The following is a 61216-nucleotide window of genomic DNA, read 5'->3' as shown; positions in this document are numbered from 1 at the left end:
AGGGAAAGCACAGAGCCATTTGGTGCTTCTTCAGGGCAAAAGCTTCCCTTTTCCACCCTGGCCCAGAATTTCTGGGGCTCTGGCTGGCATGGAGGTTTCCTGGAAATCAAAGTGCCATGCACACTGCGACCCCCAGCCAGCACAATGGTGAAGAGACCCATGTGTGGAAAACATCCGTTTGTATCGCCTAACTTTTGCATGAGGGCCTTAGCCTTGAAAAGTCTGTTGTTTTTTAACAAGGCTGGAGGTTGCATCACTCTCTGCAGCACTTCTGTTAGTAATGTTAGATGGGTGAAATACAGACACTTAACACCATCTAATTTCTTCTGCTCCACTTCTCTCTCATGTGCTAGATTTTGTAGTTTAATCCTCTCAAAATGCTTATCTTCTCTGATCTGAGTAATCTGAGTATCATCTTTAGAACTGGCCATGGAAACAAGACAATTTAAACTCTTTGGTTCCCCTAGCAATTGCTCTTGTTTGCTGTGGAGGAATTTGATACTAAGGGGTTGGAAACAAAAAACAAGTTCCCATCTAAGGTTTTTTTCCAGGCAAGTGGTCACAGCACCAAGCCTGAGGGAGTTCAAGAAGCATTTGGACAATGCTCTCAGGCATGGTGTGATTCTTGGGGCTGTCCTCTGCTGGGGCAGGAGTTGGACTTCAATGATCCTTGTGAGTCCCTTCCAGCTCAGGATGGATTCTATGGCTCTATGATCTGCTCTAGCCCATATGAACATGGCCTTTCAGTAGTTGCTGGGAAAATTAGAAGTTTCTTATAGGACTTCATATAATAAGCTATATTAGCCTGAAAAAAATCTTACTCTGGATACACAGGTCTGCGGAGAGACTGTAGTGAAATTCCTGGCTGTAAGGCCAAATTATGGTTGAAACATGCTGGCATAATAGTCCTGGATTCTGAGGGTAACAAACAATTTTGTTTGTTACATAGTAACAAACCTGGGACCATAAAGGGAGTAAAAAAGTATTTTTAGCAGTCAGACACCATATTTCTTATCTCTTGCATACAAAATCTTCCCAGGAACTTGGCTCTGTAACAACATTATAGTATATCCTGGCAAGGGAAATACCATTTCAACCATTAAATTCCCAGGGCATAACAAAGCAATGAACAAGTACAGAATCCATGCCTTGTTGCCATCATCCCGTATTTTATTACTTCCTCCTTTTGAAAAGTCCAGTTCAGAGGGTAATTTACTTAAGCTCCTTCTGCCGGATAACCAATCCTGCTGAAGCAGCCCAGGCACAGAGGAGGAGAGCAGCAAGGAAAAGCAGCAAACAGGTGTAGCATATTGCACCTTGCAACTCAGAGCACAATGCTTATGTACCTTGGAAGATTCTGCTAGGTAAGAGTTTTTTGCTGCATGGCATTTGTTCCCCAAATTGTGTTGATCGAGTGTGTCATTGTATGTGTGGGTTTTAGTTGCCATTTTGGCTCCAGGTGGTTAAAGAACTGCTTCCAGGCATGGTGTTTATATTCAAGGGACAACTTTCCAAGTGAGAGCCATCCCAGATGATGTAGGTTTTGCTCTTTAGCACCTTTAGGGCCCAGAAGAGGCCCAGACCCATGTTTAGATACCTGAACTGAGCCCACAACATGACCAGGTTGGTGGTGATGTGTCAGAGACAGTAGCAATGGACTCACTGTCCATTGTTATCTGGGAGCAGTTGGAAGCTACCAGTAACCTATTAGAACAAATTGTCTTGTTGTTATTTGCATTATCATCAACCAAAGGAAGGATTTGTTGACTTCTCCCAGCATAAGAAATATCAGCACTTTTATGCAGAAATATCAGCATCTCGCTGTGAAAAAGGATGACACATCCAGATCAGCCCTGTGGCCTCTTATTCCTTGGCCTGCCTCTGGCATTGCTAGTTCATGGAAAAAATGCAAGGGATTTGTTTGAGTCTCAGGGCTGGCATCCAGGGGACTGGCTCCTTTGACAGCAGGGAGGATTGCTGTCATCCTCCTAACAGGAGAATAGAACTCCCTTTAGTGGGAAGCTAACAGGGTAGAAGGCAGAAAAGGAAAAATGAATCACCAAACTTTTTTTTTTTTTTTCAGAGCTCAAACAAAACACAGGTTATAAAGGCACTACCTGTGCAACAGCAAAGTCTCTCTTCTGCTAAGAGTGCTACTAAGGAGCCATCAGACACAACTTAGAGGCGCAGAATTCCCAACTGGAAGGGAAAATTCCCGGACTATCTAGCCCCTGACTCTGCCATGGCCATGAAAACAACTGGCTCAAAGAAATACCTCCAGCTGCTCCTTTTTCAGGTTGCTCTTCTAGGGCCTGTCTTCTGTGGGAAGGTACTGGTTTGGCCAACAGAAGGCAGCCACTGGCTGAACATGAATGTAATGGTACAGGAGCTCATCCGCCGTGGGCACAGCTTTACCATCCTGGTAGCCAACGCTAGCCTCTTCATTGAACCCAGGCCTAAGACCACGGAGAAGTTTGAGATCTATAATGTGCCCTATGGGAAAGATTTACCTGAGACCCTGCTTAATGATATAGTGGACCTATGGCTCAACCACAGGCCAACCATCTTGACCTTCTGGCGGTTTTACAAGGAGCTGGGAAGACTGTCCATAGACTGGCAGGAGATGAACAAGATGATGTGCGACGCAGTGCTGAACAACCAAGAGCTGATGGATCGTCTGCAGGGCTCTGGCTTTGACCTGCTGCTGTCAGATGCCGTGACTCCCTGTGGGGAGCTCCTGGCTCTCAAGCTGGGCATTCCCTTTGTCTACTCGCTACGTTTCTCCCCAGCCTTCACTCTGGAAAGGCACTGTGGCAAGATCCCAGCCCCACCATCCTACACACCTGCAGCCCTCTCTGAGCTCACTGACCGCATGTCTTTTGGGGAGAGAGTAAAAAACTTTGTTTCTTACCACCTGCAAGACTATGTTTTCCGGAGCTACTGGGGACATTGGGATACCTACTACAGCAAGGTCTTAGGTAAGCCTTCTGATGCTTCACTTCTTGTTATACAGTCTGTCCTTATGATCTGCAGAGCTAGGAACCCACCAGGGTCACAAAGTCAAGAGAAAGATCAGCAAGAGTTTGTCTATTGTCTCTAAAAAGGAGCTGAGCCACAAGCAGTCAGGGTGCTGTGCTGCTATGCCATTGCATAGAGAGAGGATCAGGGTCATTCCAATTGATGGATTTGACTTTTGTCATAATTGTAGCATGGAGTTTGATATGACTTCCACACCATACAGGGCTCTCAGCAAGGGTGACTGCTTGCACAGAAAGCAGCCAAGAACAGAGCCCTTTTCCTCATCCAGAGGACCATAACAAGGAGGGGAGAGCTGGTGAATTACAAGCCGGCCTTGTCAGCCTCAGTAGCAATATTTAAGTGCATTGTGGCTTTGTAATAGAGACCTCACTTATGTCACTGGTCATATAAAACCAATTCTCTCTGCACAAAACAAGTTTTGTTTAGCACATACCCTCCTACCCACAAAGCAAACTGAAAACAACAAACCTTTCTCTGCAGGCTTTTCTTCTGGACTGTATTGAGTGATCAGGTAGAAAAACATGTTTATTATTAATCACATGTCATTTCTATTACCTTCCCATTGAGCTCTTTAAAAAGACTCCTTGCAAATCTCTCAGTGTTCAATTGCCTGCAAATACCTGCATGATGCAAGACTCCACAAGTACACCAAGCTGGTGTCATGGATACAGTACATGGGGTATCTCAGTCTGGCTCTTCACAGTCCAGCTGTGACCTTCCATGACCCACATTTTTGTCCCAGAAAGGGTGTCTAGGCAGCATGGAAACCATACCAAAAGCCTTGGACGACAACACTAGGAAACCATTGTGTAACAGCACTGGGCAGAAACCCTGTAATAATGATTCTTTTGCACACAAAAGAGAACTTACAGTATTTCTTAACTGCACATCAGGAGGGACCACATAAATTAAACTGATGGATTTTCTGGTTCAATTTATAGTGCATAATTGGCTCTTAGTAGCAGGCAGGAAGCCTGTACTATCCCCTCCTGGTCTCCCACAGTGCTCTGTAGGAGGCAAGTTCACACGAGGACAGTCTTACTCTGATATTGGAGTAATTTGCTGTGTTGTTTCATGCATTTGAGATGCAACTCTTGGGCTGCAGCCCTGGATCAACAACTTAAGTGTGTTCTAAAGGAATGCTTAGTGGCTTTATAAAAGCAAAAAGTTGCCCATACAGTCAGTGAACATCTTTGCTACCTACCCAGCTGTGTTTCAAAGAGCCAAAAGAATGAAAAAGTTACCTCTTCTACCAAACAAGTAACACAGAACCTGTAGTTAGATGGGCAGGAGGGACAGAATTACCAACAGGATACAATCCTTGCTGGACTGAGCCCCCCAGGGCTGACGGCTCTCTCTGCTGCTCCAGAGGAATCACATCTTCCAGCTTCAGCGAGCTGCTTACCACCAGAGGGTGTCAGCTGGTGCCAGTCACCTTTTTTGTGCCCTAGGTAAACGTGATATTAAGCATGCCATTTTCCAGTACAGGATTTCACACCACCTACCTTTGGCTCCCTGCCCTCGGGATCAAGGCAGCGTCACCTCCCAGCCCAGTTCAGGAGTGCCACTGCTCCCGGTGAAGGAAGGCCACAGGGGCATTGCCACACAGGGCAGGCTATGGCAGGGAAGGAGGTGGCTGTGCTGGTGCTGCTGGCCGTGCTGGGCTGGGGGTCCGGGGGGAAGGTGTTGGTCTGGCCTGCTGACAACAGCCACTGGCTGAACATGGAGCACATACTACAGGAGCTCGTGGCCCGGGGCCACAAGGTGACCGTGCTGCTGCCTTCGTGCTTCCTCATCGTCAATCCCACCAAGCCCTCGCCCTTCCAGTTTGAGGTGATTGAGGTGCCAATCACCAAAAAGGAGATGACTGACTTAATGGATAAAATGTTTTATTTTTTTTTTAATGAGGAGAAAGGGCTACCTATCTGGAAAAGTACTTACAAGATAGTTCAAATGATATTGCAGATGAAGAACATAACCAAAATAATTTGTGATGGAGTTGTGAAGAATGAGGCCCTGATGGAAAGACTGAGGGCATCTGCCTTCGACCTCCTTTTGGCAGACCCACTGTTTCCCAGTGGGGAGCTGGTTGCTGAGAAGCTGGGTATCCCCTTTGTGTATACGTTCCGATTCTCCATGGGCAACACGGTGGAGCGGCTCTGTGGAACACTCCCATCACCGCCTTCCTACGTACCAACCACCCTAACCAGTCTAACGGATAGGATGACCTTCTGGGAAAGGCTAAAAAACATCCTCGGCTATGCTCTGCATGATTTCATGTTTCATTACGTTCTCTGGGCAAACTGGGATCAATACTACAGTGAAGTTTTAGGTAAGGCTGCTCTCTTTCCAGAAATTACATCTGCTGTGCACACAAGAGTAAATTCCCAGAGATGAGAGGTTAAGGCACAAATCAGGAGCAAGACAGCCCCAAATTCACTCTCCTTCCTTCAAAATTCCTGCATCAAGTCAAGCAATCCAGGCAAGTACAAACATTGCCTGTTAATCCTGACATGTTACAGTGGTAGAGCTAAGTCTGTACAGGTACTTCCAGGATATGTAAAACAGTGCTAAAGCACTTGAAACAGGGCTCATTAGTCATATTCATAGATGAATCATGACATAAACTAAAACAGTAAAATACTATATACCCAACAAACACTAGTACTTTTTCTCCCATAGCACACTTCTTACTTGCTACCTTGTCTCAAAATTAGAGGCAATATCCTCCTCTGGACCTTTAAAAATATGGGAGATTAGATGAGCCCCAATTCACAGTGATAAAAGGCCATCTGCAGAGACATGGTTCTTTGCTCTTCTGAAAGTGTCTGAAAAACTATTATAGTTATATTTATTTGTAAGTGGTTTTTAATTTTTAAAAAAAATAATAGTTGTGTAATTGTTTTTCCATTTTTGCTCTAGGTGATGCTTAAAAGGAAACAGGCAAACATTTGCATTGCTAGTGGGGAGATAAAATGGGTATTTCAATATGAGACTTTAAAGTGTTTTTATTTATATTTCACTAGTAAGGTGTAATTCTGAGTTACAACTTAGCTGAGAGAGCTAAGTTGTTAAGGTATCCTACTCTTAAGAGTATCTAGCGGTGCCTTCGTGTTGCTTATCATATTATGATGACAGAGACTAGAAAATCTTGTGCTGGCTGAAGCACAGTTTGGTGTCTGTTGTGTAAGCCTCAGAGCTGTCTGGATCTTGTGGTGTCTTTTTTTATTGTGAACTGCAGGATTTAGCATTTAAGGCTCTATGTGCAATACCTGTTTGGTTAGCTTGCATGGGCTGCATGATGGACTTGTGCTGAAGAGTTTTGATAACATAGGGATGTTTTAATTACAGCTGAGCAGTGCTTACAGAGTGTCAAGGCTTTTTCTGCCTCTCAGCCCACCCCACCAGAGAGGGGGCTGGAGATACACAAGAAGTTGGGAGGGGACACAGCTGGGACAGCTGACCCCAACTCACCCAACGGATACCCCAGCCCATAATGCTTTTGTGCTCAGCAAAATAAAAGATATGGGGGAGAAATTTGTCAGGGCTGATGTTTCTCAGGGACTCACTGGGCATTGGCTGGTAGTGAGCAACTCTTCTTTTTGCTCTTTTTCCTTTTTCTTTTTTTTTTTAAGTTGTCTCATTCTCAATCCATGAGTTTTCTAACTTTTGCCCTTCCTTTTCTCCTCCTACTGTGGGAGATTCAGAGGCTCTGTGGTGCCTATCTGCCTATCAAGATTAAACCACAACACAGGGAAAAGGCTTCTAGTCTTCACATGCTGCAAAATGCACTTTGTGGTGAGCAGATAGGAGCTGCTGTTATTTTGAGATCAGCTGTGGCTCTGCAGAACACTCCAGAATGAGATTTACCGCTTGCCCAGCCCTCCCATGAATGTTGTTTTGTGTTATGACGTTTGCCAATCTTGTAACGTTTGCCAGTCTAGTCACCAAACAAATGCCACTTGTAATTGGTTGGCTCTAAAATATTTGCACAGTGAAGCCCTGAACTCTTTCCAGTTCAGTCAGACCAGAGTTGTACGTGGAATGCTGAAATGTTGGGGCCAAAGTTCCCCTGGCTGCTCTGGGCCTACACATGCTGCTGCAGCACTGTTTTTTGTGGGAGGGTGGTGGTCTGGCCCACCGATGCCAGCCACTGGATCAATGTGAAAGTGCTTCTGCAAGAGCTCGTTCTCCGGGGTCATGAAGTGACTGTGCTGGTGCCCTCAAGCAATCTGCTCATCAACTACCAGGACACCTCCTCCCCTTTCACTTTTGAGGTCCTGCAAGTCCCCTTTAGCCAGGAGACCCTGGATGCCTTAATGGAAGACTTTCTCAATTTCTGGATGAATGAAGCCTTTAATCTCTTCCCCTGGGAGATCATGTGGATGATGAAAGAGCAATTGGAGGCCTTTACCAATATGTCAAAGCAGACCTGTGACACCTTGGTGATGAACTCTCACCTGTTGGCAAAGCTGCAGCAGGCCAAGTTTGATGTTCTGATCGCTGACCCCCTGTCTGTAGGTGGGGAGCTTGTAGCAGAAATGCTAGAGATCCCTTTTGTCTACAGCTTCCGCTTCTCAGAGGGGAATGTGATAGAGCGGCTGTGCGGTGGGCTCCCATCCCCACCTTCCTATGTGCCTGCCAGCACAATGGGGCTGACACACCACATGTCCTTTGTGGAAAGACTACAGAACTTCCTCTTTTACATTTTCACGGATTTATTTTTCATTAAGTTTTGGAGAGATGAATGGGATGGGTACTACAGTAATGTCTTAGGTAAGGCAGCTGTTGAGCGGTTTCTTTTCTTGCATAGGTTGTGCCTTTTGAATGTTTTGGGACCGTCATGCTGTTGTCTCAAAATACTCTTTCTCAAAGGCCAGCAGAGGTGGCAATCCTGAAGTATCTTGCAATTCTGCATAGTGCAGGATGCTGAGTGTGAGCTCAGATTCTCAACAATAAATGCTGTCACCTTTCCCTTTAATCCACCATTCAGAGTTTGAAACAGTCTCCTTAAACTACATACATACCTGAAAATTTTACTCCAACATAGTACAACTCAGGCATGATTCAACATTTAACAAAGAGTTCATTTTAGTTCAATGGACTTTGAATCTTTTCCAGGGTATCTAAGTTTAGGTTGATAACGAGTGAACAGCAAACACAAGGGCATTTCTTCTGTTTCTGTCCAATCTTTTCCTGCATTTGCAAAGAACGCCTTTGTGCTCTGAAATCTAGTCCCTCTTCACCAGATTTAATTTTTTAATCCAACATAAAGATTTAATTACACCTTTATATCACTCTACTTGTAATGCAAACTTAATTTTCACTTCAGCAACTTCATAACTGACTCATTGCTCTCTAATTTAAATATAAATAAAAAATTACTGGTGTAGATTATTATACTGATCAATTAGTGTAAGAAGATGCCCTATGGGATAATTTTTATCTTGTTGCTTATTTAGGTTGATTCCTGCTTGCATTAGGCTGGCTTTGGGAAACTATTAATCAATACTTCTAACACTTTTACGCCCCAGTTTCACATTGTGGAGAAAATACTGCAAAGAAAACTTGCAACATCTATCTAAGAATATATATTTTTCCAAATGGTAAACTATTAAACATCAGATTACCAGTAGATTTTTTTTTTCAGATGGATTTCTAGAAATATTGGATATTGCATAAAATGACATTAAAAGTATCTATGAAGTTGGCCAATTTTTCCCAACATGTGTCAGAAGCAGCTGATCCAATCCTCAAGAATACTAGAGATGTCTGTACCCGTGTTTTATTTGTTATCTGAGCAGCCGCTAAATGACTCACCATTTGAAAAATGCTACAGAACTTTGTTTAAAAACTTTCCTCCTCCCTGACAGGTGATCATCACTCTGTGATTCATTCATTTTTTATTTGGAACTAAATTTTCTGTGATTGTTCTCTTTCCCGAGTGTGTTCTGTTTTTACTACAAGCACTTCAAGAATTGCACTTCTATATCAGATACTAAAAGCTTCTTGCTAGTATTTCTCTGAAATAATCATGAAGGTTCAAAATCCTTTTAAGGATTGTACCTTGTGGCCACCTGCTGAGCACAGGACAGGGCAAGGAATAGATCCAGATTTGTTGATGTTTTCATTTTATGCATGGTTTGATAAACTATGCTGATTGGGAGTGCCAAAAGACAAAGGTAAGGCTCCTGTTTCACAATCCAGAGCAAACAAGGTCACTCCCGTGCATGTTGTAAACCTCTTGTACCTTGTCCACAGGAAGGCCCACAACCCTGTGTGAGACGATGGGGAAAGCAGAGATTTGGTTAATCAGAACATACTGGGATTTTGAATTTCCACGTCCTTTCCTGCCAAACTTTGAGTTTGTTGGAGGACTTCATTGCCAGCCTGCAAAACCATTACCAAAGGTATCCCAACTTCGTTTTTCTGTTAGCTGGTTTGTTACAATGACTGTTTCTCTCCCTGACAACCACACAAGCCCTGTCCTGGAAAAGCTCATTGTTATTTAGCATCTGTCCATCCTTGTCCAAACTGAGGGCTGGTTTACAGCCTGCTGTCTTAAAAGAGGATAGCTGATGTCAGGACGGGGTAATAGAGTGTCTGTTTTAGGAGAAAATAGGTGCTACTTCAGGGTACTTAAATGTAATATTTAATTCTAAGACACAGACTTGCAGCCCATGATAACATTGAAATACCTGATGCCAGAAGGCACTGTGACAAGACAAATTCTTTAGGTAAAACGGGATCAAAACCTGCAGAAATAGATGAGTGATAAACACTTTTTCTTTTTGTACCTTAGTTTAAGACAGCTTAAGGGAGTAATGCACTGAGTATCTCCAGCTTATGCTCTCTGTGAATTGAAGTATTCAGGTGGAATTTGAAACTCCCAAATACTGAAGATGACAACATGACAAGCTCTGGTGTAGATTATCTTTTCTGTAGGAGCCTTGGAAGATAAAGGCCAACTTCAGGGCAAGTTTTCTACTAAAAGAAACCTTCTAACTCTCTTCCCACTCCCCTGCAGCCTGGGTTGAGCTTGAGGAAAATGGATAACCATTCTCTTTTGCATGTTACTGCTCCAGTTCACATGATACTAACTAATAAAAGGAACAGGAAAATCTATTGGTCTGATTTGTAGATGATGTTTTGAGCAATGTGGTACATTGTAAGAAATGAGAACTGTCTGACTAGCAAAGTGACAGCACCAACTTGGTGTATCTGTGATCAGGATGCTGAAACACCCTCTCAGGTTTCAGCAGAGTTATGTAATACAAAGTACTTGTTCCAGTAAAATCCAGAACCATGATCGTGCTAAGGAGAGTGTCACAGAGTATGTATGGCCTGCTCATGATAATGCCAGGATTCATTCCTGCTGCTTGAAATGAACCCCAAAACTTGCTTTCAAAAAGACAAAGCATCTGTCACCTGTCTCAACTTGTCCTGCTCCTCGTTTGGGAGAAACTGACTGTTTTCCACAGGGCCAGGTCTGTCTTTGTCAAGCCCTTCTGTCAGGAGGTGTTCGCACCACCATCATTTCCTTAATAAGCTGAAAAGGTTATGCTCTCTATTCACAGAAATCTGTGAAATCTGCATTGTGTAATTACCCCCAGTATGTTTTCTGCCTCTCCTAGGAAATGGAAGAATTTGTTCAGAGCTCAGGGGAACATGGCGTCATCGTATTCACTCTTGGGTCAATGGTCCACAGCCTAAGTGATGAAAAAAGTAATGTGATTGCCAAAGCCCTCAGCCAGCTTCCACAGAAGGTGAATTTCTTTTCAAGCCTCAAACAAGCTGCCTTGTTTTTTTCACTCCCTTTTATGTTTGGAGTGACCTGTTCTTTACCTGGAATCCCTGCTGGATGTGATACAGCCAGGAAGCTGGGTTCTCTCAGAGAGACACACAGCTGAGTTATTTCATGGGGAGTCCTGCTGTTTCACCTCCTCTGACCCAAATGACATGGAGGTGCATCTACAGGCCAAAATACAAAAATCACTCCATGCATTTTTTATAATTAGCACATAATAACCAGTCAAAGAGTTCAACTGCAGCCAAAGCTATCTAAATTATTGGAAAAGGTATATGGGTTTGAGATAAAGCTCTAAATTACATGTGATAATACAGAAAGGCACATCACATGCACTGTGTTTATCTTATTCTTCCATTGTTCAAGGTCCTCTGGAGGTACAAAGGGAAAAAACCAGAAACTCTGGGCTCCAACACCAGGATTTTTGACTGGATACCACAAAATGACCTGCTTGGTAAGACTGTTTCTATGTGGGATGGATTGCACACTTGGAAAAACTGTTTACTTTTTTTCTTTCCACTAGAATGGTTAAATCTAGCCAGAACCATGTAATGCTTGTGGATATACTTAGTTTCACAGCTTAAGCTGCAGAGCTTTGCTCTTGGGAGCCTTTGTTTCCTAAAAGGCTCTGACTTAGAGAGCTTGGTGGCAGTTGTCTGAAGGGCTCTTAAGCACCTGTAGGCAGGAGTAAAGACCAAAGTAGAGATGTACTCTGGAGTTGGATTTGGCCTCTGCAGTTCATCTCCAGGACTCATTCTTCAAAATGCTTGACCTAAGCAAGGCTGAAGCACGGGTCTGTTCTCACTCTGATACCGTGTGAAAACTACAACTGCACAATAGCTAAGGGCTGAAGTAACTGTGGGGTAGTCTGGAGGGACGTGCTGATTCACATGTTGTGTTAAAATAATTATGACTGTGTGAAAGCTAAGAATGCAAGCTCTGCTGCTGATCCAGAGGTCAGGGCTGTTCCCTTCTCTAGCAGTGCATTGTCCCCTCTATGCTGTGTTCACCTCCCAGTGAATGCAGCCTGCCACAGCTGCTGTAACACACCCCTCTCCTTCTTTGTTCCAGGCCATCCTTTGACAAAGGCCTTTATTACACATGGTGGGACCAATGGGCTCTATGAAGCCATCTACCACGGGATCCCAATGGTTGGGATTCCCATGTTTGCTGACCAGCATGACAACCTTGCTCACATGGTAGCAAAAGGAGCTGCAGTTCAGGTGGACTTCAACACAATGAAGACACAGGATCTGGTTGATGCCCTGAAGACAGTAATTTACAATTCCACGTGAGTTTTGCTCTTGTCTTACAGTACTCTTTCCCTAAGTAGATGTTATTAAAACCCTGGGCTGCTCATGTGAAAAATTCTGCTGGCTCTTCTGGGAATGGAAAATGAAGAGTAGCTGAAGTTTGGATTTCAGATGAAGGCCATCTTTCCTGTCTGCGAATCAGCATTTCTCAAAAAGGAGAGATCAGTAATTTGCTTTTCCTTATACCGCATTTTATGAGTGCTTTGAGAAAAATAGGTCTTGGAAACTTCAGAGGAGCTTTTGAGAGTTCTCTACTAGTGTAAATCCTCTGGAGGACTTAATTCTAGTTTTATTAGATCTTAGCTGCCTGTAGTCATAACAGTTTTTTCTCCTACCCCTGACTTAGCAGTATTCTCAGGTTATTGTACCTATCAGTCAGGACTTAGAGGAGAAGGAAGCCCAGCAGCTGGAATCGCTTGCTAAGGATAAGACCACAGACAAAGGGATTGGAAAAATGCAGAAATCCTCAATCTTTAGCAGCAACTCCCATCCAGTGTGAAGGACAGGCGTTCCTTCAAGTAAGAACCTGCAAATTTCTGAATCAAATGGGCCAGCACTGATGGAAGTATCTACCATCTGAGGGAGTCAGCCACGGTGGAGGTGATCTGTAATAACCTGGATGGCAGCTGGTACATGAGCTTGACACCATAGGGTCTGGAATCCCCTTAGGTCAGTTGGGATCAGCTTTCCTTGCTGTGCCCCCTCCCAGCCTCCTCACTGGTGGGGTGGTGTGACAGACAGAAAAGGCCTTGACTCAGTATAAGCTCAGCAGTAAGGAAAACATCCCTATTGTATCAGCACTGCTTCCAGCACAAATCCAAAAAATAGCCCACACCAGCTACTGTGAAGAATGTTAACTCTATCCCAGCCTAAATCAGCACACTATTATACTGGAACAGAAATGCTTCAATGTTGTTTTTTTATTTTTAAGGAGTATCTGGAATAATTTTGAATAACTTTTTTTTTTTTGCAAAATACTGGCTTTCTCTACTACTATTCTTAACCCAGTTTTATGCATAGAGGAATAAACTGGACCAGCTTCAAATATTTATATAAGACTGATGAAAGTAAAAGCAGGGCTGTCTACCTTCCTCAAGAGGACTGCCAGGTGCTAAATGGTTTATTTCAGAAGTAAGTGAAAAATCTCTTTGGTTTCTGCTTTTGTTTTTTTTTCCCCAGCTATAAGGAAAATGCTCTAAAGTTATCCAAGATACAGCATGACCAGCCTGTTAAGCCTCTGGACAGAGCTGTCTTCTGGATTGAATTTGTCATGCGTCACAAAGGAGCAAAGCACTTGAGATCAGCTGCTCACCATCTCACCTGGTACCAGTACCACTCTCTGGATGTTCTGGCATTCTTGTTCACCTGTACAGCCACTATTGTCTTCATTCTTTTCAAGTGCTGCCTATGTTGCTGTAGAAGATGTGGCAGGATTGCAAAGAGGAAGACAGAATAGACACCTTGTTTCCATCAGCAGTTTTCTTCTCCTAGGCTGACTCAGCAAGGCATTTATGCACATCGGTTGGTGAACAAGTTTATTGGGATGTGCTTTAAGCTGGGCTTATCATGAATGCACCACAACAAAGCTGCTGTGGGGCAGAGCTGCTTGCTTAGCCAGCAAATTCCTTCTTGTTTAAATAAAACTAAATTATAGTTGCTTTATCCCTTGGGACCATGTTAGCTGATCACATATGGTCCTTGCCATGGTAAATTGTTGCTCTGTATTTTCAAATATCTCAAATATTTTAGTATATTTCATAAATTCAGCCTTGCCCTATGGGTCTGCAACTAGGCTCCTTATCCTAACTCTGTCCTCTCCTCTAGTGTTAGGCAGGCTTGATCACTGATTCACAACCAAAATGCCTCCTCTCTTGTCAGAAACTCTCCAGACTGGACAGTGAATCCAAGATCAGGGGCTCCTAAAAAGTGCCTATCTGAGGGGTCACCATCATGAAAACTGGAAGCTGCAAGTGGCAAATGCACTGACTACTTGGGGGCTGAGGGGAGATTAGAATCCTAAGACCACCATAAACATTACTTTCCTGGGAACCATTTCTCTTTCCCATTCAGTCAGGAATTCCTACTGCACAGGCCATCATTCTAACTGCAACATTGCAGGGGTGTGAAAAACCACCTCTGTCAGGAACTTGCCCATCTTAACTCCCAAAGGCCTCTGAGCCATGCTAATGGATAAATGCAGGAAAACCTCCAGAGAGGGAACTTGCAAAGAAGTAACATTCCATGTGGAAACAGTGCAATAGCCAACTTGCCTTGCCTGAAGAGCTGGAGAGAAAATAGCGCTGCACTTGGGCCAGATAGGAGTGGTAGTAAACGTAGTACCTCTTTAACAGGTGTTAAAAATGCCTGTAAAATGCTGCTAGTCCAGGCCTCCTGTTCCAGGTAAGGTTATTTCACTGCTGTGTCAGCTTACTCAAGAAAAATCCCACTCAGATTTTAACTGATATTTTTAAATATTCTGGAATTGTTTTAAAACAGAACATGATTATTTGTTTACATAATAAAATTCCTTATGCCACATCAACTTTTTTTTATTAGCATTGTCATGTTCCAGCATCTGCTTAAACTTCTTCACACTACAACACAGACAAAAGCTCAACTGTTTCCAAACTACAGAGGGGTTACAAGAAGAATACTGCATATCATGGCAATTTCTGGTATACTGTTCCTGTTGTCATGATGGGATCATAACCAGGAATATGCACAGTGAATAGAAAGGGGAACTGCATGACACTAAGGCCCCAAATCAGAAAGGGGTTGCTGTAACTGTTCAGAGCTGGGTGGGTCCCTAGGCACAGCTCCATCAGGCTGCATCACTATGAGCTCCTGTCACCCAGTTGCTGAGATGTCAGTTTGGATGCCAGAAGGCCAGCAAGCCCCTCCCAGCATGCTGCACAGGTATTGGTCAGACAGGGCTAACAAAGGACACTGGAAATAAGATAGATGGGAAAAGCTGGACAAAGTGCTCCACAGTACCTGTAAGGCGGTGCATCATTTCTGTAACCTACTCTGAGTAATTTGGCTTATCTAGTACTGAATTTAAAAAGTAAAACAACCAATCAACCAATCCAAACAAAAAACCTCAAAACCAAAACCCCCTCCTCATTTTAGAGTCTGTATATAATGCAGAGAAAGATATCAAAGTATGAGGGTGGTCTGTGACACATTTCTCCAATTAGACACAGAATGTATTCTAAATCTGACAGACTGATCTAATCCTCCAGCTAGCAGGCTACTTCTCTGTGCACAATAAACTGTGCTGAGGAGCCCAAACACATATTCATCAGCCTCTAGTACTGCTTAAAGAAGCCAAACATATTTGTACATTGGAGATCTAACCTTTTGTCTAACATATGTAGATGTCTACTGTGACTGTAGACTAAAATAAACAGAGCACAAACTGTTGCCAGATCAATAAACCACATTTCCACAAATGCCACACAGTGGCCAGTCCTATACTAGCATTTATAAAACCAGCTGCAGCCCCCAGCAGGGTGGAGCTGGAGGTGTTTAAAGCACAGTCTGGATTTGTTACATGAGAAGACACTGAAGGAAGTTTATGAAGAAGTCCACCAAGGCAGTGCTACTCTTACAAGTTTTGGAAAGTTGGAAATTGCTGAATAAACTGAAGAACTTTCAGTACAAGTTTTAATTTTTTTACGCCCCCTCACATTTTTACCATTGGCATAGATAAAATACTTCTTATTTCAAAGAAGTAACAAGTGATCACTACAAAGAACATAGGTACAGACTCTGGATCTTACAGGACTAACACATTCCTGAGACAGGTATGTCGTGGCTGAGGACAGCCTCTCAGCAGCTTGAAGATGGTATTATTATGTTGAAGACGTAGGGACTTAACTATGATGAGCTGAGGGAGTTATTGGCCACTTCACTATGGAAACGGAAATGCAATTACCTTTTATATCAACAGTCCTTTTCCTTAATTCAGGCTTCAGATCAGTTTTGTTTACCACAAAGAACACTTGAACTACTTCTGAACATAGATCTTTTTCTAGAACTGCTGGAATCTAGCAAAGCTGTCAAGCTTAGAAAACCAAGAAACCCGACATGGAGTTTTAAACATTTCAATAGTTACCAATTTATTTTTATAAAAAAAAAATGGTAGCAACGTAGAATACAGCAATATTTTCTGGTTCCACGTACGCAGGTTGTGAACATTCCAAGCAATGTGTACATTTTGGAGAGACCAGACAAGAGAATTGACCAAAATGTTACTGAACACAGGAAGATTTTTAAAAAAGGCTAAAAATTAAGTATCAATAGTGTCTTCTTAATATTGCTTTCCTTACTGAAGACTGAAAATAAACCACTTGACTTCACAGATAGGGTTAAAAAATGGGGGGGAAAGGGGGGGGGGGGGAAAAGGCTGCTACAACACTGCCATACCGTCAAAAAAAAAGAAAGAGATCATACTTCAGTATTTGCATACTTGATAGCAGCATTCTCCCATCGAACCATATGAAACTACAGGAAGAAAACATCAAAGCAAAAAAAAAAAAAAAAAAAAAAAAGCAGTTATCCATCAGTATTCAAAAACCTAGAATGAAGTCACTAAGTAGAACACTTATTGAGAATTAATCAATATCTACATTCTTAGCTGCTTCCAACTTTGTTCCAATAGAAACATGAAGTTGTGTGTCAGCTTTGTGTATTTTATTTTTGGCCTATTTGAATTTTTCCAGTTCATAGTTCACTGCATGCTTGGAATAGAGAGGGTCATTATAAATCCTTCTACACAACGAACTTTAAGTAGACAGCTGAAAATAAAATGTACTACTTGTAAACACACAAAAAAATACAAGCTTTTTTTGATTCAAGTGAGCACTGTTCCAGATAGATTATCTTCGGTATCTACCTCTTTCACCTCTGTCTCTGTCCCGGTCACAAATCCTCTCTCTCTCCCTTTCCCGATCACGGCCTCTGTCCCGTTCTCTGTCTCTCCGATTATCTCGAGGCCGGTCGCGCTCCCGCTCTCGGTCCCTCTCCCGGGGCCGGCTTCTCCGACCGCTGACAACAGCTTGTGTGCGGCGAAGGAAGTCATCTACTCTCATGTCATAGTCGTGCTGTGATGAAAGAAGAGCTCTGCTATTTTCTTTCCCAGATCAGAATTCCCTCCCTTATCTATAAGGCTGGCTGTAACTCCTCAGAAAGCCCAGTATTTAAAAAAAGGCAAACCCAACCAAACCAACTGTCCAGCATCCAAGTGCAGAATCTGGGGTTCAAATGCCAGACACCAGCAAGAGACCTGAAAGCTAAGGAGCTTCCAAGTCAGCTAACAAAAAACTTAATAATCCACCCTGTTTTCTGATGTGTCTGTAAGAAGTTTTAAAACACAAAATTCTGCTGATAAAGTAATTTGTTGCCAATGAGCACAAGCAAAGTTACAGCCCTGTCCTTACTCAAACCAGGTTTCAGGATGAAAATGTTCAGAGGTGGACAAGCCGGAAGCCAATTTAAGCATACACCTCAGTTTAAGAGTATGAGAATTTTTCACTTCCACCTCACCAGGGAGAGAAAGGCTTTTCAAATTTGCTGTAAGTGTGTAGTCAATCTAAACAACTGATCTTTCCAAGGAACTCTAATAAAGGTCATAAACATGCTGTTTATCATAGCAAACAAAGCTCAGGCTAGGCTAACCCTGGATCCCAGATTCCTACTCCAGCCTGCAGACTTGCATCCCCTCTGTCTGCGTGGACACTTACTACTCGTTTGTCTCTGTATCTCGCTTCATGGGGTACAGGATGATGTCCTGAGTATGGAGGGTGAGCTTGAGGTGGAGGTGCATGGTGCTGATAGTAAGGGTGGTGTGGTGGTTGCTCCATACCTGGATACGGTGGCTACAAGAAAGTTACAGGAAGTTCGTTGAAGCAAAGGAATGCACACAAGGAGTGCATCATTCAGATGGAAAACACAGTATCTATATAAATCTGATCACAGCCTCCTAACTGAACAGCAGACTACTTTCCATTGGGCTGGCATGCTTTACTCCTTCTCTACCATTGCTTGGAGAAGTCTGGTAACCACCCCCCACCCCCCCCAGCCCAATATCCCTTCCATCTGCATCTGCCTCAATACGACACCGTACACAAAACTACTGCTATTTTAATGTGGCAGTTTCAGTCCTGGGTTTTTTAAACCTTTGTGTATAGAACGTGAATTCTGCCCAAACCAGTGAGCTCTTACAGAAACAAGTAATACTCATTCCTTATGAATTTGTTTCTATTCTAAATTAAAAACAAAATAATTTGCAAGTCAAATTATTTGACAAAATGCTAGCCCTCTTCTTTTGTTTTTAACAAAACCTATTTTGGCTGATTTCTTTCATTTCTTCAATCTGCATAGTCCTCCTTTGCCTAGTACCAAAGCATCTTGGCTTGCATTTTTGTTACAAAGTGAGTAAATGAAAGCACTGGATTCTAGGACAACTACTTGGACTGCATGCAGAAGAAGGGAGGAGGAAAAAAAAGGGAGTTTCTGAAGGCTTAGCTGTTTAAAAAAACTGTTTTCCCTCCCATCTGACAACCTTGTTTACTTCCTTCAGTTGTAAGGAGTTGTGTTTCAGCTGACAAAAATGGGAAACTATAGGAGCATCTCTGTATCTGGCACTGCTTTTTGCTCATTGCCAGTACAAACAAGAGCCAAAAGACTCATTATAGGTATACAAAATCAGGCCAGACTTACTACTAAATATAACCAAAATAACCTCACTATGACTACTTCTCTTGACATGAAGGCCACAACTTGTATAAGTGAACTATCTACACAGCTGTAGATACGTCCACTCATGTATCTGCTCATCTTTCTGGGAAAAAAAGTGCACTTCAGTAGAGGCTGTAATACAGAAAGACTTAGTTTAATTAGGTTGTGCAGCACATTTTGCTAGTTTCCTGCATGCTTCATTGCCATAGCCAAAAGCAAGCCACTGCACAACACTAGAGCCCAGCAGCCCATTCCATGAGCCTCTTCAACAAGTCCACATGTTTGAATGCATTTGCTGTTTGAGAGCCAAGTATCATCAACATTTAGCACGATACAGAATGTGATCAAACCCTCCCATCTAGGCTAAAGGAGGGTTCTGCTATTTGTTCAGAGCTTACTAAAAATGCCAGACTACTGTTGAAAGTATATTTCAAAATACTTATGATAAGTATTTTTCCCCTAAAATTTTTACACTGTTACAGCAAAGGTACATTTTAGGAAAAGCAAAGAGTTGAGAGCACACTGAATATGGCAACCTCCTTTGGGGGAAACAAAAAGAAGCCGTATGCTAAGGAGAAAAATCAAATTCAACAAGACACAAACCATTCCTTGCCATGGTGGTGGTGGTCCCATGTTGTGGAACTCCCTCACGTAATCATTGTAGGACTAAAATGAAAGACAGTAATATTAAAATTTGTGTTGAGTGTCCTTTGGAAGTGCAGAAAGATGAATATAAAGTTGCCCAAAAAACTGCATGCAGTAACTTACCCCATTTAAAAATACATCTCGTCGAACTCCTGAAAATCGTCTGTTGGGAATAAAAATTTATAGAACTAAATCCAACTTATCCGTGCAGACAAGTTACCAGGACATTAAATGAGTAACATGAACACACCTTACCTGTCTACTTCGGGATATCTGGGATCCTTTATATACCCTGTTCGAACATCAAGCAGTATTAATTCAATTTACTGTCTCAAGTTAACAATCTTAAAAACTATATTCATTAGAAAGTATCCTTTCATTTTGTGGCTACTACAAAATTATGTCTACCTGCTATTACCCTCACTTTAAAAATAACTCTTGAAAACTTACAGCTTCTAACAGACAATGCAGACAAGTAGTATAATAAAAAAGTGACATCAACAAACCCATTAAGAACTTGCACACAGTACCAACAAATAGGCAAGAGGGAAACTGTGCAAATAAAGACTTGAAATTTAGTCAAATGAATTAGGAATGCACATGAATTTGAAGAGTGCTGCCTCCAGGCATTTAGCACGTGGCTGCTACTACTTCCTAACTGCGTATTCAGTAGAATGTGTATTCAGTAAAAAGCTCATTTCCCAATATGTTTTGGATACAACGCTATATGGGAAATTAAAAACAAACTAAAAAGTATCTGGAAAAGCTCCACAGGGCAAAGAATTCTTACAGCTTCAGTAAATCCCTTTAAAGAGCTCAGTAGAACGGTGCAAAACATCAGGCATGCTTGCACTACAATAAAATAGTGACCTTCATTATTTTTAAAGGAATCTTGTTCTGTTTTTTAAACAATGGCCTTAGAAAGATGCAGAGCAGCAACAACGCTTTTTGCATAAAAGAATGCAGTCTTTGCAGACAAGCTGGACAGATACAGGCATGTTCTGAACAGGTTTAGAAATCTACGACTGAAATAGGAGAATGCACTTTTCTAAGAGATGTGAAGCACAATTTGGTAGACTAAAAGCAACAAATTCTTAATAGCTGCTTTCTGAAGGAAAAAAAAAAGCTGTCATGAGCAGTGCTGTTGCTGTAGTACCACTGCAAACACTTCTTTCTAGGGAACAACAAACTTCCCTTCATCATTAGATCCTCTTGTAAAATGCAGTGCAACAATCCTCCTCCCTAACTCATGTCAAGCTTGTAAAAAAAACGCTCTCTGAAAACATAACTGAATGTCTACCATCATCTCCACACAAAGGCTACTAGTCACGCAGTCTCAGCTGATGTTCCCAGGTGGAAATTTCTCAAACATTTTCATTTGTTGATTAGCATCTTGACAAGTAGGTCAGATCTATTTTTGTGCCCATATTAACACAGCACTTGAGAAGATCATTCACAACAATGAACACAATTCAACGCTCTTAAAAAGGGCTCAGCCTAGGTTAAACTCAGCTCTCAAACCAGTGAAACCGTGTCACTGACTTCTTCGAGAGGTGGGTTAAAGCAGCAGGCAGCACTTAAAACGAGTCACATTTTTATATCCAAGTTATATCAGTATTTTACTTTTGAATTAACGAGGATATGCTAAAAGAGAAAATACTCATGAATTGGTGCACACAAATCTTCATAGTAAGATATTAACCTGGTCTTTGGTGAAACTCAGGGGGATAGTCAATCCTTGGTTTCTTTCTGCTGTTATGAATATCATAATCTTCTGGTCGACGCCTACACAAATTAGATATCAAAGATTAAACAAGGTTGCTTGGAGCATTTGTCACAGCAGAATACCTCACAGGAATAGTCTGAGCTGCCCAGGATATCAATGTAATCATTCTCAACTCTATTTGCTTAAAAATATTCTACAGCTTTAAATCTGAACTGAAAGAATCAGAAACAGCTCAATTACATACACTCCACTGTTACTTTCTGTCTACAGGAATTTTGGTAGTTAAGGAAGGAACTCTACCAAACTGTATCTTCATCCCAAACAAAAGGTAACAAATTTGTCTAAACCAAACTCAAGCTTAAGCATTAACATTACGCTTTCCACATTACATTTTGAAACACCTACTGGACAACAAAGAATTTCACAGAACATTGCAGTCAGAGGGTATGAAGACTACTGCATTTCATAGCTAATGGGTAAAGAATTCAATAAAAGGTCTACTTCCACAACATTTATAAATAAAACTCCACATGCTTTGTGAAATTGCAACTTTTAACTGTGACTTCCCTAATTGAATAGACCAATTATATTATTTCTAATAATTTATGTTCTAAGCAACTTACTAGCAATGCACTGGTGCATTTTTCAATTTAATAACACTCAAGCTTCCCAATAATTAAAATAATTACGGCTGTTTTCTATAAAAGCAGCTCTTTGACAGAAGAAATATTAAGAACTCTGCTCTTCCTTATAAAGTTACATTCCAGTTGCTGTTAGGCTCAAAAAAGAGCTGACAACTGGGTGCTTATTTTGCTCCAAGGTACATAACATTACTGTACTGGGAGACTAGTGCTAATGTAACAGTGTTTCTAAACACAAAGCAGCTACAGAACCATTCCCTTCTCACCCCCCTCCCCCTCCCCAACAGTATAATTCATTATGACAAGACATTAACACTTTCTTATATTGCTTAATTACTGTGCAACTTGCCAGCTGAGTAACAAGCTTATATAGCTTTTAGTTTTATAAATAGTGACTTCTCCCTCCCTTCCCCAACTTCAGTCATTAAAGCCCACCATACCCAGTTACTAAGGTTTTTAAAATGGAAGCAGATTCTTTAGTATGAGCAAAAAGCCCAAAAACCAAAGCAGTTGCATCTACAGCAAATTCAGATCAAAGAAAATAAAAGCTGGTGTAAAGAATAAACATACCGCTTTCTTGTAGTTTTGAGAGTGCATTTACGACCGGTATATAATATGATAGAAACAGTTCATATAGTAGTCCAACTACTGACTTTAAGCTGTAAGCCACATACATAAATGGAGGCCCTGGCAGGCTTGAGAAGGTGTGGTGGTGTTATATGTATAGTTTGCAGTCCATTGCAAAACCTTCACTTGTATATACTTTATTGCACTGGAAACCTCTTAGCTTAACTCCAAAAGCCATCTTGGTGTTCAGTCCTTTAAAGCCAAAAATAGGGGGGCGCTGCCAGGTTTCCTCCTACCTACTTGTTACAGTGTCCTTTTTTTTAAGCTCAAGGAAATGGGGACTCTTGTTGGGGCTCTGTACCTACCACAGGATGTTCCCACAAAAAGGTAACTTAACCAAAGGTTTCAGCCCAAACCATACATCAGTCTGTATGCAAAGTGGCTACCACGGGGAAAAGGTGTTTGGCAGAAGGGCTAGTATCAGTTCTTTGCAAAGACTTCTCCAATTCTGTAACAAGTTATACCCCCTTTTTTCTGGAAAATGATGTTAAGTTCATAAAGCAGTGATCAATAACCATGTCGATCCTCTAAAAATACTTTAAGTCCACAGGTACTGCCAGCATCTGGAAAGGTTGTATATACAGACACAGCAACAGCCATTCTTTTTGGTTTGTTGCCGGGTCTCCAAGGGCCACTTGATCCCTTTTGGAAAGAACCTACTGTTTTCAGAAGCTCAGCAAGATGTGTGAATTCAGTGGTTACATGTTAGAGAATATTTGGCAATAGGGTTAACACATCACGGTGACACAATTTGAAACAGTCCCAATAATGCTCCTCTTGAATATCAAAATAACTTAAATATTTTATCCTCAAAATGAGGCGGCATCTTCTGCAAAATTCTAAGTGATCCTTATAAAAGTCCCATATTTGATAAGGCTTATCCAGAGACACACCTGAAAGAAAAGGCTTTTACAAGATATTAACACATTTTTGGCACATAAATATTTCCTCCTCTCCATCTAGCCTGCTCATAATCAAGCCAAGCTTACCTACAGCTAGCATTACAAGTTGCATTAGCTCAATAAATGATCTAGTCTAAACTAGAGACAGAACTTTAAGAGCTTTTTTCTGCAAAAGCAAAGATCCCCATTTTCCTCTTGAAAAATGACAGACCGGGGAACCATGTGAAATCCTCAATGAAGCCACAAACTTGTCCATGCAGCTTGATTTGAGGATTTTCTCTCTTCTTTATCGCAGGGCAAGCTTTGACGAATCACATTCCTCCATCACGTTATTCTGACACATGTGCCTATTATCAGTCCAAAGAACGTTTCTAACCTTCCCACATCCCGAACGGGGTCTCGACGGGATGGGCGTCCTCTTGATCGGGGTTGTGAGTGCATTCTTCTCTTGTGCCTCATTTTATGAATGACTTGATACAAGTCAATACTTTCATCAGGAGGGAAGAGAAGACAAAGTTGGGTTCCACATTCCGGCTCAATTTCCTAGAATTAGTTAGAAGTTCAGTAGTGGTTTATAAACTGAAGAAATTAAAACTCTCCCCAAATATACTGACAACAGACACTTAAGGGAAAAAAAAAAAAAGGACACTTCAAAGAGATTTCAGTATCACTAGACACAGCAAAAATTCACTTACATTACCTTTAACTCTTTAGGTACTAATTAGAATTTTCATTAAATAGTCCAACATTTTGGGTAACTGTATCTTCCCATAAGATATACAGGCCACATCACTATAAAATCACATTGCTATAAAATCAGAGGACTGTTTTTCATCACAAAGAAAATGATTACTTATTACAGAAAGAAAAGTGACACACGTAGGAAAAAAAATCCATCCCAGCTTCACACACAAAGCCATGGCCTGATGAAGTTGACTACTACCTCTCAGTATGAGTTCTTCATTATATGGTAGACAGGTCCATGAAAATACCAACTCAAGGTCTGACCACAGTCAAAACAAGCAGTTTGTGTGCTTAGGGTTATTAGGAAAAGAACATGGAATAAGAAAGCCATTGTATCACATTGAATTTCATGTTCCACCCACACCTTAAATATTGGGTGCAGTTGTGCCCTTGCATCTCAAAAAATAGGGGGACAATAGAAATGGAAAACTTCAAAGCAGGGCACCAAGAATAAATGAATTAATACAACAATTCCTACATGCAATGACTGAAAAGGTCAGGTCTCTCCAACCTAGATTAAAAGTGAAATATGTGGGATATGGGGAACAAGATGGAGATAATGGGACCATCAGATACCGCAAGTTGTCTGGAGGAGAAAGGGACAGACATGAACTTGCTGACTCTCTCTTCCAGTACAACAACTCAGGCCATCAAATAAATCTAGCAGGAGCCAGGTGCAAAACAATCCCAAGAAGTGCTTCTTCAAACTGGTGACTGCAGGCCTGCAGAACACCCTCCCAAATGATGTCATAAAGGCAGATTTTCAGTGTACATGTCCTCAGAAGAGAGATCCATTCACAGTTGTGCAATTATAAATGGATAAAGGACAACCACTTCAGAAAATAAGCAGACTTGAAAAGCAGGGAGAGCAAGCATCAGGCAATGCTTGTCCAGACCATAACAGTACAGTAATTTGATGAAAAAAGCTGAAACCCAAGTCCAGATTGCAAGTCTACTGTAGACAAAACATTAGGAAAAAAAAAATTTCCTTGGCCATTTAACAGTAGCTAAGTTAATTGAAATACTTTTTTTTTTAAAGTTCACACTAAACTAAAAACAGTACCAAAACTATTGTTTTTCTTCTGCTACACGACAAAGCAAACATACCTGTGGGCAAAACAACGCAACATGGAGTTGACATTTTCCATACAGTATAGAATTACCTCCCACCTTGTCTTAAGAAAGCAGAACCTGTTATTTTACCCACAGCTTGGGTACACAATGACAGAAGTAACATACTTGCAACTCTGGTATGTCTGACAAGACAAAGAGCCAGCCCCACTTGAAATTTGCTTAGCATATATTCTATAGTGGGACTCTATGCCTTAAGCAATACAGTACATAAAAAAAATGTAATGCAGAGCACAACTGGAAACACCAAACCTTTTTCTTAAAACCTGATGCTATGTGGTTTGCACACTATACAATGCAAGGCACATCACATTTCAAATTCAGAATACTATACAGTTTTGAAGCAAACATTGTTTATCATAAAGATGAAAACAGAATTGGCACTGTATTGTTTCCTTTTCCTTCTTCCACAACAGCATTAGAGAGAAGCAAAATGCCTTTGCCATAGCACTCTACTCCAAGTAACTGCTATAAAACATTCCTACTCTCCTGCACATTCTAAGCTGGAAGCAAGCACTAGAGGATGTCAGTTATAGAAAAAAAAAGTAAGAATTAACAAACCTGTCCATCGCGTCCAATCTTTACTGGCTTATGTTCGTTCCAAGGATTGGTCAGGTGAGCAGATTTAGTGAACGGCAATTCCCGCCTAAATATCAAGTGGCACCATTTATAGTTTTGCCTCAGTTTTTATTAAGAACAGAACTAAAAATGTATACAGCAGGAGATTACATATAAAATAATCCTGTTATTCTTTGTACTGTTAAGTCTCTGAACATATTCTTATGGTCTATATATTAGTAACTGAAGATTTCACTTGGACTTACTCCAGTAGTAACTAATATAGTTCTTACTATGACAGGCCCTCCTTTAAAAGAGAGTATTTTGGTCTTCATGCAATATTGAGATTGTGCTTGTTTATTATCTCACCATCCGAATACATTGACCAGTCTGTTCATGTGGTAGCTCTTGGCACATACTTAAATCCCTGAGCACTGACCTAACTATGAAGCTAGAAGTGCTTTGAGTGGAGGTGGGAGTCAGTAGCTTCAAGAGTACCTTTCCAACACAGATTTTTCTCTAATTCAAAGTCTCACTTTTCCTCTATTCAGTCTTTCTGGCAGTCCAAAGTACTTGTACAGCCATGCAATGTGTTTCACGGGACTGCTGTAACTTTTTTCCTTAAAAAGAGATTTAAAATCTTTTCTGTAAGAACATACTGCTCACAACCTGTACATTATGCAATACTTGCACTACTTTGTATGTTGTTTCAGAAGAGTAGTATTTTCTTTGTTCAGTCAGATCAAAACAGAAAAAAAAATTAACGTAAGGACAAATCTTTTTCATCCATAGCTGTCTATTCAAGTGAGCAGTGAGGACAGATCTCTGGTTGAATCAAGTTTCCGAAGGATGCTGTTGGCACTTGAGTAATACGCAAAAGTTATATTATAATGCCTTGTTACTAACAGCAACATAAATGCACAATTGGTTACCTGCAAATCCAGTCAATTTTAAAGACACCTCCCAACATTTTTGCGTTCATTCCTGCAGGCAGCACCCAATGTATAGGTGATCCTCCATGATGGGACTCTGAAGATAATCTTGCAAACCCTGAAGGATTTTGTATGAATTGTAACAAAGATACAACAGAAAGGTTCTTGAGTATAGAACTCACTTTGACTCACCTTGAAAATAGCTCACTTTTCCTTACCTTGGAATTTGCCACTCTCTCTTACAGAAAATATCAAAATAACACTCCTTGCTGATCTAAATGCAGCATTAAGCTTTTTTTCATTCACTGGAAGTGTTGACCATACTCCCTAAAACAGAAAAACACCCACCCCATCACCAAAACATAACAGTTAATCTCAAATGATTTAGCAAGCATAAATATGTAATGTAGATGAAGAAAACAAGACCAAAATATTGTACTGGAGTAGAAGATAATAGAAAGAAAAACATATTGCTAAATTAATTTCCATCAAGAAGTATCTTAGCCTGCCTTGTACTAAAACTTTTAAAACACTGGCTTTTCAACCTTTTTTTGAACACTGAAGATGCATTTAGATCATCTACAAGACGTCCATTGTAATTATAATGATGGGCAGCTAACTGAAAAATAGCAAGGGTGAAAGTTTTCACATATGTTTCAAGTGACTTAAGGAATTTATGTATTATATAACACACAGGAATTATGAAAAACCAACAGAATACTACTAAAAGGTGGGCAGCTAGACTTGACTATAGTACTGCAGAGTTGCTGAAGACAGTCTGCAGACTTTAAAATTCTTTCAGTGAAATGCCAGCAACATGAAAGACACCGAAGTAACAATGTGAAATGGCAAGACAACTCAAATCACTTTGTTTAGCCCTACACATCTCCTCCTACTACTAAATATTATCTTTTCCATTTCACCAGCTGTTATGCAGCCACACAATAAAACCCAACCTGTTTTAAGGTGCCAGCTGAACTGATACAGAATAACAATTTATTGAATTACTCCTCCATCCATTTTCTGGGTAAACAAGCTTCAGCCTCAGAATAGGTTATACATACCAAAGTCAACATTCCTTCCCTTGCATTTTTTTAGTGCAGGTAAGTATTTATGCTCTACTCTGAACTCAGATCAGTATTTGTCTGGTTCTGGTAATTCACTATAGCCACCAGAGAATATCTGGGGTTTTTGCTAGCTTTCAGTCAGATTACATGGCTTTTGGTTGCTTGTAAAGCCCTGCTGTGAACTCAACAACCTATTACACTGGCACCACAAAAGTGAGTTTGATGAAAGTCCAACATCAAAGCACTGATGCCTCTACACTGAGAAACAAAGCATCCATTTCAATAACTTCAGGAACAAGGATACTACTGCAGCTCCATATGTGGATGATGCACAAAAAAGGACAGACTGCTTTACAGAGTCACCAGTCAGAATAGTGTTCACTGCACCTTCAAAGGTGGAAGGAGAGGTGAGAACCAAACATGCCCAGGACTCTGAGATTTGTTTAATCATTTTGATGCTACTTTCATCCTAATTTAGAAAATCTTCATTAACAGAATCACCTACTCTATGTATATTGTGTAACAGCAAATCAAGTATTTTCTCTCTGACCTGTTCCAAAGAACACATGCCAATACAAAACCACCAGAGTGGTGCAATGGACACCTAGTGCAATTCCTCAACAGCTGGAATCTGGTGTTCTGGAATCCCCCCCAAAGAACTCACTCACACCTGCACTGCCAGGCATACATTTCCACAGTAAGGCTTCAGATCCTGAATCACCTGATCAAAACTACTCATGTAGCATTAGAAAAAAGCCACACAACCTTCTGAACCTTCTCAGAGTACAGCAACAGGAACAGAGGTGCTGATGGAAGGGAGAAAATACCACCCCAGTATTCTGACAGAGCCTGGCTTAGGATGTTATCAAACAGACCCTAAGGCCCCTTTTAAGCCCATTCTTGCCAAGATAAATGGCCAGTGGTCAGGACCTTTTCTAGGTTACCCTGGAAGCCAAAGAACAAAGGCACAGCAGCTTTGTTGCTGCATCCACTGGGATCCAAGCAATGAAGAAAACGCATCCAACTACACACTCTCCCCAACTGAGGTGAGTGTGTCTGAAAACAGACAAAGGGCTGAGTTTGAAGAAAATATAACATACCTTTGCCTTAGCAAGTGATACATTTTCATGGTTATTACTCTTGATGAGAAAGAATCTTGCATCTTGGAGAATGTATTTAAGTTTGCTTGTTTGGTCTGAAAAGAAAACAAAGTATCAAATAAGCTGAACTGTAAATACTTACCAAACAGGTTGCTTTGAGTACAGATAGTTGCTTGCTTCCTTCAAAATACACAGTATCCCACCCATTTCCTATCTATGTATTATCACAGTCAACCACCCAACTTAAAGTCAAAGCTGCAGAGCACAAAATGCCAGGGGAAACCAAACCAAAACTCAGATATCCAAGTAAAGAAAAAAGTAAAATAAAATCAGCATGATTCAGTGATGTTCCGATATGTAGGACTTATTTCCTTGCTTAAGGATATTTGCATAAATGATGGGTAACACTCGTAACAAGCACAAACTGTTCAATAGAGAATGGTGAATGCTGTTCCTCTTTGCAGCTTTAAGCACTTCCTTTTTAAATTTGCTGCCTCTGCAAAGAGCACAGTGACTGAACTTTTTGCATATCGCTCTCAAAACATGCAAAAGTAGCTCAAGATTCAATTATCATGCTCAGAACAATGACGTGCTTAAATTGATTTATATCAGAACATCACTACTTACAGGTAATTTAATCAACAGAGACAATGGCTTGCTATGGGGCATGCATTAAAAATTCAAATTTAAATGATACCTTTTTGGACAGCACGAACGGAAGATGATAATTTCTCATGCTTCTTTTCTGAACCTGTGTTTAGCCAAAGTACATTTGTTCAGATTGAGCCTTAATAGAGATAATATACAATTTCTACAGCCTTGTCCCATACAATTTTCATTCATGACAAATTATGCTTTCTGGCGCGCACCCACACACACAAAAAATACTATTCAATGTGCACGAGTGTTTTGTTTTGTTGGTTTTTTTTTGTTTCAGTTTTGGGTTGTTTGATTTGGGTTTGTTTTTTTTTAAATAATATTTGAACAATTTCCTACTCAGAAAACTAGTCACTGAATCATCATCTTCCAAGTTTAAAAAAAATAAAAAAAAAGTGAAATTTCCACTTAAGCAACAGAATAGCATTAAAGTAACAAGAAAGCCTACTTCCCCCCAAAGGTATCCGCACACAACATGCCAGAAGTCAATACCAAATTATACAAAGCTACAGACCCTATAAATCTCTACAGCCAGTTACATTTATTTTAGGTTACACATTAAGATTTGATGCAAGTCACAATGACAAGCAACAAAAGGGAAGAATACCTGCATATGATTCTGATGCAGAACTCCCACTTCTGTCAAAAACAATTGGAGAGATACCTCTAGCTCTCTTCCTCTCCTTCTTTTTCTCGTCTAAAAGAAACCATAAAAAATAAAAGCCATACTTTAAACACAGGCAAAGTTGAGATTAAAAAGTAATGAGACAGGAAAATAGCATCAGTAAAAGTGAAGTTACCATTTGGCTTGCACATTAAAATTGTGGTTGTTGCCACAAAACTATCATGCACAGAAGAAGCAAATGCTAGTTACTCAAGCTTTTCATTCACAAAAGGAAGATGATTGGCACAAATCTATTAAATCTGTGCAATGTTTAGAGACAGAATTTATTATTGTTATATTTTTAGTAAGGGTGGGTTAGCATTTCTTTCCAGCCTTCACCTAAATGTGCAACATCTAGCACAAACTGTGTAGCAATAGTGATATGAGCTCATTTGCTCAGAGCTCAAAAACAGTAAGAGACAGGGAAACAAAAACACTGTGGCACACAGGCAATTATTTCCACTCTTAAGAAAGTGTTACATTATACCACAGAGTTTTTTAGGACAGTTATTACAGCTTCACTTGTCTTTAGGTTACACCTTGCTGTCTCTAATTCCATACAGCAGAGCTGAGCTAAAAGAGGCAGCATGTTAAGCAGGATGACCACCTATGGAGACTTCAGACAAGGAAGATACACAATAGGAATCTTAACAGGATTGCAAGCTGCTTTCCTAGAAAAAACAAACAACGAACAGCCAAACCCAGAAGTATTTACGTCATTAGCACTTCACATCTGCAAGTTAGGACCACTTACAATATACAAATACAAACCAATTGTTTCTAGTTTCTGCTTAAAACATTTATTCCATTCTAAATTTGCCCTAATAATTTCAACTTAGGTTTAGATTTCCTATGCTGAGCATAGGCAATACTTAAGATTCAGCTATCCTTCCCCAGGGACCTAATGTTTTACTACACCAGTCTACCTGGTCACTCATGTAGATGGACACCAAACAGCTCAACGCTGAATTAAAATTAACCGTGTGGAAAACTAAGCCATTAGATACCCAAGAAAGTACTAATTTTAGTGTTACAAAGCATTGAACAGCAAGGCCAAAGCAGTCAAGAATACAATGAATCCTCAACACAGTAATCTGGATATTCACAATTTTGTTTTACCGCTTTCCAGTACATTTTTTCCTTGCCTATGGTATTTCATAATTAACATCTTCCTGACTTCTGCCACCACGGCTTACTTTTGACGTGGTCAGGAAGTGGTTATTTTTCAAAGCAGTCAAACTTTCAGTGGCAAGGTATTTCACATTAGCATGGAAGATGCTGCCTACCTGATGCATCTGAACCAGACCCAGATCTGACTGACCCATCTGTGAAAGAGGCAGATTCAGAATCAGAATCGCTGGCTTCACTCCGTGTGTCATAGTCATTTCCTTCCTTCTGATCCCTCTCATCCTGTTCATACTCTTCTTCATCTTCCTCCCCATCTTCTTCCACCTCCTCATCCTCCTCCCCTTCATCATCTTCCTCTTCTTCCATTCCTTCCTCCTCATTCTCTGTGTTGCCTTGTTCAGAGGAACCACTACTGCCAGTCTCGTGATCTGAACAATATTCCTCAGAGTTCACCTCTTCTTTAGAAGAATGACTAGATCTGCTTGGTCTTCTATCCACATCATGCCTGATTCTCTGATGTTTAAAGAAAAAGTGAATCAGCAGTCATATAACATTGTCAGGATGCACACACAGTCCTAAGAGAACGTGCCTTACAAAAGTCTCATAAAATTGCTTTATTTATAAGGCAGCAAGAATACTTAATACCTCTGAACCGTCCGGTGTAGAAGACTTTGCCCTTCTGTCAATATCCCTCTTCCTCATGTAAGATTTTTCTGGTTGTCCTTTATAAGGTTCCCGGGAACTGCTTGACATTCGCATCTTCCGATCGCCATCTGGGCGCTTGTTTCTGTCAGACCTCTGGTACTCCTCAGTCTTGTACTCTGACACCAGCTTTCCCTTCGTGCTCACTATTCTCTTGTTATTGCTAACTGATGAACTGGGAGGCTTTGGCATCATCTGCCTCGAGGAATGCACAGAAGGTTTTTGCCTCTTGCTTTCAGCATTTTCCATCCTGTCAGTTTTTCTTTTTGATCCTTAAATAGAAAGAAATATCAAGTTCAGTGTTATTTCCGATATCAAAACAAAACCTGTACAGAGGCTTCTACGTCCTCTATTTTAGGTAATTACCTTGCTGCAGTCATAGGGAACATCTTCCAGTTGTAGGCTTTGCAGCAACACTAAAAACTGCTTCTTAGGAACAGCTCATGTTCTAAAACATGTATTTTACTTCCAAAATGTATGTGTTTCTCAGATTTTACACTTGGAAATCCTAATTTAAATGCTTAGGGGATTGGCCTAAAGGCAAATAAAGAACTGAACTGAAATCAGACTTTGCAACCCCTTTGCTCCACTTCCATCTCACTTCACTGAGCCAAAAAGGACAATCATTTTCTAACAGCAAATGAATTCAGAACAAGCCAGACTCAGCAACTGCTCTTGAGGAAATGGATCTGACTGTTTGCTTGGAGGGTCAGGTGAAAAAGTACATGTCCATGAAATAAAGACTTTTGGAACTCATTCACTCTTTGAATCAAGTTATAAAATCCACTACTTCAAAGACTAACTGAAATAAGACAGACATTTTTACCACTTATGTTCCTGCAGAACAACCACTACCAAAGTCACATACCCTTTTTCTCACTTTTGTCTTGCTCACTGTCAGGGTTATACAACTCATCATCCTGGTCAGGAGCATCAGTCAAAATGTCATCCAGAACGTTCAGTTCACCATCTGAAAATACACAAAAAAAGTCAAAACCAACCATAAAAAGTCTGGATATGTAAACCACAGAACTAGTAGTTACAAACCCAAACATTTCTTTCAGGGCTACAGATCAGCAACAATGCAAAAAATTGATGTCTTCTTGATTTATTTCTACACTTTCATTTGGAAGGATCAGGTAGAGCAATAAAAAAATTAAAATATGTCACAAGAAGTATTTAGACCTCTAAACAAGGTCCAAGTTGGCTCCTCATGTCACAAAAGCTTTTCAGAAAAGCTGACCTACAAACGAAAGCTGAACATAAAATTTTAGAAAAAGGGAGACCAAGAGGTAGTCTGAGGGCCATTAGTAAAGAGAAGGGACCCTTATCTCTGCAAAATTCTGAAACTCACATGATGAATTCGCTGTGTTAGAATGGTGGGTTTTGTGGTTCACTAACAAATAGAAAAAACATAACGGAGAAAACAGTATTTATTTGCTGCATCATCAACTCTGAGTTGTTCTGAAAAAAAACCCCACAACTTGATCAGAACGGCAAATGTTAAAGAAAATTAATGCCAGAGGCAGTAAATGACCACACCTGCTCACAAAACTTTAAAATCTTTCACAATTTCTGGCTGTTTCACTTTGCCTGAAACCAAAAGGGATATATGGTGATCCTATTAGAAGAAGGAGTCACAAGCTTTAGGGTAGCAGATCTATATTCCAAGCACTTTAAAACAGTGAACTAAGCCTAAACATGCAAAGGAAAAATAAAAAAAAGTATTAATTTTGGAATCTCTCCAAAATACTTAGCTCTTCCCACTTTGTGATTGATTGCATTTTCTGTGCTCAGGATAAAGAAACCAGAGCAACCTCCAAGGATTCAGCTGGTTTACAATATCCATAGCAGACACAAGGTAAGGACTCCAGTGCAGCATGAAACTGAGGTAATGCAGCAATTAAGTCCTCCAGAGTTTGGCAGCTTGTCTATCTCAAAATATTGAGCTGAGCCACAAAATAAAATTTACAGCTTGATATTGAAAAACCTCAAACATAATCTACACTATATATAAAAATTAGTATTAAAATTGTCTCTCTACTCTATACTACAAAATCTGAAGTCAGCATGTGCACTAACTTTCCTGCTGGCACTTCTCCACACTTTCAGTGGTAGGGGAATGCATAAGTGATCCCTGGACTGCTCAGTTGGTGTCTCTAATGCAAAGGAAACGGTGCAGAGTGAAGAGGATCAAACCTTCCCCTGCCAGTTTACAGTTAGCAGGCATTTAAATGCAACACAAACTTGCATCACAATTCTCTTAGGAACAGCCCTTTATGTTTGTAGACATACATCTATAGCAAATATTCTTGCTGTAACTGATAAATATATGAGAGTCAGATTCATGGCTGTGTAACTGCCAAACATGGGATGCAATTTCCTGGCTTGCATTCTGCTTGTCCACAGGAAGCTTGGCAAGTCTAGAGCACAAGGTTTTTTTACTGGACACTAATGAAAAAGAGGTGCACTGAGATTAGAAAATTAAACATATCATCCATCTCAAATCACATGTATTGAACCTTAGATTTGTTTCCCTCTTGGTGAGACAACAGCATACTTGAGTAAACTAGATTTAACCTACCTACTGCAGCAACGTTGGAAGGTGCTAAAAGACTCCAGTATCAGCTCATTCAGAAGTATGAGAAGGAAAATTTAACAGAAAATGCAACTCTGATACACACTCTCTCCTAAACCCCTTCCAGGTTAGATGGGCCTCATTTGCAGGTGGAATGTTAAAGAGGGTGCAGGAGACAGGAGCAGGATCCCCCATCCCCTTCTATAGGCACATCGACCAGATTTGTTTAGAAGCACATCTCCAGATTCATTTAGCAGCCTGCTTCCTGTCTCGCACTGGATACGCTGCTTGACTGACTTGCACAAGATCATTTCTCTCACTGAACCACCACTGTCAGTGTTCAACCTGAAGAGCCAAATTATCTCAGAGAGCTATCAGCAAAAACACAAAAGCAGAAACAGAAAAATGGCAGAGGACAGGTGTTTTATAGTCCATCACCACAGAAGAGGGAGGGACCAAATGAGTTCTTTCTGTGACAGATACTCCCAACAGGGCTCTCCTGCCGCTTGTCTTTTGTGGGATCCTTCCATGAACAAATTTAACTCACCCAAAATAGCAGGAAGGTAGCCTGGGAGGCCATTTCGTCTGCTGCCCAGGAGAATTAGAACTACTGGAAGGGTCCAAGGAAAAATCCGATTTGGCACACAAAAGAAATAAGACCCTGTGATCTAAAACTAAACAGGTCTGCAAGCCTTATTTTTGCTTTTTTAAAGTGGTAAAATGGCATTTCTCTTCCAATGGGAGCACTTACAGCAGAAATCAGTTTAGCTGCAAATGTGCATCAACACTTGTTATTCAGTCAAAATAACCCCTTTCACATGAGAAATAATTAAAAACAAATTAAAGTAAAAATATAACTTGACCACTGGCAGCGATTAACAAACACTAAAAAAAATTCCAGCCCAAGTGGATAAATACTTATACGAAGAGAAATTTATAGATGACAACAGCAAACATTTCAAATTCACGGCTCATCCACAGTGGGCGATCAGATCTGTTCTGACGCAACCTGATCATATCCCAATCTACCAGTCTTACAATAATACCACTAAGGATCAAGCACCATCAATAATTTTATTTATCAGCTCTGACAAAATCTACTGGGAATTTTCCATGTCATATAGTTTCAAAATAAATACCAGACAGCAAACCTTTACCACTCCAACAAAGCCATTTTGTGGACACATATCCTGCAAAAGGCTTTACAGGAAGCATTACTCTCCACAGAAATCCAAATGAATGCAATCCAAACCACACTACCCTAGTGATACTTTGCCCTTTTTATAACTCCGCAACTCTCTGCACTAACCACCAAATGGCAATCTGCTACACCTAACTCTGGTTTGGCTTCTTAAAGAGGTTATTTCGTGAGGACTGACTGACATAATCTCACAGATAAGATGCGGATCACTTCGGCTTCCGTGGATAGCGGTAGCCACTCATAAGAGCTGTGATTCTATTATTCGACACTAATTGCCCTAGATTATTATTATTATTCCAGAGTAATGACTCTGAAATCGTCCGATTCCTCTTACTCAAATTTATTTACCCACAGTGCCCAGAATTCACAGCTCACTGCAAAAAGCCGAGCAACAATCGGCAAAGATTCCAACACAAATTTCTGCTTACTAAAGTAACTACATCCCCCCACAGAAAACCGTGCAAAAAAACCCAAAACCAAAACGGCCTAGCAATCCAAGCAGAAACAAAAAGCCGCAATAAAAATAGCAAATACTTTTTGCGAAAACATAACCTGCAGTAACTCGCTGTCGATGATGTAAAACTTAGGGCCCACGAACTTCTCCCTCTTCGCGCTGCTCGAGTCACCTTGCCCCGAGCCCGCTGCTGCCGGGACACCAAAGTACGAGGGGCCCTATTACCTCCTGCTCCCCAACAAAACACAGGCAGCGCTTCCGCAAAAAACAAAATCATCCTCGAAGGGTCATCCCTGACCTCGCCGCCCCTCCGCTTCCCCGGAGGAGACGCAAGTCTCCCGGCTGAAGGCCCAGCACCAGCTTCCAAGGTGGCCCCGGGGAAGGGGGAAGGCTCAGGCGGGGGCCCGATCCCCGCCTGAGCCTTCCCCCTTCCCCGGGGCCTAACGCTTGCCCCCCTCTCTACCGCCACATACCCTTCTCCTCCCGGCCATCCGTCGCCATCCCGCCGCCGCGACGAGCGCCTAAGATGGAGGCTCCCTCTTCCTGCACGTAGCGCTTCCCTCTTCCCACAGGGCGCCGCTTTGTTTACGCTCCCCGCGTCAGAGCGCGCCGCGGGCGGGCGGCGGTAGTGGTGGGGCATGCGCTGCGCGGGGCCGTGAGGGCGCAGCCGCCATGTCAGTCCTTGGCAGATCTGGGCTGCGCTCGGCCGGCTGGGCGGGGAAAGGAGGAGGTTTCTCTGCTCTCGGAAGTGCGGGAAGCTCGCATGTCGCCCGTGCTGCTGTGGCAGCTGTGTGTGTGTGGTGTTGGAGCCCTTGCGGGGAGTCTTGAGTGGGGCAAAGTTTAACAGTACTTACTTAACCCCTGGTGCTGGGCATTGCTGTTCCCTGGTTTTCTCTTGTTTTTTTTACCTTCCTCCCCGCCCCTTCTCATTGTTTTTTCCTTTCTCCTAGCAATCAGGCCGGTTCAGAGGAGGGTTACCAAGCTGATGGAGGGGACTAGAGCACCTCTCCTATGAGGAAAGGCTGAAAGAATTGGGATTGTTCAGCCTAGACAAGATTTTGGAGTGACTAAATTGTAGTCTTCCAGTACTTGAAGAGAGTCTACAAGAAAGATGGTGAGAGACTTCTTACAAGGATATTGTAAGGGACTTCTTAGAAAGGTGAGGACAAGGGGGACTGGCTTCAAAATGAAAGAGACTAGGTTTAGATTATATACTAGGAAGAATTTTTTTATGGTGAGAGTGGTGAGGCACTGGCATAGGCTGCCCAGAGAAGCTGTGTGTGCCCCATCCCTGGAAGCATTCAAGGGATTAGATGGGTTAGATGGAGCCCTGAGCAACCTGATCTAAGTGGAAGTTATCCCTGCCAGTGGTAGAGAGGTTGGAACTGGATGACCTTGAAGGTCACTTCCCATCCAAACTATTCTGTGAAATATGAAGTGTGCTTTATCTATCCACATTGTTTTTAAAATAAATTTCAGTTTAGAGCGTAACTCTTTTCTACCATAATGTAGGTGGAAACTTTACCACCTCATCTTAGTTGCCCTTTTGGGCAGCTTATGAAGAAGCTTGGGCACTAAGTTGCATTTGCTAGTTTATTAGTATGTACAATACAACCAGGGGATTAGGCCATAGCATGGATTTAGGAAAGGCAGGCCCTTCTTGACTAACCTGATCTCCTTTTATGACCAGGTAACCTGCCCATTGCATGAGGGAAAGGCTGTGGACATGACTACATGGACTTCAGTAAAGCCCTTGGTGCCACAGCATTCTCCTGGAGAAGCATGGCTCACCCAAAAGAACAGGAAGCTCGGGGGAGACCTTGTTGCCCTCCACAACTACATGAAAGAAGGTTGTTGTGTAGTGGGGGTTGGCCTCTTCTCAGGCAAGTATCAGCAGGATGAGAAGAAATGGCCTCATGCTGTGCCAGGGGAAGTTCAGGCTGGGTATTGGGAAGTATTTTTTCACAGGAAGGTTAGTTAAGCATTGGAATGGGCTGCCCAGGGGGGTGGTACAGTCACCACCCTTGGAGGCATTCAGAAAACAACTGGACATGGTACTTACTCCTATGCTTGACATGGTGGTAATTGGTCAGAGGTTGGGCTTAATGATCTTGGAGGTCTTTTCCAGCCTTAATGATTTCATGATTCTATGATTAGGGCTGTGTGTAATTTGCAATTATAAAGTAAGGCTTGTTTTGTCCACTATGGTAATTTATATGTTTATATCTTATTACCTGACATGCTAACTGTTATAAAAGCTCTGTTATAAAGCTCTACCTGTCTTCTTTTTTTTTTTCCTTTTAACTGGAGTAGAGGCATAGCAAGGTGAGTACTGCTGTAGACTATGGGATACTTTTTGTTGTAAGGCTGCAGATATTTGCTAGACTAGCCTGATAGGTGCAGCCAGTCAACTAAATACCTTGAACTCCCCTCTCCAAAACACTGCAGTTCCAGCAATCTTCACTCCTAGTATTGACTGTGTTTGCCTGTGCTCCCAGAGTGGGCAGGTTGGTAGAAATGCCTGATCAGCACAGCAGCTGAATGCTGTTGGCTGGCTTAAGGGAGCACTTTGCCTTTCCAGTGGTGGAGGCTGGAGTGCAAAAGGCACTCTGTAACACTGCTTGGTGTTGTCTGTCTCACCTCAAAGCTGTGCAAGCAAAGTCTGAACAGAGGATGAAAACATGCCCTGAAGAACTGAAGTATTTCTGCAGAGAGAGCTGATGAAAGATGGAATTATATGATGAGGTAAAAATTAGGGGGTGATTGTGAAGTTTTACAGAATTAAACAAAAGTACCTATTCTTCAACTTTCTATTGGCTTCTTGATTTGATGAAAGGTGATTACTACTGTAGTGCTGCAGCTTGAGCTCATTCAAAATTTATCACATTTATCTGTTCTCTGGAGTGTCTGAGTGGCAGAACTTGACACTAGTAGATTTACTGGCACTTAGCTTCTGATTCTGTAGCCAAACACTGAAGCAGTTCTTGTGTGTCTGTTCTGATCACATCAATCATCACTTGGGTAAGGTGCTTGTGGGGTGACCTTTCAGTGTCTGGTATGCACACAAGAAGTTTATTTAACCTGTGTTATTTATAAGCAATGCCTCCGTTTTCTATTTTTACTAGAAATTACTGTGTGGTGTTAACTTTACCTCCTGTTTTGCTGCTTATGGAAAAAAGGTCTGTAATGCACTAGATGGTGCTGTCAGCACAACTTAAATGGAAGGGCACTTCCGTGGGGCTGCTGCTGGTGTCAGTTTTTGTACTTCCCTTTGAATCTGCAGGTACACCAAGACACCTTTGGAGAATACTGTACTTTAAAGTCCATCATGGACCTTTTGGTGGGTTTCACGCCTTTCACATGGGACAAAGTTCAAACCTTGTTAGCATGAGTCCAGAACCTTTACTGTAGTATGTTGTTAATGGTGGTGGGTATCTGCAAGTGAGCATAGCTGCTGATGCTTTTTTCAGGGATGTAATGTTAGTCTATATAGACTAAACCATCTTCAGAGGTCCCTTTCAGCCTTAACCATTTTTATGGTTTTTTTAATTGATGGGGTCTTGTTCAAGAGTTTTAGGGTAAGAGAAACTCCTTAGTGCAGCAAGCGGCTGGTAGCTGTGGCTTCCTGCATAGATTACAATATAGCGAATCAGTCTGGAAGGGAGGAGGAAAATGGTGCTAAACTTGGTAGTGAGTTCCCTTTTAGATCTTGCTGTGTCAGAGATTTGATAGATACAGTTATTTAAAGGGATGGCTAATTGCTTTGCCCTAGCCTGTTTTAAAGGGATGTGGAAGAATTACCTCAGTGTCTGCCAAATCCCTTTCAAAATCAGATCACTACAGTTGCTTGGAAATTCTCCCTTTGAAATGTCTTTATAACATCTTAATATTAGCCCATTTGTCCTTTTTTGTGCAAGTAACTGCTGATAGACATTCTCTGAAGACTGTCTACTGAGATGGGCCACTGCTGAGAAAGTGACTAGGGTAACTGAGAACATCTGTGTTGCACATAAGAGACAAACTTGGGCTTGCTTTTGTGTCCAGGCCTTCTGCTATCTATCAAGGAGCTGAGTGGGAATGCTTGCTGATTGCTTGAGGTGTGTTTTTGGGAGTTTTTTTTTGGTGGGCCTGTTGCAGTCTGTATAACTTAGAACTGTGGAGAACCAAGGTGAAGTGGGACTATCACTTTTAGATCAGTGCATCTAAAATTAAAATGAAGAGTCCACTGGTTTGGAATTTGTGCTCCAGATCAAAGGATAAGCTTTGTTACTGTTCCTGCTCTTATTAAAATTAGACTTTTGTGATGTAGCTTAGCAGGGAGCCATCCATGTAGCTGCAGCCTGGTATTTAAGCCTCTACTGATACACCCATATATTTGACTGGTGTTACCATGTGTGTGATTCCCATAAAGCCTGATACCTTCCAGAATGTATGAGCCCTAGTGCTTGTCAGCTGCCTATAACCCCAAAACAGTAAGGTGCAGGTTACAATAAAAGGTTTCTCTGCTTTGTTCTTATTTATTTATGCCTAAAAGCCTTTCAAAAGCCACTCTGGGATGCCTGTAAGTCTTTTGGCTACATCAGCCCAGGGAAGATGTTTACAGTTAAAAGTAAGTTGTAATTTTTCAAGAAAGCTTCAGAGAGTGCTGGCAAACACTTTTTGGTGTAGATATTCATGACATATCTGTTTTAATTCCTGATTTGCATTTGAAATAAGCTGCAGGAGGTGCTGGTGGAGAAGTATAACTCCTGTGTGCTTCTTGTTCCTGTGCCTTGATGCACTGGCAGCTTCCTGTTTACAAAGTAACTGCTGTATGCTGGACTGTGTGTCAAGGTCACGTACTTCAGGCCAGGGAGTTTATTAGATCATGGAGTAACTGCTGTGTAAACAGGAAACTCCCAATAAGGATTACTCAAAAAAATATTTTTAATTAGTAAATTAATAAGTTGGAATGGGGAGGGGGGAAAGGGAAACTTAAGTTCTTGGAAGCCAACGCGATTTTTCCCTACTTGCCTACAAACCCAAGATATGGGTTTGACTGCTTTTCCCATAGTTTTTCCTGTTTGTGTTTGTTGCCTGTTTTTTTTCCTGGTCAGGCTGCTTCCTTCTCCCCTTGTCCCATCAGGTGGTGTGATTCTTATGCTGGTAGTGTTAAGGGCCATATCTGTTTGTTTTCACTGGGTTTCAGGGAGGGTGAGCTTTTTATGAATAGCTAAATAAAACCTGATAAATGCTTTTGGAAGTGCATGTTGTGAGAAGACTGACCCTGAAGAGTTGAATAGTTGCTTCAGTGACAAGCAAGTTAGGACAAAGCTGAGTTTATTGAATGGTGTCCTTTGATTTTGGTTTTGTGGGGAGACCTGAAGAATCTGCATTTCATAATCACTGCAATTTTCCCTTCTTTGAGTAGTTCTGCTTTAGAGACCAGACTGTTTTTCTGTCCTTTACCTTTTCAAGTCCCATGAAGTAAGGTTAAATGATACAGCTGAGGTGGTCTCTGTTTCTGCTGCAGGATATGGTGACCTTCTCTTCTATCTTGCCTGCTCCTTGCTTTCAGTTGTGCTACCAGTTCTCACAGTCATCACTGACCTAATTTAAATTGCTTATCTGAAATAAAAGTTTTGTTTTTTTTTTCATGGATGACTTTCCAGAACACGAGTTGAAATAGCTTTTTGAGGGGCAGGGTGAACACAGAGAAAAGGAAACTGTCCTCTTTTGGCAGCCTTGAGTCAGATGGGCTCAGTCCACCTGCAACCCTGTTCAGCTTTGTGGGTTTTCTAGGTCAGTCCCCTACAGAATCAGGAGGTCGCAGCATCTTATGTTTGGTGCATGTTTTGATTCTAAATCAATATGAACTATTTTATTTCCTTTGCTGCAGTAAAAGGGTCTACAGTGCTTATGGCTGGAGGAAAAGAAATGTAGGATCCCCTTGAAATCACTGTCATGAAAGTGCTGTTCGGCGTAGTTGGACCTTGTGTGGAGGTGGTGGGTGGGATTTGTTTGGGTGATATTTCAAGTAGTAAATTTTTGCTCCTTGTCTGCTTCCCTGGGAAATGAGAGGCTGTGAAGTTGTATTTAAGGTTATCCCTGAGAGGTGTTTCTCAAATCTGTTTTTGACGTTTGCATTTGCTGAGTTCAGCTGGGCCTTTACAGAACTATGAGAGCCACAAGATCGTAACACCTGAAGTTGAGCATGGCCTTATGGTCCTTACTAAATCCTTTTGCAGTTACTCTTTACTGGCAGTGAGCCCTATACTTGGAGCTCAGCTCACATGCTCTCCTGCACTGAAGGGGTGGGGTGTGTATTTGGTAATCTCTACTCACTCGCCTCTGCTGTGATTTATATTTGCGGAAAGTACAGCTCTCTTCTTAGCTGTCACCTCACTGGAAGTGTATGAACAATTACTGTGTGGTACAAACTGTCTAGCCCAATTAGACAGGGGTTTAAAGAACAAGCTTGACAAGACTAGGTGTCTACATGGTACTGTAGTAGACCCTATCATTAGCTAGATAGCCCTACCTTAACTTATCCTGAAATAGATGAATAGCACCCTGATGTAAACCAAGGAATTCTTTGGGTAACAAAAATAGTGTCCAGGGCTCTGTGCACAGTATTCACACCCATGGGTAGCAGCACATTTTAAAGCTATACAAAGTGGACAGATAGCTTTCAATAACATCATGGAGAGAACACATCAGGTTTCTCTGTCTTGTGCCAGTGTATTTTTCTCTATTCTGTCCCGAGGAAGAAATGTGGAGGGTTTCAGTTTCTGATACTACAGACTTTTAAGAAAGAATTGAAGAGAGGCAGTGCCATGTGCCTGACTGTAAAGGTCACCTTTTCAAACTCTCACTGTCGTAGCCAAGCACAGCAAGGCTTCAGTGTGCTGACAGTTCTCAACACCTTCTGCTGGGTTTCTCTCTGCAGAGAGCTGTTCAGAGTTGAAGGTCTGATTAAAGACTGAATGTAATTATTGGGATAATATTTCTGGGAAGTCATCTTTAGAGAAAGAAGGAAACTTGTATTTGGTGAGTTTGTAGGGAGTTTTCTGTTAATAAGTGGTTCTTTGGGAATCCTAAACAAATTAAAACCCAGTCACCTGCATGTCTTTAGCAGAGTTTCTGGTGTCTAACAAGATGTGACCATAAAGGGTGTTCTCAATAGGAGTAGTAGCCTCTTTTCCTACTCTGCTCCCCACCCCTTCCTCCAGCTCTTAAAATGTCAAAGCCCATTGAGTTTGTTGGGAGACACTGCATAAATGGTCTGTCTTTGAGAAATCAGGTTCAGAGTAGCAGTTGCTCAGAGGTTTAGTCTATTAGAAGCAATATCCAAAGGGAGTCAAAGGGCAGGAAGCAGCTAAGAAAAAAAATGCTATTTGTCTCATAATTGTAGAAATGCTTCTATCGCGTGCATATCTGGTTTTGTATGTATCCATCTCTTGATCCCAAAATCATGAAACTACATCAGTGGGATCAAATGTTATGTTTGTTCACTTAAAAAAAGGACAGTGTGTAAATAGACATAAGCAATTGCATGAGGAGTTCTGTCTCATTCTCCACATATAAGCATATAGATGGTCAAGTTGAGACATACATTTTACACATTTTACTGTGAAAGGAAATTAATTTGCTCCCAGTATTGTTCCATTTTGCAGCTACACTCTTTCTGGTCAGACTCTTGGTTGTGACTAAATGTCTTGGTTCAAATTGTAAAAGCTGTGCTGCTTTTCAAAGTGGCTTTACTGTGTTTGATTGCAGATGGCTGCAGCATGCATTGCTGTCAGGACATAAGCTGGTAATAGCCATTTGTGTTTGTGATGGGTTTTGCTTCTGTCATGGCTATAGTTTTTCTTATTATTTGTACTCATGAAACAGGTTGCCCTGTTCTTAACCTCTCATTCCAGCACCAAAGGAGATGTTAAGGCTGTGACTGTGTGTTGTCATTACAGTGCAGGTTTTGGCTTGTCTCTTGCTTTTGTACTCTCATTGTCTTCCAGCTGAATCACTGCTGTTATCTGGTATCACACCCTATTTTTAAGCCACAACGCTTTTCTGTTTCTGGGGCTGCTGGAATACTCATGCTTCATAGGATTGGAGTTTAGACTTGCTGATTCTGTGTCCTGCTTCAATTATCTTATGTTTTGGAATTTTTTTCCGTGTGATTTTGATTGTTTATCAAATAGTTTGATTACTTATCTGTGTTACCCTCACTGGATACTGAGAATCACGAGTCAGATAGCAAAACTATGGGACTTCATAGATCAACATAGAGCTATAATAGAAGCTAGGGCTCAGAGGATATTGCTGGGTCTTCTGATTCCTCTTCCAACTCACAAATTATCAACTACAGTTTAAGTGCTCTTGACTCTTTGTTTACTTAACAGAAGCTTTAGAATATCTGTAACTGAAGCTTAGAAGAACAGGTTGAACAGTTATTAAGTGCTCAGATACCATAAGAGTGGGTGTTCTATTGCCTTTAAGTTTTAAAAGTAGGATTCATACTTTGGTGCTTTGTGTCACTGTAAATGTTAAAGAAATGAAAGTAAATTACCAGGAAGTGCCTTGCCTGCAGTAAGGTGGTAAGAGGTGAAATGTTGGAAGGAAATGATTAGACTCTGAATCAGCGATCAGGATCAGTATTGACAAGATTGCATGTGTTTGAAGCCTTGATCTCACGTAGTAGGTTTCAATGTAGCACTGAAAAAGTTGAAGCTCACATAATTATACATCTTTCTCAGGAAATTGTCCATGAATTGGATTCAAGAACTGTTTCTTATTTGAGATGGCACTTCTCAGCCTGTACATATATTCCTCTAAAATTTTAAATTATGTCCTGAAAGGCTTCTGCACATCTGGAGCCTTTAAGTCTCTTCCAGTTATGCATATGCCTCTGACACCTTCGCTGAAGAAACCCCTCACCATTTAAAATTGGGTGACCCCTCTCCTTGTACGGTGTGTGTTGTGGTACAGTGCTTTGGCTGGATAATGTTTGTGAGCTAATCCTTAATGACTGAGTCCTGCTGCTGGAAGCTGAGGTGCCAAGTTGCATGGCACAGCTTCCTGTGGGGCTTGATAAGTCTTGATGAAACACAGTGATTGTCAGGGAGACAGCACATGTGCCAGAGATAGCAGGAGGGGCCTTAGGCAACTCCTGTGCCTTCACAGGTTTGCCTCAGAGAGGAGTTATTGTGGGAGCAGGTAATGAAATGCAATAGATTTGAGATGACGGCAACAGTTGTTCAGTCCAGAGAAGCTCATGAACTTAACTTGACCTTTCAGATGTTTTCTGGGAGCATCTACTCACCAAACATCTCTGTACGGCTCTGTGTTGGTACATATGGAATGTGGTTTATCCTTTTCTTCTCAACCTTGGTTCTCTATCTGCTGTTATTGTACTAATCTGCTTCTGCAGCTCATCACAGCTGTACTCTGAACTTTCATTTGTTCTGTCTTATTTCTGCTCCTCCTCTGCCATCTGGCTTTCTCTGCAAGGCACCAACAAGTTCTGCTGCAAAGCAAGGCAACTGAGTACAACTTACCTTCTGTGACCCAGGTGTAGAAATTCTTCCATGCTGAGATGTTTTTTCAGACACAGCTTGCTCGGCAATTATTCAGATGAGTCATAAATGCATAGGTCTAATTTAATCTGTGGTGTGGTTTTGAATTTGTCAGCACTGTTGGCTTACTCATTTGCTTTTTTCTGACATAGGATTTAATGTTTCATTTTGAGCTTGTTTGTAGGGTTTTGTACTTTGACCGCTGTAACATTTTTTTTCTCCCTGAGAAGTACTTTGCATTTTTCTGAAAAGGGTTAACACAAGCCTGAGGATTTTCCTTTCCACTCCGTTTTCTCCTGAAGTGAAAGCAGATGCAGAAATACGTAGTGTCACTGCGCTGACTTTATCTGCCTTATCTTTCTCCTGGTAGCTTAGAACCCGTTCAACCAGCTGGCTTCTGATGTATTGAAAAACCTACATGGTTTCTTTTTTGTTTTCTGCTCCTGAAATCCCTAGCTATTACAATAAATTTTCAATTCACCTGTAGGTTTTTTTTTTTTTTTCAAGAGTCCCGGGTTATCCTAAATTTTCTTTAATCTGACCAGCATGACTCCTTATTCCTTGGTTTGTAAGGAGTAACTCTGTCTTTTGGGATTCTGAAGGGATCTGACTCTGGTTAGCAATTAATAATCAGCTGATGGCTCAGGTCCAGCCAGCAAGATGAGGGAGAGAATCAGAAGAGCAAATGCAAGGGAAACTCTTGGGTCAAGATGAAGGCAATTTAAATGAAGGACAATGTGTATGTGTGTGGACATCAACATACACAAAGGCAGTAACTCGCCACCTTCCACAAGAAGTGGGATGCCCAGCCAGTCTCCAAGGCAACAATTACTTTGGAAAACATGACTCTCGGACCTCTTTGCCAAACAATATGTGATATGATGATATGTGATGCGGTATTCCTTTAATCAGTTTGGGTCAACTGTCCTGTCAGTGACCCCTCACAATCTTCTGCCTACCTTTTAGCCTACTTGCTGGCAGGGAGTGGAAACGTAGAGTGGGAAACAGAGAAGGTCTTGTTGCTGTGCAAGCACTGTTCAGAAATAGCTGAAATATTGGTGTGTTATCATTACTATTTTGATTACAAATCCAAAACACAGTACCAGATGGGCTGCTGTGAAGAAAATTCATCCCAACCACACCAAGTATACTCTCCAGTGGTAGTACTCTCTGCAGTCAGTTGAACAGTTTTAATTGCCTCCTGTTTTATTTTATAACCTACTAACTGCTGCTTTGAAGTTCTTTTTAAATTTGTATCATGTAGCAACATGTTAGTAATTCTTGCAAGTATTGAAGTAGAAATCATAATTACATCTGTATGATAGGTTAATTATCTTAGTTATGGCTTACTTGGGTATTATAGTTGCTTCAAATGTGGATATATTAGATAAGAACTTGACAATCCAAAGAACAGCCAAAAATTTCTTTGCTTTGGGAACAAAATAACTTTTGTCTGGGAATAAAAATGTTTGGTGGTTTGAGGTTTTTATGCCCTTCAAGGTCATTCTGACGATGCTAGATCACTTCCGTTTTAAAGCTTCTATATTTAAAAAAAAAATAAACTGATTCATAATAAACAGTTTTTCAAGTTGTTCTATAGGGTAAAATAATTTTCAAAATTTCAATTTCTGAGTTACTTCAAATTAATCAATTCCATTTATTCTACTCATCATGGCTATAATTTTGAGAAATGGCCACAGGATATTTTGTTCAACCTCAGTAAACATCTTCTAGTCTTACATCTGACGAGGTGGCTGTGACACTGAGGAAGCCAGGAGCCTTCAGATTTGGTTCCTTATCATTGTTGTCTCCTCATCTTGGAAGGCTGTATGACAGCTATCCCTCTTCAGAAAAGACTCCTAGATTTTGTAGACGCCTCAGTTCTTAGCTGCCCTTTTGCTGTGGGAAAGTGTGTGGGCACTGTTTTGTGGCACAGCCACCTTACAGTGCTTATGGGATTGTTTGTGAAAGGGACAGGTTTCAGTTCCTGTGTTACAAAGCAGATCACATCACATATGGGTGTTTTAATTTGGTCAGTCAGTTAAAAACTCTTAAATGGATGAAGTTAGATTAGGGCAGTATCAAGGCAACCCAAACAACATGAAGTCTGGCTTTCTCAAAAGAAAGAAAGGAACACCACAAGATCATGGAACCTAATGTCTAGGATGTAATCTCTGCTTGATTGGTAAGTGACAAAAGGGATGCCAGAGCCCTGGGAACTTGCACCTGATGGGGGATGCTATGGAGTTTGGAGCAGGTGACCATGCCTCTTGTAACAGAAAGAGCAACTTCCTTGGGGAAGGGATTGCATAGTGTTTGCTGCAATCCAGAAACCCACCAGGGTGATCAGAATCAAACCTGCTAAAGAGAACAAGTATCTTAGGAGAGACCTGCCTATACATATTTTGAATTTTTTTTTCAGTTTTGCATAGGCACTTTGCTTTTCCTGCTTAAAAAGTTAATTTTAGCTTGTAGTAATTTTTTTCTTTTTAAGTTGAAAAGTTTTTTACATTTTTGCAGAGCTTGCCATTCTAGAGATGTTTTGACAGATGCAGCGAGGGAGGTCAACTTAGCAGGTGAGAGTTACTACAGATGGCTGCGTGCAGGGAGGCTGCTTGGCAGCCCCAGCTGGCCTGGGCTGCACAGACACTGCCCTTTTGACTACCTGCTGGCAAGGAATGGTGCATTGCGATGGCTTTCCCATCTCATAGTGTGTAGGGAAAGTAGGGCATGGTTTTCTAGAGAGAGAAACTAGGCACTATTAGCAGATAAGTCTTTTTGCTGTTTTGTAGGATCAGAGGCTTTGGCCATTAAGCAATAGCTCCATGCCTGTCCTAGCTCCTGCTGTATGCCTGTCTGGATTGCCAGCACTGCTCACAGAGCCAAAGTCAGCTTTTTTGCCACTTTCTCAAGATACCTGCTGTTGCAGCAAGACCAAGCAACTTGGGTTTGTATGGATATTTGTCTGACTGGGTTTTGGTTAGTGTTGTTGGCTGTGTCACTGATCACCTCACCCCTAAGAGTTCTCTTGTTATCTAGGAGCCCTGAGTTCAAACACCAGCCTTTCATCAGTACCGGTGTAAATATCATCTCTCTTTCATATGGTGGCATCAAACCTTTGAGGGTAAGTACAGGGAAAATGTGGTGGCAGAAGACTTTTTTTTCTCCATAAGAAACCAGGCTTTGGTATTTTTCTGGGTCTGTATCAGACTGTTACCAGTCTGATACAGATGCAAAATCAGATCTGCTATTTCACTTGTAGTTCAAAAGAGAAATGGAAATACTAGTAGTGAATTCTGACATTCTGATGATCAGGTCATCTGCTGTGAGAGATACTGTAAGGATGTGCTTATTGCATGTTCTTTCTCTTTTTACTCCACAGCTTTGTAATGTAGTCCTCTAAGTGCAAGTTAGGCCAGAACAATTGTACCTCACAGTGATCCCACTTTATTAATGCAGTAGGTTATGTCTTAGAGGCTGATGTCAGTTGTGCAAAAGGTTATGTCCTTGGGAGATCCTTGTTTTTATGACCCATTTGCTCATTGCTTTGATATGTGCTAAGTGAGGACTTGTGCAGCATTGCCACAGCTGGAGACAAATTCCCTCCAGTTACACACAGGTAACAGTGATGTCAGCCTGGAACTGCCCTGCTATTTGAAGCTGGATAATCAACTGCTTTATACTTTTCATAAATATTACACAGCTGTTTGTCACATTCATATCTTGCAGCAAGGTAGTAATTGGATAATGTGCGAAAACCCACTGTAAATTCATTGCTTTTAATTTCACTAAATGCCTGTAGCATTCGCATTGTTTGATAATTTTACAAGTGCTGGAACTTAAACCTGGCCCTGCAAGTGGCTAAGTCATGTCTCCTCTCTAGTGTGATATCTCTGCCTGTGTGTCATGTTGTCTTAAGGAGCCAAATTTAGAGAGAGATATTTCTTTTTTGTTGTTTGAGAAAGTCTGAGGCTTGTTCTGGGTGTAGGTGCTTAGAAATGTTGGCAGAGGTATCAGAAAATACAGTGACTAAAACTATCATACTCTATGGTCCCCTGCTGTTTTGGAGGCATGTTTGGTTGCTTCCCCCCTTGCTAGGCAAACTGCTGAGCTTTTCAGGCCTTGGGTTTGTCAATTCATTCCCTCTTGATGCTTAGCAAAGAATAACAGAAATTTTGATGCCTGTTCAACTTCTGTTCTTGTGTTTATTGTCATGTGCTGATGGTCTCTGATTTGCTAGCTACCTTTTGTGTGGGGGAATAGCATCTTGAGAACCAGCTCAAGTTTTAATGTTGTAACTGCTGTCACACATCCTCAGGATGGGGAACTTCTGTTCTCCCCTTCCTCATGCTCCACTCTGTAGGAGTTATTCTTGAATGTTTGGTTGAAATTACCCAACCTTAGCAAATGCTAATGAAAGAATGAGTAAATTCTGTTCTGCTGAACACAGAAGATAAACTACTTCTGAAGAAGGACTCCAGAGTACAGACCTCACCAGGCTGGTGTGAAGAATTTCCTTAACTTTTTGTTTTCAATACATCTTCTGTTGGTACTCCTTTAACAGTCCGATAGTCTGTTGGTCCTAAAGACTTTCTACCTAACATGCTGAGATTTATCAGGCAGTTGTCTTGACCAAACTGTTCACTGAATCTTTCCATGATTCTTTGCTATGTTGCCATTTTAGAACCAGATTTTGCTATTTTGCCATCTTTCTTTGGAGATATCACCAGCTTTTTGAAGGGCATCTTAATAGATAGACTCCCTTCCTCTTCTCTGTGTTGTTTCTTTTTCCCCCTTGTTTCTAAAGTCTTTTTTGTCACAAGAGGGTTCATTTGGCCCAGGCTTCCAGTATGGTGACCTGAAACAGCCTTCATATTTCTTATAGGTGTTTAATCCATTTAGTTGTCAAGACCTGATGGGAGTCACTAAGAATAGGTCCCACACACCCACACTGCTGTCACTTGGAGGACTGGATGTGTGGCAGACATCCTGCAGGTAGCATTAAATTGGATGAACTGCATTCTGGAAGAAGTCTGACCAGCTAAACTCAGTATGGCAGTGACATGTAGACAGACAGTGATACTGGGGCACGGTAGTGGAGCATCAATTAGATGTGGTTTTAGACAGCTTGAAAAGCCTTAGTTTGTTGATAAGATGTATCTGAATATGAATTGCCTAGCTATCTGCAGTAGAGAACTCAACACTCCAGACAGATCATCTCCCTGATCCAGGTGTTCAGCACTAGTGCACAGGGGTCCTGGGAAGAGACTGGCAGCCAGAGCCACTTCCAGTCAGAGACCAATTCAGCTGTTGGGGCTGTATGATTTAACAATAAGCGCTGGTGTTTTCCCAGCTGGAGCCAAGTGGTTACTTGTTCATGGTGGATTTTCATTTTTTGGCTTCTCTTTCTTGAAAGAGAATGAAGAACAGAAGAGAAATATCCACCCTTTTTTATTGAATATGTATAGGGATGTATCATGCCTTAGTGACATGCCATTGCAAGCAGCAAACTGATTCTGGTTTTCCTTTTCATATAGGAGTTAGTTAAAGTTTTGGGTGGTCAGAATCTAGGTCATAGTGAAGCATCTTTCATATTTTGATACACCATTTCACTTTCAGCAGACTTTTCCTTAACCCCTGCCTTAGATGTTTGTTCAGGCAGTAGGAGCTAGTCCTCTCCATTCCAGAAGTGCATCTGAATGCAGCTCATAAATAAGCTGTCATTTTAAAACCTGCAGTCTGCAGAGGAAAATAGTGCAGTTGTCACCTGAAGTGGAAGTAAGGGAAAAGGTCAAGGAAGACTCATTTTCAAGATGGAAAGATGGAGACCTTCATCTGAAATACAGAGCAGTGCAGCATATGCTATTCCAGTCATGAATAATGGTTAGAACACAGCAAGCTGCTTTACTTAACAGTTAGGAATGTCTAATGAAGACCTAGAACCTTAAATGATACAAATGAGTCTTCACTCCTCACACAATTAAGTTTTCCATGTTATTGGCAAACATTACACTTGGAGAAGAATAACACAAGCTTAGATTTCTTCAAACTGATTATATTTAGATTTTTGTCTGGCCTGTGTAGAGTGTGTGGGAGAATTTTGCTTGTTAGGTTTTTATCTTGCATCTTGTGGCTAGTGACAGACTGCTTGTTGTTGTTACAGCAGCAGCTCCACCTCTTTCCAACATCAATTAGGAGAGGTTACATACAAATTAAGTAAACTAGTCCTGGGGCTATTTGTGAGGATGACCACAATGATACAGGACCAGAAGGGGAGGCAGAGGGGGAAAAAGGATTCATGGTTAACAGGTTTCTTATGTTTTCTTCTATTTTTTTCTGGTGTATTTTCTATCAGGATAGGGGAAGGAGATAATGGTTAACTACAAATGATGCTGTAAAGGTGCCGCACCCCAGTGCTCCAGGAAGGATGGATAGGGACGCCGGAAAAAGAGGTGATCTTTGGATTGCTTTTGTTCAGCTTGGTACAACTCAGCTGAGTCATGTTGACTCCATGGTTGTTTCTATCCCATCACAGCACAGAGCAACATTATATTAGCTTAACATCTTGTTGTAAATCAGATGGAAGTAAGTTTGGGTCACCCTGCAGTTGGCAGCTGATTAGTGATTGCAGTTCAGGACGTAATTGGTCACTAGTTGATATGCAGTGACTTGGCTCCTCTAGAGAGATAGCAGGCATCTCTCCTCAGGCTCAGGTCCTTGCAGGACCACCTCACAAAATTTGTACCTTGTGATCCTAACTGCCAGCATAGTGGGTTAAATATGTGGCTTTGGAAAGCAAGCTTGTGTCTTCAAACATAGGACTCTCAAAGACATAAAGCTTGCTGTTTCTTTCAAAATCCTTGGACCTGTTTGGTTGGATAATTAGAAATGTCTGCTTAGTTGCCTACCAGGTACAAGCTTTTGGTTTTCGTGCGAAATTAAATACAAATTACTTTAGCAGTGTCTCCCACAGGTTATTCTCAGTGTAAGATCCTGGATTATTTACAGTATAAGCAGCACTTTCTGACCTGGTCATGTCTAGGAATTGACTTTCCTCCATCTGTGCTGAACTTGCAGGGAGAATACTTGAAGTGTGTTATACTGCCAGTGTAATGGAGAGAACAGTGGTAAGAGCAGTGTTCCCCTAGGGTTTGATTCAGTTGTCATCATATTGGCTTCTAACAATATCTGAGACACCTTGGGGTATATGAAATATCCTCCTGGGTCTGGCACACAGGACTTGGTCAGATCCTCACCTTTCCTGAGCAGCAGTTGGAGCCTGTGTGTGACAGAGATGTCAGCACAGGCACAGAGCTGCCTGCTGTTGGCTCCCTTGGTCTTGAAGAAAGAGGCAGAAGAGTCAGTCCAGCAGCAAGTGACTGCTAGGCTAAGGGCATGGGGAACTGATGCTTGTGAATGTCAGCTACTGGGAGTTTTGCCCACAAGTGTGTCAGTGTTTGAAGCACAGGTAACAGTAAGAAAGCGTCTCCCTCTCTCTGCAGCTGAATATATTGGAAGTTTGTTCTTCTTTTCAAATGTATTAGCACTCATTCTGGTCTCTGGTGGGCAAAACCGACTTCAGTTACAGACATTTTTTGTGAAGGATAACAACTTTGAAAAGTTGTGATTTTTTTGTTGAGGTCTTTTTTTTCTTGACAGTCCAGGTTTTGCTGACTCATGGGAATGTCATGGATGGCTGAACATCTTGAATACACCCTCATCATCTCCAGCATAAGATTTAAGGTTGCCAAGCACTTTACAAGGATTTGGCCTGGGAAATTTCAGGAGTATTTGAACTAAAATACTCTTTACAATGGATGAGCACTAGTCTGTACAATGACAGCCTCCAAGCTCTTATGGAGTCACCATCATTGCAAAGCATTTGTTTTGTGGACTATGTCAGTGTGAGCAAGACTGCCTTCCCAAATTAACAATTTTGCAAACTTCTAGACTTTTGCATTCTGCTAGTGCTAACAGCTGTGTTGAATGAGTTTTGGATGAAGCACAGAGGGCATTTACATGGCTTCAAGTTGTAACAATATTGGCTTTCTTTACATTGTGGAAGGAAAAATATTTCCTGTTATTTATTAGCAGCTTAGCTAATATTAGCAACTAAGTCATACAGTCATGAAAGCTCTTGGCTTGAACTGTGTCTTGCAGCACTTGTTCATACAAAGCATTTTTTTTTTCTAGTATTGGGTGCAAGACCAATTTTTAATGAATATTATGCACTGGCCCTGACAAATCCTTTCTGTTCTCCATGAGACTCTGAATGTTAAAACAGAGAGGGTTTCACAGATATTGCTATTGATCAGCTGACTGGGAGGCCATGTGCTGGCCTGAACTCACCTTGCTCTGCCTGCCATCCTACCGGGAAGCCACTCTTTTAGAAAGGCAGTGAACAAATGAAGGGTGAAAAGTCACCCTTCATGCATGTTTTCCTCACCTGGGCAGCACCATCATTAATTTGGCAAAGTTCAGAGCACTTCTCTCTGGCTCAGCAATGGAAACTGCTGGATGAGCAAAACCAGCTCATATATGAGTGGTTTCTTCCTGCCCTGTGGCTTCAAGTTATCAGCTGTGTGGGAAAAGATAGTCAGTTTTCTTTAAACATCATGTATCCATTTCTGTTCCCTTCCAAATGGTTCTTTTCCTCTGCTTCTTTCCCACAAGTCCAGAGAATGTGGGGAAAAACGTTTAGTTGAGATGGAGCTGACTACTTAAGGAGCTACCATTCAGGAGCTGAGCTACCATCAGTGAGATGCTCTCCTCCATCCTGCTGACTTGTCCCTGTCAGGAACAGAACAGGAGCTGGCTTATCACTGCCCAAACTTCTCCCCTTGTTGTTGCTGTGTGCTGGAGCACGCTGGCCTGGCTCCCTGAACAGATGCTGCCTGGCAGTGTCTGCATAGCAGAGATGACTGGGTGAGATGGAGGCTTCTTCCACTTGAGTCAAAGAGCCTCATTTCTCCCCAGGTAAGGGAGGTACAGTCTATTTGTAGTATGCAGACAGAGCCTGAAAAACACAGCTGTCACTAGCACTGTTTGACTCCATGTCCCCACCCAAATGCTTTGTGAGCTGAGCTCCCTGCACTAGCATTCTCTTTTTTTACCAACCCAAACCAAGGCCTGGCCCACCCAGTTTCAGCAGGCAGGAAGGATAAAACATCCTGAGAGCCTTGCCTCACTGCAGGGAAATCACGTGTGATCATATGAGATCATGACATGCTCAGCACAAAGATGTTGCTGTGTTTTTATTGCAGCCCTGTTACAGCTAAGCATTCCAGATGTATGTCTCCTGCTTTAGTGTAAATATGTGCACTACTGTCACCAGGGTGGAGACTGTCCTCTTATATCTAAAATAATGGGGAAAAAAAAGTAATCCTAAATAATGCTGTGTTCCAGCTGGTAAAAATCTTGATGCGAAGACTCTTGGTGTTTGCAGTGGAAGGTTGCTGGTTGTAGAAAGGTTCTCCCAGTGCTGTGTGCACTCTCTTTGGTACTGTTACAGAGTACTCAAAGCATGGTCTGGACCTTTTGTTTCTTATAGGTGATGAAGCTCCAGGCTTACTAGAGAAGTCACGTGTGAGTGCTCCTGGGACACTTTGAGAGCAGGAAGGAATGTGGATCAGTCTGCCAGAATAAAGCTTCTCTGAGTACTGGAGCTGGAGGCACAGGCAGTTGTATGCAGCCAGGGTAACACTGTTCTTGCTGAGCATGGTCTGGTGTACCTCTGCAGAGCATGGACTGGAGCAATGAAATGCAACAGGTCATGGGTTGTGTCCCTCATGTGTTGGTGGTTACTTGTATGGTGTCTTTGCTCTATATTCCCTGAGTCTGGAATCTCTGTAGTGGGACTGTGACTTGGCCTTCAGTGTGGTAGGAAGGTTTCTGAATCCATGAGACTGCAGGATCCACTGGGTTAGTACTGAAGAGCTGCTCCTTTTTGCTGTCCAGGAGTTATAACATTGGTATTTTTTAATTTGTTGCTACAGCCTTTAATTTTCCTTATTCCTTTCTGGATGGATGAGAATCACATAAATTTCTGAATTTTTTCCCCCTTTGTTTAGCTGAGTTTAGTTCTTGGTCATTTGTAGGAGCCTCAGCCTACACAGGCAAGTGTTTCAAGGTTTAATTTCCAGCATTTTTGATTCTCATCTTTCTAATGAGAATCTCACCACTACTTTCCCTTTCCTGATTCAGAGACCAGAGCTTTGCTCAAGATCAAATCTACTTCCATTTCCTTGTGTCTCCTTCTTCATACAGACTAATGACAACCTGAAAATATTTTTGTCCTTTCACAAACAGGTTGTTAATTTCATTGTTCGCAATAGGAATAAGTTAATTAAATATCTCTTCTTCTTAATACTAGCTTTATAAAACAGTTATGTTAAACAGAACACACAAATACCAAATTACTTTGCTCTTTGGAGTCATCTTAATCCCTTAGGGATGTATGTAAATCCAAAAACAAATTCTTAGGAGAGATATTTTTGTTAATCACCCTGTTCTCCCCTTTTTTATTTTGCCTTTAATGAGACTTGCAACTTAGTCTCAAAGCACGTGTTACTGCCTGTATGTGAATAATCATCCCTGAAGTAATGGGAAGAAATCTTCAGCTAGTGGGTATTAGCACAGCTCTGTGCTGGGTGAAGATGAAATCATCTGAATTTGATTTGAGTCATCCAACTGAGCCTATCAGTTTCTGTTGTTGCACTAAGTCTTGCCCAGGTAATTCATTAGAGCAGCAGCTGATTGTTCTTGCTTCTCTGTGTTTCAAGGACTGCCCAAGGAGAGGTTAAATACTATAGTGATGGTAAGGACTGTGGGCATATCCATGTCTCAACAGTGCTTATGGAAGAAAACGAGAGCTGTCCTGGCAAACATGATGGGGAGGAGTCACAAGGGTTGCTGAAGCAATTCTTGTGACACATTAGTAAAGCAGGATCTTGTTAATGGATTAGTGTTTAAGACAATTCTTCAGCATTCTGCAAGTCAGGGCAGTTCTGGATAATGTTCATTTCTCAATTAGGGAAGAGATTGACAAGGCAGCAGGAGACTCCAAACAGAAAAATTTCTACACAGTAATTTAATAAGGAGGAGAGTTTTTTTAGGATTATCCTAAATGAGAGACTGATTAAATGCTGCTTGACTCAGAGCCTTAGGTGAGACTGTGCGGTTTGCTCTTAAGGGCACAAAGGAAGCAGAACAAATTGGGGAAAAAAAGTGAAGGTTCGCAGACATAAGAAATTACTTCTGTATCCACTGGCTTTGCAATACATGAGTTCAATTAAGTTCATACTACAGCAGTAAAAAAGGACAACTGAAGATTTAAGTTTGTTTGTGCTGTAAGCTCTGCTGTAAGTAACACACAGCTTCTACATAGGCTGTTGGCACTGGTTGCTGCTGAGCAGAATCCTAGCTATTCTGTAGCTTGTGCTGATACAGTTTCTAGCAAAGCAACCCATCCTGTTAGTGTTTTGTTAGGGACAAGTCAAAGCAGTGTTCTAAAAGGAGGAAGTTATCAAGTGCCTTTTCAAAGGCTGAAACAGCACTTACCTTTGTTTGCATATGACTTGCTTACTGTATCCTTTATGCAAGGATAGAGAATGAAGTCATAGGATGTGGGATTATTTAGGTGACACTAAAGGTGACACTAAATGTATCAGAGCATTTGTGGATGAGACAGGATAGTGAGCTCTTTATGGGGAAACTCCAAGCTCTGTACAAGCCCTGTAGGAAACTTTGGGGCTTAAGATAAAGCCATGAACCTGCTCTGGAATCAGTCACATGTCTGTCCTTTCATGGATTTCCTTCTTTCTCTGTAAAAATCAAACCAAAGTTAAGTGACATATATGCCTTACTACCATAGGGTGTTCCTGCTCAGAGATCACTAAATTTTTTTTAAAGTCTAGCTTTGTGTTAAATTTCTTCCAGCTTCTGTTCCTGCAGTTACAGTGCTTGAGGGCTACATAGGTTCTCATGTTCGGAGTGACTTGACATCAGCAAGATGATCTGGTTTGGACGCATCAGGTAGACCAAGATTCAGGCTAGAGCAGATTCCCAAAGTGGATTGAAGGCTTCAAGTTCCAAGCATATTTTGACTTGAATTAAACAGACTATTAATAAAAATAAATTTGGCAGCAAGTCCTCTGGCCTTGGTAATCAATCAAGACCTGATGACAGCCTCAGCTATCGTGGTGTGACTAAGTGAAAAAGCAAAATGTGGGTGAAGATCCTTATGCATTGAAAACTTCTTTTTGTTTCCTTAAGTTTCATAATGAAAGATATTCCCTCAATAAAACAAGAAAGGAAAGGTTTAGTAGTTTTTTTTTTTTTGTAGGCCTGATAAACGATATTCCCTTTTGTGAAAATACACTCAAACTAGGGGGCAAGCCAATTTGTAAAGTGTGTTGGGTGTATACTCTTCTTTTTTCCTCACACAGAAGTTTGAATATACCTTTCATGAATGCTTTAGAATAATTCTTTTAAAATGTAAATTTTTGCTTAATATTTAAAATATTGCTAGTGTGCTACTGTGCAACTAAGATACTTGAGTGCAACCATGAGGAAAAGCATAAATTATGGAATTTGGACTTGCATTTGTAATAGGTAGCAAGACAGCTGTGTTGTAAACTTTTTTGTGACATTAATTATACAGATCTTACCTTTTCCATTCCAATTTTCCCATCCTGTACATAGCCTTTCTTTCTTTCCCAACTGTGGCTGTAGACCACAACTGTGATACAGTTGCAGTGTTCTGCGCTGAGAACTGAACTCTCTAAACTTGTGGCTACAAAGGTGTGGTGAGGTGTGTGCCTCAAGAGTTGTAATTGTGTTGACTTTTTCTTGAAGGAAAAGGAATTTGTCAGGCAGGAGCCTCTGTAGATGCAAATATTCTTTAAGGGGTTTTCTATTCTAATGTTAACTTAGAATTCTTATAAATAAAGGGGATTTTATTTCCTTGGCAGTTGTCTTGGTAACTGGACAGTTTTGGAGGAGAAAAGATGAAAAACATATTTGGCTCATCAATCACTCATGCATTAATGTCTTCTCAGTGTTTCCATGTGAAAGAAAAAGTAACTTTCTGCCTTGACTTGAGGTAAGTGCCTGTTGTATACCATACCTCACCTGCCAAATTTTGAGAGGATCTAAGAAAATAATACTGTATGTCTGAAATTAATTACAAAAACGAGTGGCAAATTTTGGTCATGTGCAAGACAAGAAGTGCTTTGCTTTAAACTCTCTCAGATCAGAAACTCTGTCCAGCTAAAGTGGGGGGCCACAGCCCCTTTCTGGAGTCTGATGTGTCATCAGGTGCAGACCATGCAGAGAGGGCAGCCTGTAGCCAGGAATGCCTGTTGCTGCAGAGCACAAGCCTGTCTGTACCTGGAGCCTAATGCACTGTCAGTGCCTACAGCTACCTGGCAGTCAGGCCAAATGATCCCTGTAGGACCATTCCAATTGAACTATTCTGATGAGAAATGTGCCATGGTTCCTCAGCTGTCTGAAAGGAAAGACACCAATATGTCCTTCCTGTGCCTCCTGGTCAGGGTAGGTGGGTCAGACCACATTCTGCTCAGGACACAGATGGGGAAAACATTGATTCCAAGCTGTTGGTTGTTCTATCAAATGATTAATAGTACTTTGTTATTGTTATGAAGGAATGCCTGGCAGCTAAATGAACTAGGTTCTTGTGGAGTAATCAATGGAGGACACCACAGAGAATATGAGATACAGCAGTCAGATTGTGGTCCTTCATGAGAGTGCTTTTTAAACTTCCAGTGATATGAGTCAGGAAATTCTTGGATCGTAAAGTTGAATCATCGTTAAGAGCTCTATGTGGCATTTTCTTCCAGAAAACTGACTATTCCATTTGAATGTGCGAAATAGTTGACATTTTACATACACTGAAGCAAAGAGTCATATACCTGACCTCTTTGTTATATGTCAGAATTTTCTTGTGCCTATTTTAAATTGGCCACTCTAGTTTGAAGTCCCCTGGTAATTGTATGAGGAGAAACTGTGAACAGTGGTTTCTTGTTCACTTTCACTACTCCACACGGTATTCTCTGGACCCCATCCCTTTCTATACCTTTGTCAGGTTGTACAGTCCTGTCTGTTTGGGCATCTCATACATAGAAGCTGCTTTGTTCCTTTGATCAGCTGTTCTGCTTTCTTTTACTATTCCTCTGTATAAGCTTTGAAATGGGCAAATGGACCAGAATTTAATGCAATATTTAGGATGCAGGCATAGTATTTATTAATATTGGAATATAAGTTTGTTTCCTTTTGCTTTTCTGTTCTCTTTACAAGTAAATTCTAGCATTCTTTTTGGGTTTCCTTTTTTTTTCTTTTTTTTTTTTTTTTTTGACTGCTTCTGAGTTAATATTCTCATAGGAAACTTCCTCAGTCTTGTTTCTGAAAGGAATAATAATTCAACTCCTGACACTTAGCGGGTATGGTTAGGACTGGGGTTTTTTTTAATATGTGTCACTTCTTCATACTTTTTAATTCCAAAGCTCATCTGTTGTTTTATTACATGGTATCTCAAAATTATGTTTCTGCTGTAGTTTTTTTTTTTTTTTTGTGTACTGTGATATCTGGACAGTTATTGTATGATTATCATCTCAGTATTTCTTTTTTTCAGACAATTTATGAATATAGCAGAGATTCCTATGATAGTGAGCTGGCTTCAGAAAAAGCATTAACATTTATTTATTTTATTTACTTGTTCTTAATGGCTTTGTTGTTTTTTAGATACCATTATGTTTGGCTTTAGTCTTCCTGAAGGCTTTTTTATTTTCCTTTACCAGGTAGGATGCATTTGCTCTAAGATTAACATTATCTCTTGAAATGGTCTCTCTGTCTCCAGAAAACATGCACTTCAAGGTTTGTCTTTTAGGTTTTGTCTTTTCTATCTTTGAAATTCAGCATGTCAGTAGTTGATCTGGTTTTGGGTGTCTTTAGAAATGCTGAATCTGATGCTGATATAGTTCAGACAGAAAGATGATAAACCAATTGTTTAAACTGGTCAGGACTGAATCAAGAGTTGCTTCCAATTTTGTGGATTTCCTAGCTGCCTGTTACTGAAACAGTTATTTGCAGCCTCCAAGAAATCCAGTATTAAGTGATCAATGTAAAAGGTTTCACATTTTACTTCAGAGTAATTAAAATAATTGGAATGATAGATCCTGGGATTTCCACATTCCATGGCCTTCCTGCCACCATGTTTCTTTTATACATGCGGTGTCCAAGTCCTTTTTTGGGGTAAGCATTCTGGGTCTGCCATCAGTGTCTTG

At 41.1% G+C, this 61216-nt stretch overlaps 2 protein-coding genes across 6 annotated transcripts; one reads left to right on the top strand and one right to left on the bottom strand.

The window, feature by feature from the left end:
• The first annotated feature begins 2242 nt into the window (after positions 1–2242).
• Positions 2243–13615, top strand: LOC136555437 (UDP-glucuronosyltransferase 2A2-like). 2 transcript variants are annotated; one of them, XM_066548102.1, is made up of 6 exons: positions 2243–2978; positions 9301–9449; positions 10674–10805; positions 11213–11300; positions 11918–12137; positions 13339–13615. In XM_066548102.1, the coding sequence occupies exons 1-6, from the start codon at positions 2243–2245 to the stop codon at positions 13613–13615; spliced, it is 1602 nt and encodes a 533-aa protein (XP_066404199.1). The 2 variants fall into 2 exon arrangements, with proteins under 2 accessions (XP_066404199.1, XP_066404200.1); XM_066548103.1 differs by lacking the exon at positions 2243–2978 and adding an exon at positions 7092–7815.
• Positions 13616–16249: 2634 nt separating this feature from the next.
• YTHDC1 (YTH N6-methyladenosine RNA binding protein C1) lies at positions 16250–36962 on the bottom strand. 4 transcript variants are annotated; one of them, XM_066548098.1, is made up of 18 exons: positions 36831–36962; positions 32993–33094; positions 32068–32396; positions 31581–31935; positions 30238–30327; positions 29671–29724; positions 28974–29068; positions 27025–27133; positions 26807–26924; positions 25878–25962; positions 23818–23984; positions 21248–21330; positions 19801–19837; positions 19669–19708; positions 19504–19566; positions 17904–18038; positions 17057–17264; positions 16250–16665 (listed from the first exon to the last, which is right to left on the bottom strand). In XM_066548098.1, exons 1-18 carry the CDS (start codon positions 36856–36858, stop codon positions 16616–16618), a joined length of 2148 nt encoding a protein of 715 aa, XP_066404195.1. In that variant the 5' UTR covers positions 36859–36962; the 3' UTR covers positions 16250–16615. The 4 variants fall into 4 exon arrangements, with proteins under 4 accessions (XP_066404195.1, XP_066404197.1, XP_066404196.1 ...); XM_066548100.1 differs by lacking the exon at positions 29671–29724; XM_066548099.1 differs by lacking the exon at positions 16250–16665 and having other exon boundaries at positions 16698–17264.
• Positions 36963–61216: the final 24254 nt, after the last annotated feature.

The sequence above is a fragment of the Molothrus aeneus genome, chromosome 4, assembly GCF_037042795.1.
Source record: "Molothrus aeneus isolate 106 chromosome 4, BPBGC_Maene_1.0, whole genome shotgun sequence".
Classification (NCBI taxonomy): domain Eukaryota; kingdom Metazoa; phylum Chordata; class Aves; order Passeriformes; family Icteridae; genus Molothrus; species Molothrus aeneus.
Note: the sequence above shows the minus strand (reverse complement) of the source record. Positions and strands in the feature narration are given on the sequence as shown.

Bases quoted from the DNA above. Each gene is read 5' to 3' on its own strand.
- LOC136555437 (XM_066548102.1), top strand. From the start codon at position 2,243: ATGGCCATGAAAACAACTGGCTCAAAGAAATACCTCCAGCTGCTCCTT. The intron at 10,806-11,212 runs GTGAATTTCTTT...CCATTGTTCAAG, and splicing joins TCAGCCAGCTTCCACAGAAG to GTCCTCTGGAGGTACAAAGG. The intron at 11,301-11,917 runs GTAAGACTGTTT...TCTTTGTTCCAG, and splicing joins ACCACAAAATGACCTGCTTG to GCCATCCTTTGACAAAGGCC.
- YTHDC1 (XM_066548098.1), bottom strand. From the start codon at position 36,858: ATGGCGACGGATGGCCGGGAGGAGAAGG. The intron at 31,936-32,067 runs GTATTAAGTATT...TTTAAACATCAG, and splicing joins CTACACCGGACGGTTCAGAG to AGAATCAGGCATGATGTGGA. The intron at 18,039-19,503 runs GTTTGTGTCTTG...ACTTTCTTGTAG, and splicing joins CACCACCATGGCAAGGAATG to CCACCGTATCCAGGTATGGA.